Source organism: Marmota flaviventris, chromosome 3 (genome assembly GCF_047511675.1).
Source record: "Marmota flaviventris isolate mMarFla1 chromosome 3, mMarFla1.hap1, whole genome shotgun sequence".
Taxonomy (NCBI): domain Eukaryota; kingdom Metazoa; phylum Chordata; class Mammalia; order Rodentia; family Sciuridae; genus Marmota; species Marmota flaviventris.
In genome coordinates this window covers 66,719,312-66,789,598 of record NC_092500.1, presented here as the reverse complement: position 1 = coordinate 66,789,598, position 70,287 = coordinate 66,719,312, and the positions used below count along the sequence as shown (strand labels likewise).

Below are 70,287 nucleotides of genomic sequence, written 5' to 3'. Positions count from 1 at the left end.
CAAGAAAATGTAAAAAAACAGAAAGAAAAAACTAGTTACCTAGATTCAAAACCCAGAGAAAAGCTTCGTTAAAATATAGGTGTGATAAAATATTGGTGTGCTTTTTTTCTGACCTTTTCTCTGTTGCACTGCCTTCTTTGTTCTAAATTTTGTAGCTGAGGCATTTTGAAGGTAGCATTTTGGCAGATGCAGTTGAAGGAGACAACAGAGCAAGGGCATCTCTGGGCTCTGTGTGAGCCCACATCAGGGCAATGGAGCCCATAGGCGGGCAAGACTCAGCAACTCCCCAGAGGGCCACCAGCCCCTAGGCTCTCTGATTGTCTAATAGGCCACACTCTCAGCCTGTTTCATGCCTGGTATCCCACGCTGGGATTCCAGGCAAGGACAGGAGGCTGTGGTCACTCTTCTTCCTGGCATCATCTTAGGGGGAGATGGAGCCTAGAGTTGAGTTTCCAGCTTCAAAACTCAGTAAAGCAGACCAAATCCCAGGATAATGTATATCTATACTGTTCCGATATGACAGCCACTAGCCACACGTGGCTATTGAGCATTTAATATGTGGTTGGTCCAAATGGAAATGTGCTATAAATGTAAAATACACACTGGGATCAAAGACACTATGAAAAGCCAATGCAAAATACTTTATTCATAATTTTTATATTGATTATACATTGAAGGAATAATATTTCAGGCATATTGAATTAAATAAAATATATTACTAAAATTGATTTTACCTGTTCTTTTTACTTTTTAAAAACTGAGGCTAGTAAAACAATCTGAATTACTTATGTGATTAGCATTTGTGTCTCATGTTCTATTGCTTTCTATTGAACAGAGCTGATGATCTAAAGTGTACTGTTCCCAATTCCCTACTCTTTTAAGGAAACCCCCCCAAGGAGATGTTGTGGGGAGGGTCAGGAGAGGGCCTATGATGCATTGAACTTATAGCTAATGGATGGGGAGGGATGTGAAGGGGGTGCACAGCTAATCCCTAGGAGGCTGCCAAGAAGAAGGGTGTATAGTACAGGGATTTTCACTTTCACCCTCATATTTCTCTGTTCATGTGTCCGCCTCCCTACTAGGCTGTGAACAACCTGAGAGAAACAGAGCCATGCTTCACTCATCTTTGCATCCTCAGGACCAAGCATAGGGCCTGCCATGGAGGAAGTGCTGAGAGCAAGCCTGCAATGAATGATGTGGTAAGGGATAGGATGGGGAGAGAATCCAGGCAGCAAGGAACTGTGCTGAGATGGTGCCAGGCCTGTTTGGATGGCTCCAGGGCTAAGAGTATTTGGAGATTTTAATCCTTAAATCCTTTAGGTTATAATCTCCCAGAAAACAGGGAAGCCAAACCCTACACCCACATACATGCTTCTGGGTGGCTAGAAGACAACCGGAAACAGATATCGAGGAATCCCGAAGTCATCGTGTCCAGCCTCCAGCTCTCTGCCCCCTTTAAAGGAGGAGATTCTCCCCCTCTTGCAGTCAGCCTGTGATTTCCCTCAGTGTGAGGACACATGCAAGTGCGTGTACACACACACACACACACACACACACACACACACCAGGGAGAATGTTCAGCAGGTCTCTCCAGAGACAGCCCCAGTGGTAAAGTCTGCTCCTGCAGTGGGGAGAAAGAGGTTTGAAACGTTCAGCTGTCCCAGTTTGGCACTGCCCCACCCTTGCCCACTTCATGGGTCAGTGACTTTCAGGGTCATGCTGTTCACACACCTTGGCTCTCGAGGTGGGGTCCTGCCAGCCAAGTTCCACAGTCCCCACCCTCATTCAGCCTTTCCTGGCCCCATATCGGGCAAGGCAGAGATGCAGCAGGATCAGGGAGGGCCTCTGAATACAAAAAGGACACCAGAGTGGCTCAGGGGGGATGATGTTTGGCTTTGCATGTTAAGAAGTAGCCCATTGCATACTGTCGTAGCATATTGCTAGAACTCTGAAGGATTGGACTCAGGGCTTCACACATGCCAAGCAAGCACTCTACCACTGAGCTACATCCCCAGCCCCTTTTTTAAAATTTGAGACAGTGCCTTACTAAGTTTCTCAGGCTGGTCTTAAACTTACCAAAGCTCCTCCCTCAGCCTCCCATGTCGCTGGGATTACAGGCCTGTGTCACTGGACCTAGCCTAATTAACCTCTTAAAAATCTTCTAAAACAGGCACAATCCAAGTCCTCTGCGCATGATTTGGTGACTGAAAACAAGTCAAATGCTTAGAATAGCGCCTGGTGCATGTGAGCATTCAGTGACAGCGGTTTGCCTCTGGCGGGTTAGGTCCCTTGGCAGCACCAAGTGAGGCTCATCAAGGATCAGCTCCTGAACACACTTCTAAATACAACATAGTTTTATATTATTCTGTCTTTTCGTTTCCATTATGGAAAATCTCCAACATATACAACAGTGAAGAGAATAACACAATAACCCCCACGTACTCATCTCCCCACTTCAGTGACAATCAGCTCAGTCAGTAGAGGTTCATCAAGCCCTGCTACACCTCTGGGAGGTGGTGGTGGTGGTGGTTGTTCTTCTTCTTCTTCTAAATAAAGAATTTAGCCTTTATTTTATTTATTTGTTTTTATGTGGTGCTGAGGATCGAACCAGTGCCTCACCTGTGCTAGGCAAGCACTCTACCACTGAGCCACAATCCCACCCCTCTGGGTTCTATTGAAATAAGTCTCAAGCATCATACCTTTTGACTGTAAATATTTCAGCATATAATTTCTAAGAGAAGAATACTTTAAAAAATAGTCATACTATTATTACACTCCCCCAAATGAACAATAATTTATTAATATCAAATATCCTGGCGCTGGGATTGTGGCTCAGAGAGAGCACTTGCCTCACATGTGTGAGGCACTGGGTTCGATCCTCAGCACCACATAAAAATAAAATAAAGATATTGTGTCCACCTATAACTAAAAAATAAATATAAAACAAAAATCCTGCAGGACACAGTGGCACACACCTGTAATCCCAGTGGCTTGGGAGGCTGAGGAAGGAGGATTGAGAGTTCAAAGCCAGCCTCAGCAAAAGCGAGGAGCTAAGCAACTCAGTAAGCTCCTTCTCTAAATACAGTACAAAATAGGGCAGGGGATGTGGCTCAGTGGCCAAGTGCCCTAAGTTCAATCTCCAGTACAAAAAAACAACAACAATAACAACAACAACAAAAAAAACAGCCACTGTTCTAATTCTCCAATTTCTTCATTTCTTTTTTTAATTTATTTTTAAAGTTGTACATGAACACAATATATTTATTTATTTTTTAGTTGTAGTTGTCAATACCTGTATTTTATTTATTTATTTTTATGTGGTGCTAAGGATCACACCCAGGGTCTCGAACGTGCTAAGCGAGTGCACTACCACTGAGCTATGACCCAAGCCCTCCAATTTCTTCATTTCTAAAATAATTTGTGTAAATCAGCATCCAAGTAAAGTCTGTATGTTGCTAATGATTAATACCTCTTTAAGTCTTTTTAAAATAGGTTCCCTTTTTTCTTTTCCCACTCCCTTGCAATTTATTTACTGATGGAACCAGATCATTTTTCCAGTAGTGTTTCCCCAGCCTCAGGTTTGACTGGTCCCTGAGTTCGATGGGATTAGTTTCAGGCATGGGGTCAATTCCTCCACCTGGGTTGGTGTTCTTCTGGCAGGAGACACGGTTGAGCAGCTGCTGAGGATTAATGCCTGGACCCATCATTTTATTAGGGGTTGCAAAGTGTTGGGGTTCTGTCATTCCTCTTGCATTTAGTAAGCTGAAACACTTTTACCAATAGACCCTTCCTTTCTCAACTATCTAATTGTTTTTACATTCTTTCTTTCTTGTGCTGGGCATTGAACCCAGGGGTGCTTTACCACTGAGCTTCATCCCCAGCCCATTTTATTTTTCATTTTGAGACAAGGTCTTGCTAAGTTGCTGAAGCTGACCTTGGCCTTTTGATCCTCCTGTCTCAGCCTTCCAAGTTGCTGGAATTATAGGCGTGAACTTGGCAGTATGAGTCAACTTTTATAAATTGTACTAGAAAGGTAGAATCAATGTTTCTTTCCCTTTGTTTATAGTTTCAAAATAATGAGCTAGTTTCCTACCATCTCTTAAAATAATCAATGTTTTATTTTTCTTATCAAGAACTCATGGATTCAGGGCTGGGGTTGTGGTTTAGCAGTAGAGTGCTCACCTAGCACATGCAAGGTGCTGGGTTCAATCCTTTGCACCATATAAAAATAAATAAATAAAATAAAGATATTGTGTCCTACTACAAAATAAATTTTAAAAATGAACTCATGGGTTCAAATATATATGAAATGTTTCAACCCATTTCCAATGTAATTAGTGAATTTAAAAAAAAGTTTCTCTACTTGGAATAGAATCACCATTTGACGCAGTTATCGGACTCCTTGGCATATACCCAAAAGACTTAAAATCAGCATACTATAGTGATGTGGCCACATCAATATTCATAGCAGCTCAATTCACAATAGCTAAGCTATGGAACCAACCTAGGTGCCATTCAATAGATATATGGATAAAGAAAATGTGGTATATATACACAATGGAATGAGTAATCTCAGCCATAAAGAAGAATGAAATTCTGGCATTTTCCAGTAAATGGATGGAACTGTAGACTATCATGCTAAGTGAAATAAGCCAAGCCCAAAAACCCAAAAGCTAAATGTTCTGTCTGCTATGCGGATGCTAACTTACAATAGGGGGATGGGAAGAGAGTAGTGAAGGTTCACCAATTTGTCGGGGGGTGTGGGGGGAAGGGATGGGAGATGGGAATAGGAAAGATGGTACAATGAATCATACATAACTTTCCTATGTTCATACATGCATACACAACCAGTGGAAGTCCATATCATGTACAAACACAAGAATGTGAAGTTATACTCTATGTATGTATGATATGTCAAAATACATTCTATTATTATGTACAACTAAAAAGAAATAAAGATTTTTAAAAATTACAAATCAAGTAAAACTAAAAGAAAACGAAGTTTTTCTGAGCCACGTATGGTGTTGCACTCCTGAAATCCCAGAAGCTTGGGAGGCTGAGGCAGGAGGATCGAGAGATCAAAGCCAGCTTCAGCAACTTAGCGAGGCCCTAAGCAACTTAGCAAGAAAAAGCGCTTGGGGTTCAATCTCAGCTATAAAAAAAAAAAAAATTAAATAAACAAGTTTTTCAGGCTTAATTTTAGGGAATAAGGGTAATAAAGATAAGAGGCAACATGGAATAAGGGGTTTGAGAGGACTCTAATTTTGGAGTGAAGCAGCCCAACGGTGGAATCCTGGCTCTGCCACTTATGAACTGAGTGACCTTATACAAGTTACTTAACTTTTCTTTTCTTCTATTTCCTCATCCCCCACATAGGGAAACAGTTAATAATAACTAACATTTACTGAATGCTTGCTGTCTTCTAAGCCTTACACTTAAATGCTTTAAAGACATGAAGACATTTTTAATCCTTTTATCAGCTCAATGAGGTTGGAGCTATTATTATCATCTCCCTATTAAAGACAAGGAAGAAGTGGGAGCCAGAGTAATTGAGTGATTTCCCCAGTGTTATACACTTAGAAAGTTATGGAGCAGAGACTTGAACCCAGGGTGGTCTGCCTCTAAAACCCACTGTTCTCTAGGGGACTGTGGTGTGGGAGGGTGATGGTGACCACTCATCACATGCTGCAGCACCCTGGGCACCATGCCAAGCATGTGCCCTGGCTCCACAGCCCACACCCTAGGCCAGCGCTGAGGAGCAGGCCTGTGATCATCATAGCACTGGCCTGTAGTGGCTGCTCATTAGCGAGAGTCACCAGTGGTCATAGAAGGAACCACCAAGGGAGTGGGGATGGGGCAAAAGAGGTGACAGAGGGGGAGAGCAGGGCAGGACTCAGAGCCCCTCAGGAGTGGAGCACAGTCAGGCCTGGCATGTGGGGGGCTGGTGAAACCATTATTGCAGCTATATCCTCCCCGCCTCCCCAGATTCCCCACCTCACCTGCTGTGACCTAGACCCTTGCCTGAGAGCATACCTGTTCCTGGCGAGCTCCATTGCCACGGCCATTATGGCTCCATGGATCAAGGTTGATTGCAGGGAATTTCTCTCTGGTTCTCCAGAGTTAGTTGTGGTGGTGGCAGTACTGGGGGTGGGGGTTGAGTGGTGCAGTGGGGAGGGTGAGCTGTGGATAAGAACACTAAGAGCAGCAGTGGCCACCACTATTTCCCAAGTCCCTGCCACATGCCCAGCAGGGCCCTGCCCTTTCTTAGCTCACCCTCACAATGGGAGGTGTGGCTGGTTATCCTCTCCATTTTGTAGATGAGAAAACTGAGGCTAAGGGTGGTTAAGCAATTTTGCCTGAGGTCACTCAGCCAGGAGGTGGCTAGCAGCAGTCTAACCCAGCTGCCCAACTCCACATCAAACACAGGGTCTGCAGAGGGAGGGAGGCCTGTGATGCGGGAATTCTCCAGGCAGGGGAGGGGGGCATTCCCGGTAGAGGGAACAGATTGTGCAAAGAGTGAGGTGTGAGGCGGTGTGGGATGCAGGTTGGTGACTAACACCGTGGCTGCAGTGAAGGGTGTGGACAGAGGAGTGGCAGCAAATGTGGGGAGGGATTAGGGGCTGGGGCCAAGGAGGAAGAACCCTGGGTTCCAGGCCAGGGATTTGGAGCTTTGTACCAGGTAGAGGGCATCGCTGGAGGTGTTACATGGGCCATGACCGTGTGACAGGTTTGTGTGATGAGCTTGGTTTACGAAGAACTTCCAAAGATACGTTATTAGAGGAATGGGGAGCCCTGGGAGATAGCTATTTTTTTTTTTTTTTTGGTACTGTGGATTCAACCCAGGGGCGCTTAACCTCTGAGCCAGACCCCCAGCCCTATTTTGTATTTTTTTATTTAGAGACAGGGTCTCATTGGGTTACTTAGTGCCTTGCCTTTGCTGAGGCTGGCTCTGAACTCTCAATCTTCCTGTCTGAGCCTCCCAAACCACTGGGATTAGAGGAGTATGCCACTGTGCCCAGACTCAGCCTTTTTTAAAATTTTATTTAGAGACAGGATCTTGCTGAGTTGCTGAGGCTAAACTTGAACTTGCAACCCTCTTGCCTCAGTCTCCCAAGCTGCTGGGATTACAGGCATGCGCCCCGGAACCGAGCTAGTTAGCTCATTTTATACATCAGGAAACAGATTCAGAAAGAGATCTGCTCAGCTGCAATAAAAAGTTGCCGCAGTGACCCCAGGACATTGCTCTAAAAATCAGGGCCTCATGAAAGAGGTAGGGGCATTCTTCAGTTCTGACCTCTCCAGCCCTACTCCTGCTCAGCCTCACGGGGAGTAGGAGATGAAAATGATGCCCAGGTCCTAGGCATTTCTACTCACCAAGAATATGACAGTAAGTAATAGAAGGAACATTCATGAGTCCAACTATGGAGAAAACTAGACAGAGAACAATAGCACCAAGCACTCTCTCTCTCTCATAACCAATATTCTGAACCGAGTGTGCCCCAGGCCTGACCAGGAGATGCCCCCTCCTCGGCCCAAAGAGCTAGAAAAGGCTACCATTTGAGAGAACTGCAGAACTGGCTCAGCCCCTAACTCCCCTGTGACCTTGAACAGGGCAGGCTGTTCTGGGAGTCTCTGGCAAGCCAGTTGCTCAGTTGGGGGACCAGTGTTTTAGTTTTCAAAGGGGAGCTTCTCAAGCTGACTTAGGAGGTCTAGGGAAGGGACTCTGGCTCATGTGTCTTAACAAGCTCCACAGGAACCTCTGAAAGCATACCTGCTTGGAAATAACTAGATTACCAAGATTGTTCAATAAGTTCAATAGGACATGTGTTTATTGAGCACTCACTATGCCAGGTGTGGTTCTGCAGTCTCAGGGAATGATCAGCAAACAAACAGCAAGATAAGTAAATAAGGTTTCTGGTGGTGAGAGGTGCCATGGAAAGAGGAAAGTGGTTTGGGGCAAGGTGATGAGGAGTGCAGGGTGGGGACAGTTACAGGACACAGGTGACGGGCAGGGCTGGCCTCACTGAGAAGGGCACTGAAAGGAAGCAAGGGAGGCCACTGAGTGGGTGTATGGGGGAGATCGTGGAGGACAAGGACAAGGGTCCTGACAGAGGAGCACTCTTGCAAGTGTCCAATGTGGCTGGAACTGTGTGGCCCAGAGTCAGGGTGAGACAGGGACAGCCGTGGAATGCTGTTTCTACGTACCAACATTCTAAGACACGTCAAGCACTGTTCTGAGTGTCTTGACCCTGCTCTTGACCCTGGGCCTGACCCTGCCCTGACCCCTCTCCACTCATCTTTAATTTTAAGGACCCACCCATCACAGTAAATGCCAGAACTGCCATACCAAAGCAATGTTATTTGACTAGGTATGTATGTATTTTAGCTCCTTTAGTCTCAGAGTCTTCAACCTCTCCCGTCCCACCAAGGTATCAGCCCTGCCCTTCCTGATTCCTTCCAGGCATTCCAAGTATTTGTGACCTGGAGGCAGGGGAACAGGGCCTCCTGAGAATGTGTGGCCATATCATCCCATGGTCCCAGGGAAGCAATAGTTTAGGATGAAGCATCTGGGAAGAGGGAGGATCCATCAATCGCTTTCTCTGTAATTGGGGGCATCTTCTCTGAGCTTTTCCTTGGAAACCCCAAGGTGAACAAGAATACCCTTGTTCTCTGGAGCTCCCTACTGGGGTGAGGTGGGAGGAATGGAGCTGGGTAAGGGAAGAAACAAACACAAACCCAGAAAATTCTAATTCATAAACGATGGGATTCGCCATTTGGGATTCGCCAGCCCTAGCTGGCGAATTGTGGAGAGGGAGAATGTGACCACTCCCTTCAAGGTTGCAAAATTCAGCTGGCCACTGTCTACCGGTTGGGGGACCCTGTACAAATCAGTTAACCTCTCCTTAAGGCTCTGAAAAGCACTGACTCAATACATACCTATTAAAGGAATGCACTTCAGTTTCTTTGCATGTTAAATGGGGGGTAATAATAATTCTATTGTTGACTGAGCGCTCCCCAGAGCCAGGCTCTAGCCCACTTCCAACAAGCCTGGCCCCCACCCCTCCTCATCTTTGGACCCTCCCCTCAGTAGTGTCTATACATTCTCTCACTGTGGTGTCAAGCATGCTACCTGGTCATACCTGTTGAAAGGAAGAGCATACCAGCTAATGGATGTGACCTTGCCGACCAAGGGCAGCACACAGCTGATGTAATGATAATTTAAGTGTTTCACAAACATCAGCTGTTGCTTTTATTGGGATGGGTGATCAATAGTTATGGTTGCCAACTTTAACAAATAAAAATACAGGACACACAGTTAAATTTGAATTTCAGACAAGAAACTTTTTTTTTTTAAGAATAAGTATGCTCTATGCAACATTTGGGACATACTCCTACTAGAAAAGCAGTCGTTGTGTACCTGAAGTTCAAATTTAACTGCGTGTCCTAGATTTCATCCGGCAACCTTATTGATGGCAGCTTATTGATTGGCTGGGGATTACGGGGTTGTGAAGCCAAGAAAGGGCTCTGCGGAGGCTGTCTGGAACAGAATCAAGGAAGGAAAGGATGAGTCACTGTTAAGACTCCCGCCGGGGCTGTAGGATCATTACCACACAAGACAGTGCTAAGCCTTTATTTGCTAGTGAATCCATCAGAATCAGGCTTTCTTCCCTCAATGTCTGAACACATGTCCAACTAGGCTTACTAAATAGGTCGGGCTTACTAAGAATGAACTAGAGTGAGCCAGGTGCAGGGGCACAGGTCTGTAATCCCAGCTACTCCAGAGGCTAAGGCAGGAGGAACACGAGTTCAAGGCCAGCCTGGGCAACTTAGCAAGACCCTCTCTCAAAATAAGAAAGGCCTGGGGATGTTGGGGATGTAGCTCAGTGGTAGAGCACCCCTATGTTCAATCTCTAGTACTGAAAAGAAAAAAAAAAAGAGAGAAAAGATTATAGAATGGATGCAGGAGTGTGGGAGTGGGAATGAAAAATGGAAGCAGTCCCTTTCTTTGTCCCCTCACCCTTTGGTACCAGGGTGCTTAGTCACTAAGCCACATTCCCAGCCCTTTTTTTTATTATTATATTTTAAGACAGGGTCTTGCTGAGTTGCTTAGGGTCTCATTAAGTTGCTGAGGTTGGCTTTCAACTTTGGATCCTCCTGCCTCAGTCTTCCAGGTTGCTGAGATTACAGGCGTGCATCATCACACCCAGCTGTCAATCCCTTTCTTGACAGTCATACCCTCTCAGCATGACCACACTCCCCAGCCCAAAGCCTAAGGGCCTGGGAACCAGTTGCCTGCCATCCCAAGAGATCCTGGTCCTGGCACGGGAGGCCAAGTCCAAGAGAAGTTGCTAATTAAGGGAGAGAAGCAGTTGGCTCAGGCCCCCCACCAGGAGAGTCCGGCCCTGTGTGAGCACTGTCTCCAGAGGCCCAGACCCAACCAAGAGAAGAGGACCTGGATAGGGCTGCAAAGCCCTCTCCAAAGTCAGGACAAGACTGAGAAAATGTACACATACTCAGCTTTCCACAATGCAGACACACGAAGGAGGGAAAATTTCTTAAGTTTTGAGGTGGGACAGACCTGGGTTCAAAGGCTTGCTCCACCACTTAACTTGGGCAACCTTTGCAAGGTAAGAGTCACCCAGATAATGAATCTCACAGGAGTTTGTTTGTTTGTTCAGACAGGATCTTGATAATTTGTTGGCCTCCAATTTGTGATCCTCCTGCCTCAGCCTCCAGAGTCTCGCTTTATGATCTCTAGGGTCAAATCATATTAAAGCTGGAAAGGGCCTTGGGAAAAATCTAGTTTTATCTCCTCTGTTTATGGAGGAGAAACAAAGACCCAGCAAGCATAAATGACTTAAGACCACATGTTGATCAAATAATACAGAAGCTTAGAATCTCCCAATCCAGGGCTGTGTCCACCATTGTGAAATTATGCCTGTGTCATCCAGAGGGTTGGCATTCTTCCTGACATATTAGAGTCCAAAGAAACAGAAGAAAAGTTAAGGAAAGGGCTAGAAGAACCTAGTGGAAGATTTAGACATTTTCATTTAACTCATGGGAAAAAGAGAGTATTCAATAGAAGGTGTTGGGATACCTGGATTTTTGCTGGCGGGTGGGGGCGGGGCGGCGGATAATAAAACTGAAGTCAAAGCAAATTCCATCCAGAGCAAAGAGTTAAGTATAATAAAGCCAGGTAAGTTCTACAAGGAAGTGTGGGCAAATAGATTATAATTTTGGAATGGGAAGAGTTTTCTAATCAGGATGGAAAAACCAGGGGTCATAAAAGAAAAGATTGATACAGAAGATCACATAAAAATTTTATTTTAAAATTTCTATATGAAAAGCTACCATATAAGTGTTTTATCAAGGGGCTGTTTTTCCAAGAGTATTTTCCTACCATGAGCAAGGCACTGGGTTCCATCTCTAACACTACAAAAAGAATTTTTTTCCCCAATAACAGAAAACACACAACAAAGGGATATTTCCTTAATTTACAAATAAACTCATACTAATGCATAAGAAAAGAGTTTAATGATTGTAATTGCTAATATTTAATGATGATTTCCTACATGCTAGACACAATTTTAAGTATACATATATTATTTTATTTAATTCTTACAGTAACTAACTCTATAAATTAGGCATTATTATCTCCATTTAATAGAGGAGGACAGTGATGCAGTTAAAAAAATAATCGAAGAATATGTATAAGTAGTTTGCAGAAAAAGAAACATAAATGTTCAATAAAGATACAAAAAGATGTTTGATATCACTCATTATTCTAGAAATGCAAAATAAAACTGGAATTTTGACATCACTTTTTTACTTCTGTTTAGCAAAAATGAAAACACTTGTTGATACCCAGGACTGGCAATATGAAAGCCTGCTTATTAGCTGATCCTCTCATATTCTGAGTTCTATCTTTGTATTAGCTCAAATCACCAGAAAACTATATATTTTTTAATTTGTATTTTATAGTTGTAGATGGACAGCATGCCTTTATTTGTTTAGTTTTTTTATGCTGTGCTCAGGATCGAACCCAGTGCCTTACACATGCTAGGCAAGCGCTCTGCCACTGAGCTACAACCCCAGCCCCAGAAAACTATTTGAACCACATTAACTAAGCAACCCAGCAAAAATGCCTTCAGCAAGTTTCATTTTAATATTACCCTTGAAGTCTCTTGATGTTTGGCAGAAGAAAAACCCCTCTCTTTATTTGTCCTGGAAAAATTACCACCAAAGGCATTGTCTACTATGGCAATCAGTGTTACTTATGTATGAAGAACCTGCACAGTATAATATCTTTAACATTTACTATCAAGAAAATCTTTTCTCTGCTGAAGACCTGAAATGTTTCATTTTACCACATAGTGATAATTATATAAACGATTCTGTTTCCCTTTTCTCCTGCCAGAAAGCTCAGAACCATATTTGGTGATCCATGACAATTAATGACATAAATAGGATAGTTGGCATCTGACTTCTCAGCCCAGTCTAACCACACCTTAACTCTTTCCTTTTTCTCCTCTTTGCTATAGCTGGCTTCTCTCCTTTCACTTCTTTTTTAGTTTTCTAATTTTAGTTTAACAAAATTATGTAATTATGTGGTTGTTTTTTTTTTTTGGAAACTATTTCAAAATCTTTTGGAAGCAGGTAAGGTAAAAGTTATAGACAGTCAACCCCCTCGGTTTTGTTGTTTTTGTTTAAATATTTTTTTATTTGTAGTTGGACACAGTACCTTCATTTTATTTATTTTTATGCGGTGCTGAGGATCGAACCCAGCGCCCCGCAGGCAGGCTCTAGGCGAGCGCTCCACCGCTGAGCCACAAACCCCAGCCCCAACCCCCTCGTTTTATGGTTGAGAAAATTCAGGTCCTCTCGAAGTTAAATGACTTACTCCAATCTGCAATTAGTACTTAATCTGTGTACACATGTGACTCTCACACTTTATTGTAAGCTCCTTAGAACTGGATTTGGGCATAGGGGGTCAGGGGACACATGCCTATATCCCAGCTACTCAGGAGGCCGAAGCAGGAGGATCACAAGTTTGAGGCCAGTTTCAACAACTTAGTGAGACCCTGTCTGAAAATTAAAAAATAAAAGGGGATGGGGATGTAGCTCAGTGGCTGAGCGCACCTGGGTTCAATCCCCAGTACTCTTAAAAAAAAAAAAAAGAGTTGTATTCGTCTCTGAGATCCTGGAAGCAGGCTCTGAGCCAGTATGCAATAGGTGTTCAATAAATGTATATTGGCTGAAAACATTGTATACATTAGGAGGAAAGGGACACATTTTCTTGGAATAAGTTCTGGTAGGTTGTAGCTGTCCATGAGAACTGAATTAGCAATAGGGTATGGACTCAGCCTCGGGCCGAGCCTCACCACACCCAAGCCCCACCATTACCCAGCACTCTCAGGGTTAGGCCCAGCACAACCACTCTGCCTTTTCCTCCACCCTTCCGTCTTGGGCCTCTTCTTGGTCCAATCAGTTCCCAAATATTTTGGAGTTTCACAGTGGGTGGGGACAGCACATGTTCTCCAAGTCTCTGGGCCCTGTGACGCCTGGAGGTTAGGGAATGGCATCAACTTTTGACCCGTGTGCAGTACCCAGTGTGGGCTGCTCATTAGTAGTAACTGGTAAGGAGGAGAAAGAGGGTCCATAGTCATGGCTCTCTCTGTCCTTGTGACCCTCTGCTGAGGCATGTTCCCATACTCCTTGTGGGGCAGAGGAGCCAGCAGAGGTTGATGCGATCACTCTTTCCCCACTTTTCCCATCCTTCTGTGCCAGGAGGGAAAAGAGTAAGATGTAGACAGTGAGGTCAAGCTGGAAACATGAGTGGGATGGGGCTTCCTCTGCATGCCTTCCTGTGACGTAGACACAAGCTGGCTTCCCAGGGACTGTTACTCTGTGCCCTCTACTCTCCACTCTCCATCTTGCTCTTCTTCTGGGCAATTTCTAGAAAGAGAGCTGATGTCTGGGCAAGTCCTCTGACCCAGATTTCCTGGCTTGATGGACAACCTGGGCTGGGAAACTGACAGGGCAAGCCAAACTTCAGGGACCACACCTGCTAAGCCACAGGAAACCTCAGGCCTGGGGCTTCTCGGAGCTAGTCACGGCCTCAGCCTTTAACCTCCTGCCAGGATTTGGGTCAACCACCCCTGAGGATCATCCTGCCTGAGCAAGAGGCTTTGCTCTTCCTTCTCACCCAGGACTTCAGAACCTACGTGGCGATGCTGCAGGATGGGAGGTGTTTCCGTGGAAGGTCCCTGCCCTGGTCTCTACAAATGGGAAGTGTTTGCCTACATTGTGTGCTCCAAGGGGTTCCCATGTGTCCAGGTGGTGAATTTTCACATTTCTCAGACAATTTTAGAGCCCCGGGAAAGACAGTGAGCACCATGACTCTAGCTGAGCTCTTGATTTGTATCTTCCTCTCTCTCTGGGGTGGCAGAACTCCCAGCTTGAGTAAGAGGTAGCCTACTTGGGATCTGAACATTCTACAAACTCTTGCCTACTTCTGTGAGAAATGATGACCCTATGCACAGTACCAGGCCCAGCTTAACTCCTGTAGGACCCGGCAAGTTCTCCTACTATGTGACTACACATTTAAAGCATTATCAATTATACAAACAAAATATTAACTAAAATAAGTCCTATATGCCTACCTTGACAACATACTTTTATATTGACAAAACTTAAAAATGTATAAAGTTGGGGCTGGGGTTGTGGCTCAGTGGCAGAGCGTTTGCCTAGCATGCGTGGGGCATTGGGTTTGAACCTCAACACCACATAAAAATATAAATAAATAAATAAGTAAATATATTGTGTCCATCTACAAACTAAAATTTTTTTAAATGTATAAAGTTGTTATAGTTTTTATATAGCTGAGAGGTGGCAAAACATCAAAAGACTAATCTTTATTTACATGATGCGCTGGAAATATTCAGTTGAATAATAAATGTATACATGATTTGAAAACTACTACATGCTTGCATATTCGATAAAATTATTTTTCTTGCTTTTGTTACAAAATTATCAATTATATAATTATAATCAATATTTAAAAAAATATTTTTAGTTGTAGATGGACACAATACCTTTATACCTTTATTTATCTTTATGTGGTGCTGAGGATCGAACTGAGTGCTCTACCACTGAGCCACAACCCCAGCCCCATAATCAATATATTTTTTTTATTGGTTGCTCAAAACATTACAATGATCTTGACATATCATATATCATTCATTTGTTCAAATGGGGTATGAATTCTTATTTTTCCCACGTGTACATAATCAATATTTTTATACAATTTAAATTCTGTTGACAGTCAAGCCAAATTAGACAATCTTTCTCGAGTCATAAGTCTCGATTTTTTAAATGAATTTCAAATTATTATCAACATAATTTTTGAAGCAATAGTTGGATGTAGAATTAAACCATTGATTTTATGTATCATGTAAAATACACTAATGGGATAGCATATGATAAATTATTGTGTCACACACACAAAAATTACAGTGTTTTTATTTCATTCCATAAACTGCTATTTCTTTTTTTTAAATATTTATTTTTTAGTTTTAGGTGGACACAATCTTTTACATTTATGTGATGCTGAGAATCAAACCCAGTGCCTCATACATGCTAGGTGAGCACTCTACCACTGAGCCACAACCCAGCCCCTAAACTGCTATTCCTTTCATCATGAAAGTTTCTTAGAGCAAGTCAGGCACATGACTGTAATCTCGGTGACTCAGGAGGCAGAGGCAGCAGGATTACAAGTTCGAGGCCAGCCTCAGCAACTTAACAAGATCTTAAACAACTTAGCAAGACACTATCTCTAAATAAAAATTAAAAGGATTAGGGGTGTAGCTTAGTGGTAGAGCCCAAGTTCAATCCCCAGTATTTAAAAAAAAAAAAGAAAGAAAGAAAGAAAAAGAAAAATTCTTAAGGGAGTAACTGTACCTGTAGATCAGTAGCTCTCCAACTTTTTTATTTTTATTTTTTTTTAACATGGAACGCTTCACAAACATGTGTTATCCTTGCACAAGGGTCATTCTGATCTTCTCTGTATTGCTCCAACTGTAGTATGTGGCTACTGAAGTGAGCACTCAAACTTTTTGAAGTCAGAATGCCTTAAAAGTTATTGAGAAACACAAGGAGTTTTGTTATGTAAATTATGATTATCAATATTTACCATACTAGAAAGTCAACCTGATTACTTTTAAAACACAACACGAGGGCTGGGAACGTAGCTCAGAGGTAGAGTGCTTGCTAGCATTTTCGAGGTCCTGAGTTCCATCCCCAGCACCAGGAAACAAAACAAAACAAACACCAAAGCACATGCTTTATCAGTCATCAGAGCAGTGGTGACATCACACATCAAGTAGCTTCTGGAAAACTCCATTGTACACTCTTGAGAGGATTAGTGTGAAAAGGGCAAATTACCTCAGTTCTTATTAGAAAAATGGGTTTGACATTTCCAGAGAGTTCTCAGACCCGCTAGAAGGATTCAGGAAACCCCAGGAGTTCTCAGACTATTCTTTGAGAACTAGTGCCATAGAGCACTGTAAAGGACTGGTATGGTGCTATGGGTTTTATCTAGAACTATAAACATACAAATAAAAGAGTTATAAGAATTCATCTTATGAAACATTGCTCAACTACAACTTTTATGAATACTGCTCTAAATCATGAATACAGCCAGGACTACACATTGGAACATAAAGAGAAGAATGTGAACATTTGGCATTTCTGAGAATAATACTTTGTTTGGTAGAAGTCTATGACATTCATGTGCTCTGGGAAAAAGGCTTGCATGGTGAATTGTATTTTTATTTAATTAAATTATTATTTTTAATTGAGACAGTCTTACTACATTGCCTAGGCAGCTCCTGAACTCCTGGGCTTAAGTGATTCTCCTGCTTAACGAAGTAGGTGGATGACAGGCATGCACCACTGTTCCCCACAGAACTTTCTCTTTTTTAAAATATTTTTTTAGATGTATGGACCTTTATTTTATTCATTTATTTATATGTAGTGCTGAGAATCGAACTCAGTGTCTCATACATGCTAGGCAGGCCCTCAACCACTGAGCCACAGCCTCAGCCAGAACTGTTCCTTTAGTAATAAGTTCTGTGCTCAAATCCTTCCTGTGCTCCACCCTGAGAGAAGTGTCTATGTCTCCCACTTGGCAGGAGCATGACCCACAGACCTTCCTATCATTAGGATTCTGCCTCTTTTTGCTTTGGGACTCAGAGTGAGAGACGTGGAGAAGTATTTCCCTGGGGCCTGACTGCAGTTGGTCATGAGTGTAGATACCTAGGTTCAGGGCCATGCTGCATCCTGAGTGTCCTGGCTCCTTAATTGATTTGTGATGTGGCAGGACCCTAAAAGTGGGATTCTGGCTTGTCTGAGTTTAAGTGCAGTGCTTCTGCATGGACAATAGGATACAGAATCACAAATTCCATCTCAGAAGGACCTCAGTGGCCCCTGGGTGGTGAACCACTCAGCAGCGGATCTTCCACATACCCTAGCAGGGGCAGCTGATCATGGAGCTCATGAAGCTGATGCTCCAGTGCCTCTGACTTGGTTAGGCCCTTCTGGGACCTTGCAAGAGACCCTAGCAATGTGTTTGTGAGGTCATATATTTTTGTAAATTTTGTAACTCGTATTCTATTTCTTAAAGACCTCCTCTCAGATTGTACAAGCTTCAAGACCCACACAACCTGGGCTCACCTCTACAGAATGGGGCTTCCCCCTGCTCAGGCTCTTCTCTGAAAGAAAGTAGGATTTTGAGCCAGGAGAGCTGGATTCTTTTTATTTCTACTGGGAATAGAGCCACACCCCCAGCCTTTTTAATTTTTTTATTTTGAGACAGGGTCTCTCTAAGTTGCTTAAGGTCTCGTTAAGTCACTGAGGCTAGCCTTGAACTTGAAATCCTGCAGCCTTGGCTTCCTGAGTCACTGGGATTACAGGTGTGCACCAGTGCACCTAGCAGAAGAGCTGGGTCTGAGACTAGTGCAACCTTAGAAATAATAACAGCAGCTGATGTTATTGAATTTTACTATGTGTCAGGCACTCTTCTAAGACTTGGACATGCTTTATCATGTGTAAAATTCAGAAATGCTTCTCAAACACTCAAAGCTTCAGTTTTCGCTCTTGTGCAATGAGAACAACAGCCATCTGTACGTCCCACTTCAGTTCTGTGCATTACTTGAGGGCGGACCCTACATTAGTCACCACTGCATCCCTAGTGCTTGGCCCAGTGCCTGGCCCACAACTCACCAAGTGTCAAGGAGGTAAGCACATACCTCATGTCTGTGCTGATAAAGGTGGTCATGACCTGAGCTTGGGAGGCCAGCTTATTGATGGAGGTACCATCAATCCCAAATCAGAAGCCTGGGTAAGTTGCTAACCTACATGAGGGAGTAATTATGCTGGTAACTACCTCAGAGGGTTGTTCAGAGGACTCCATAGGCATCTGACACCTGGCATGTAGGAACATTTGATAAATGTTCGCTATTACCAACTGTACTAGGCAGGTAACTTTGCTTTTGGACAGACAGATTTATTATAAATCAAGTCCTGGCTTGGCCAGGATCTTGCTCACATTCTCATGGTAATGGCCTCCTAACAGTGTCAGCCCGACTGCTGAGCTGGCCTCAGGCCTTCCACAGCGAGACACTTCACCCCACACCAGCTACACTCACCCCATCCTTCCTCCCACCATAATATCCTTCAGGTGAGAATGTGAGGAAAGCTTTCTCTTCTTTTATGAAATAATTGTTTCCAAATTTAGCATGATTTATTTAACATGAATTACCTTTTCTTTAAAAATATTTTTTAAATTATTGATGGTCCTTTATTTTATTTATTTATACAGAGTACTGAGAATGGGACCCAGTGCCTCATATATGCTAGACAAATGCTCTACCACTGAACTACAACCCCAGCCCACAAATTATCCTTTGTAATGTAATCAATATAATGTAAAATTCACCATTTTCTAAAAGTGTACAATTCAGTGGTTTTTGTGCAACCATCCCCACTATCTAATTCCAAAACATTTACATTACCCTTGAAAGAGACTCCAAGCTGGGCACACTGGTGCATAGTGGCACTGTAATCCCAACAGCTTGGGAGGCTGGGACAGGAGGATCAAGAGTTCAAAGCCCAGGTCTGGGATTGTGGCTCAGAGGTAGATCGATCGCTTGTCTAGCACGTGTGAGGCCCTGGGTTCGATACTCAGCACCACATAAAAATAAATAAATAAAATAAAGGTTTGTGTCCAACTACTTCTAAGAAATAAATGTTAAAAAAAAAAAAAGAAGAAAAAAAGAAAGAAAGAGGGCTGGGGATGTGGCTCAAGCGGTAGCCCGCTTGCCTGGCATGCGTGCGGCCCGGATTCCATCCTCAGCACCACATACAAACAAAGATGTTGTGTCCGCCGAAAACTAAAAAATAAATATTAAAAAAATTTTCTCTCTCTCTCTCTAAAAAAAAAAAAAAAAAAAAAAAAAAAAGAAGCTTAACATTGTAGACTTGTTCTCAAAGGTAAAAGAAAGTAAGGTGGGCTGGGGATGTGGCTCAAGCGGTAACGCGCTCGCCTGGCATGCAGCTGCCCCGGGTTCGATCCTCAGCACCACATACAAAAAAAAAAAAAAAAGATGTTGTGTTTGCCGAAAACTAAAAAAAAAATTTAAAAAAAATTCTCTCTCTCTCTCTTAAAAAAAAAGAAAGAAAGTTACCATAATTTAAAAAAAAAGAAAGAAAGAATTCAAAGCCAGCCTTAGCAACTTAGCAAGGTCCTAAGCAATTCAGTGAGACTCTGTCTCTAAATAAAATATTAAAAAAGAGAGAGAGAGAGCTGGGGAAGTGGCACAGTGCTTACTGATTATTAAAAAAAAGAAAGAAAGAAAGAAACTCCATATCCATTGGAAGTCCCTCCCTAGTCTCCCTTTCCCTGACCCCTGGGTACAACTAACCTACTTACTATTTTTGTGGATTTGCTACTTAGGATATTTTATATTATAAATGAAATCACAAAACATGTGGCCTTTTATGATTAGCTCATTTCACTTGGTCATCTGTCATTGAGATTCATTTATATTGTAACATGTCTCAAAATTTCCTTCCTTTCTAAGGCTAACTTGCATGGATATACCACTGCATCTGTCCGTTCATTTGTTGATGGACCTAGGGTTGCTTCCACCTTTTGGCTGTTGAGAATAATGGTGCTATGAACACTGGGATACAAGTAGCTGTTTGAATCCCTGTTTGCAGTTCTTTGGGGTATATGCCTAGAAGTGGAAATGCTGAATTATATGGTAATTCTGTTTCATTTGTTGAGAAACCACCACACTGTTTTTCACAGTGGCTGCACCATTTTACATTCTCACCAGCAACGAATGAGGAGTACAATTTTTCTGTGTTCTTGCTAACACTTGTTATTTTTTTGTATTTTTTATTATAGCCATCGTAATGGGTGTAAAGTAATATTCCACTGTAGTTTTGATTTACATGTTCCAATGACTAATAATATCGAGCATGTTTTCATATGGTCATTGGCCATATGCATGTGTATTTTAGAGAAATGTCTATTTGAATCATTTGCTTGAGTCAGTCATGGTGGCACAAGCCTATAATTGCAGTTATTTAGGAGGCTGAGATGGGAGGATTGCAGGTTCGAGGCCAGTGTGAGTAGCTTAGTGAGACCTTTCTCAAAATAAAAGTTAAAAAAAAAAATAGGGCTGGGATGTAGCAAACTTGAGTTCAATCCTTAGTACAAAAACAAAAAATTATTTGCCCATTTAAAAATTAAGTTGTTTTGTCTTTCTTATTGAGTTGTAAGTTTTTATATATATCTTTGGATACCAGATATATGATTTGCAAATATTATCTCCAATTCCATGGGTTCCTTTTTAAATTTTTTTCTGTATGGTGTCCTTTAAAGCACGAAAGTTTTTTATTTTTTGTTTTGTGTGGTGCTGAGATTAAATCTAGGGTTTTGCACACACTAGGCAAGTGCTCTACCACTGAGCTACATCCCCAGTCCTCAAAAAGGTTTTAATTTTGGTGAAATTTATCTTTTTTAAGAAAACTTATGCTGTAGATATCTAAATTGCCAATTTGCATAATTCAAGGTCAAAGAGAATCCGCCATATTTTCTTCTGAGAGTCTTCTATTTAGGTCTTTGATCATGTTTAGCTAATTTTTGTTTAGAAGTCCATATTAATTATTTTGCATGTAGATATCCAGTTGTCCAAGCATCATTTTTTGAAAAGGTCTATTCTTTCCTAATTTCTTCATTGTCCTGGCACCTTTGTTGAAAATCTTTGTTTAAAATTGCTCATAAATATCTGGGTTTATCTCTGTCAATTCTATTCCATCAATAGATCTATTATATTATAGCCTTATGCAGTACTATAATCTTGGTGCTTGATACAGAGTCTCACCGAAGCTTTATAGTGAGTTTTAAAATAAGAAAATGTGATTCCTACAACTTAGTTCTTTTTCATGATTGTTCTGGTCATTCTGAAGCATGACTTTCTTTTTTTTTTTAATTAATTGATTAATTTTGTAGTTGGATGCATTTTGACATACAGTATACAAATGGAGCATAGCCTCTCATTCCTCTGGCTATACATGGTTCAGAGTCACTCCAGTAGTGTAATCATACCTGTATACAGGTAATTATGTAAGTCTCTTTCTACTGGCATGACTTACTTTCAAAGAAGGAAAAAAATATGTTACTATTAACAAAATCTGACATATTCAACTCATTCCAACCCAGGTGCTATTCCTTCTAGGCAACTTTCCCCAGACTCTGCTTTGGGGCTCTGCCTTCCTCTGGACATCTTATTAGTGCCTCTCTGACAGGGTCTATTCTTCAACTGAGGCTGTGGGGATCACCTGTCTTACTGGAAGATGAGCCCTCTGAGGGCAGAATCATGGCTCATTTACTTGAAAGTATTTCCCATGGCCCCTGGCATGGAGCCCAGGACCGTGGTGGGGCTGAGGATATGCCAAATGAATGAGTGAGTGGATAAATAAATGAATGCTACTGAGTCATTCACACGGTACCTATTCTGATCAGAACCTGGGCAAACATTCATAACAAAGAAGGACTTAGGAAATGCAATCATTAAATTCATGGTTACACCTCTATTGACTAGTGTAATCATGTGTTGTTTCACCTGAGGTTTCCTTAGTTTATTATAGTCATTATAATGCTTGTCAATAAGAGAAAAATGTGCCCAAATTACTTGAGGAATTATGTATGAATTGCACACTCAGGCATTCAACAGCCAGGGCCCAGGTTCAATCAATACTTTAACCCAATGACAGTTCTTATCAAAGCATTGGATCTTGCTTAAGCTAAAAGATTATTAGCCTTCGAATTAGCACTCCAAACAGGACTCTCAATTAATCTGCTAATGATTTTCTTTGTTCAGAGGGATAGGTCCTAGTCCATTCTAATATGTGCTCCCAGAGCTCTAGGCACGTATTTGTCCCTTAAGCAATCCTGAGTAAAGAGCTAGGGTTACAGAGCCCCTGCAACCAGGAGCAACCAGTCCAGAAGTGGTGACCACTTTTGGAATCAGTAGGGGAGAGCTAGGTCACACGATGGGCCAAGGGGAGGGATTCTTTTGGCCTGGGAGGCAGGGAGGTGTCAACCCACACCACATTTTTAAACTGAGTTTCAAGCTTGCCTAGATTTTTGACAGGAAGAGACAAAGATGAGGCTTTCGGACAGTAGACAAGGTGTTCCTGGCAGAGGGAACACCTGGAGGAAGGGCGAGTTCACAGGAACATGCTTGTACCAATGGACACATTCTCCTCCCAAGATCTGGGCAAGGCAGAAACTGAAAGATGTCATGGTGTTCACCTGAGCCAGCCCACAACTCACAGGCCCACCAGGCCTGGGTTCCAGCTGTCCTTTCCTCAGGAGGGCTTTCACCGTCAGCTGCCTCCTGTCTGCCTGCTACCTCCCTGTCGCCAGCCCCTGTGTTCCCCTCAAGGTCCTGACCCACTGCAAATTCACTGCAGCTCAAATCCCAGGAGGCCCCTCATGAACCAGGCCAGAGGGTACTGGTCCTGATGAAGCTTGGGGGTTGCCACATGAAGGATTTTCCATCTGCCCTGCTGGCCTTTAGGCCAAACTATGGAGAGGGAGAGTCTCTCCAGCACTGCAGATTGCTCACCAATATCTAACGCTTTACTTAGAAGTAGCCCCAGTGTTTTTTTTCCATTCATCAAGACAAGTGTTTATTAATCCCTTAAATTTAGAATTTAAGGGGCTGGGGATATAGCTCAGTTGGTAGAGTGCTTGCCTCACATGCATAAGGCCCTGTGTTCAATCTCCAGCACCATATACACACACAAAAAAATTTAGAATTTAAATTTTTAATTGAAGTATACAAACATACATTATAATGCATGTATTTAGTGATGCATTTTTACCAACTGAACACAACTGTGTAACCAGAGGCTCTCATGAGGAATGGGGGCCTACAAATGTAAAATGGAGTAACTCATGTAAGAACGGGGGGGATGTCTGCAGTCCCTGGAGGGGAGAGAAGGCAGGTAGACTAGTGGAAAGTGCTGTGGTTCAGGAATTAAAGACTTGTCCTCAAATTTGACATCCATCCACAGTTTACTATGTGACCTTGGGAAAATCTCTTTCCCTCTCTGGACTTCAGTTTCATCCTTTGTAGTGTTGGGGTGAATAATAGTTTTTTACCTTTTCATCACCAAAGAATGCTTCTATTATTTATCCCCACCCCACTGCCACCAGGGATCTCAGGCTTTGAAAAATGCTGCCTACTGAACGGATCAAGTGTAAGCAATGATTAATTTGTTTCCCCATTTCTTGTTAACTGGAAGATGTATGGAGCAGACTCAGATCTGCGGCAGATAGCATGCAGAGCCACCCTGGGTTGATAGAATTCCAGTCAAACAGAGGTTTTTTATGGCTGAGTTACTTAATTGCAGTCTCATGTCAAGAAAATGTTCGGAGCCTGGTGTCCCTGGTGAAATACAGTCAGGAGTAGCCTGGTCCCAGGAACCGCTGTTAAGACAGACAGCCTAACTTTCTTGATAAACCACAGATCTTAGGGTTCCAACTCTCCCTGGAATTGGCAGCAGAATTGTGGTGTGTGAACCCCTCCCTGACCTCAGCCCCCAGTTCCACCCTGTGCCCCTTTACCCCAGCAGGCTGCCTGCTCATGCCTACTGGACAAGTCCTCTGGGGTGAGGACTGTCTCACATTTCTCCAGGGGACTATCTGGAAACTGTTGATGGGACTGTAGTTTCTAGAACACTTGATAATTGCTCCCTACAGCTTCAGGGAGAAAACATCAGGGGCTTCACTTCAGGAGTGCAGTCTGGCCTGGCCCCCAGGGACTGCCTCCTCCTGTACCTCTGAGAGCTCTTGATTTCTAGCCCTGCTCCTCAAGTCTGTCCATGACTCTAGGGTGCGGTGAAGTCTGCTTGAGGACAAGAATCGTACCCCCTGATGGGAAGCCAGAGCCACACCCAGAGTAAATCAGGATGGACCTTGAGCTGGGGGCAGGAAGGGAGGGAGTTTGGAAGAGAGGAGAAGGTCAGAGAGATCTTGGAAAAGGAGATTCATGAATGGATGTGGAAGAAGAGGGGACACTATGAAATGAGTGTCCCAGGAGAAGGTGTTATGGCCTGGGCATTCTCCATGAAATATTCTAGGCAATATGAGGTTGTGCAGGGAACCCAAGTGTCACCTCTGGAGGAATGAAGTTTCCGGAAATTGATGGAGTGAGGAGGGGAGAGAGAGGCAGTGGGCAGGGGGTTGGGTGGTGTGCCTTGAGTGCTGAAGATTTGGAACTTGATATCAAGACACCTAGAGGCCTTGGTTGGATATTTGGACTTAACTCAGAAACAGATAAATGATGACCAATGAAGACAAGCCACCAGTCCAGCCTTGGATCTATTTCTTCTGTCTTCCAGGCATGGTCCTGGGCTTTTGCACAGTGAGGTGGGAAGACCATTGAGGGAATCACCTTGGAATGAAGAAGTGCTTGCCTGCTAGCCTTCTGGGTAGGCTTCTTGAAAGAGGAGAAATTTCTGGAACTTTGTGATAGATGAGACCTATGGTCTGGTTAGAGGACACAGTTAGAGGGGACTGGTTAGAGGACACAGTTTGGTTAGAGGACACAGTTTGGAGCATGTGCTATAGGCTGGTGCAACTCTAGAAAGTAAAGGTGAATAGTTATGAGCCCTGCCTTCAGGGAGCAGACATTAGGGGAAAAGGCAAAATGGTAAATTTTGGTAAATTCAGCACAATAAAGATATGGAGCTCTAGAAAGGTTGTGGAGACAAGTAGGTTGTGGGAACAAGTCTAAAGTCAGTTTTGTCTGAATAGAGTTTTGATGGGTAAAGAGGAGTTCTCTGAGGGATGAAGTGGGCACTTGTTCAGAGGCTTGAATTTCCTGTGAGACCTTAATGAAAGCTACGGTCTCTTAGACACATACACATACACATGGACCTTAGAGTAGGACCCTACCTCCAAAAGGCCCTGAGGCCATCAATGATTATGAAAGTTGATGTCTGGGGCAGAGATAAATCCTGAGGATAAGGACCACAGCTAGGGAAAGTCTTCCCTTGGGAAGAAGCATGGGTTGTGGATTCAACAGTGTGACTCAGTATCATGGCCAGACCACTGGTAAGAGAGGGATGTGGGTTGCAGCAGGAGTGGGTTCCCTGAGACCAGGCTGTGCTGATGGTGTGATGGTTGTGGGGTAAGGGGCCCTGTGAGGAGGCACGGTGGCTGGTCTCTGTGATGGTAATTTGTTGGGGTGTAGGTCATGAAGGGAGGGACGGTGCTGTGGTCATGGAAGCGACATCACAGTGCAAGGCCTTCAGAGTCCAGCAGACTTTGATTTGAATCCCAGGGGCAATTGTTACCACCTCAAAGACAGCAGGACCCCAGCCAAAGCTGACTGCTGCAGAGAGGTCTGCATTCCTCTTGCACTAGGGTCTGCCAAGGGAATTGTTCTAGAAACCTGTGTCCAGTCATCACCACCCAACACATGGGCCCATGTGGCCATCAGCTTTTCCTGCTCTACTTTCTGCTCCTTCTCTCCCTCCCCATTCTTGGTAGAGTCCTGACACAAGCCTTGAAAAGTGGCTCTGAGGGAGTTACAGGGTCAGCATCACCGGGGGAGCTTCCTCAAATATGTATGTACCACCTCATGCCCACCCTATTTCAACAGCAGGCCTCCATGGTGGGTGGGAGGGAAGCAATTATATTGCCAAAAAGCCCTCTAGGTAATTCGGATCCATCCCTGATACTGTCCTTGTCCCTCAGAGCAACTGTCTAGGAAGGTCACTGAGCAAAGGGAATCAGACATGGTTCCTTTGAACTAAATAGGTCTCCTGCCACTCAGCCCAGGCCAATTCCACAAACCAGACAATGCATTCCACACATTTTTATTGAGCATCCACACTTGGGCTGGGTGTTGGAGACTCAAGACCCAGCTCTGTACCCATGGTGGAAAAGCAGGCCAGAGCAGAGATGATCACAGTGCTGTGACAGCTCTGTGATAAGGAAGTCCAGAGTACTCTAGAACACCCAGGAGGGGCAGTCTTGGTTCATCAAGGAAGGCTTCCTGGAGGAAGAGTGGGTGGGGGCCAGAATCCAACCAGAGGGTGGAGAAGGCGCACAGCCTGGAGGCAGGAGAGAATAGGCCCAGAGAGTAGGGAGCCGGGTAATGCAAGTGTGGTCTGTGTGGGAGAGGGGAGACTGCAAGATGGCGTTGGAGCCCAACCTGCGGGCAACAGGGAGTGGGAACAAGTCCTGTCCAGGGGAGGCTGGGAGTGCTGCCATTACTCTGGCTGCAGTCTAGGGACTAGATGGTCCCTGTGGTCAGAGAATGGATTAGTTGGCTCAAAATTCACCGTTTCAATCATGTCCAAGTGTCCAACTCAGGGGCATTCAGTAAATACACAGTCTTGTGCAACTGTCGCAAGGATGCTGAGGGCCAGATGAAAAGAATGTGTGTAGGGCCAGAGAGTCCTGGATTCCTAGGAAATGCAACCCCAGCCATAGCTGAATGCTGCAGAGAGGCCTGGATTCCCCTTGCACTGGAATCTGTCACAGGACATTGTTCTAGAAACCTACGTTTAATCATCACCACCCAACACTGGGGCACATGGGGCCATCAGCTTTTCCTGCTCTGCTTCCTACTCCTTCTCTCGCTTCCCACTCTTGACAGAGTCCTGGACAAGACTCCCCCTCGTGTTATTCTAGAACCTTCTCAGTACCTCCTGGATATCCTGGAAGCTCTGCTCTTCATGGTGAGCACCCAGCCTCTTCTTGGTTCCAAAGGCCATCCCTTCTCCACCTAAGTCAGCACCTCCCAGGGTCACACAGAGAGCTTGTCTTTCCTAAAAAGTTTTCTATGCTCTCAACTCAAACATCCTTCTCTGGCCACATCCCTCTGTGCTCTGGTGTCCTCATTCCTGCCTGTCTGTCTGTCCTACAGTCTCATTCCCCTGGACTTTCAGAACCCCACCATGGCCTTCTCCCAACCTCCAAGCCCCTCTGGCCTTCCTGTCCTCCCTGTCAGCCACCCCTTACCTAGCATCCATTGCACCCCCTGCACCCTCTGGGCCTAAGGAGCTGGCTGCCTTCTGGGCTTCCACCCTGGATGTCTGAGCCCTGTTGGAGAACAGTAAGCCACCTGCAGGTCTGGCCTCTGGCCTCCAATAGGCCCTCTCTGTTGTCCCTTCTCCACAGGCCCCCGCCCCCAGCATCTCCGTTCTCTGATGCAACTATTCCAAGCCTCTCCAGGCCTCCTGGTACCACCTCTGCCAGCCTCACTCTGAGCAGCTGACCTTCATCCTCATTCACAAAGAAAGCAGAAACCCAAACATGGGAAGTCTCTCAACTTCCTGCCACCTCACCTTCACATTTCACCATCACACATGCTGGCTTTTCCTCCTTCCTGAAACATGGCCCTCCCTCTCCCAGGCTGGGAACAGCTGCGTTCTGGAGTCTGGCCCCTCCATCTTCCTTGGGAATGGAGTCCATCTCTTATCCCCTCTTGCCTCTCTCCAACCAGCATCCCCCAGTTCCCCCATCATCACCGAAGCCCCTGCCTCCTCCCCTGCTCCCACCCACTGCCTTCTGGCCCCTGAAACTCCCCAGAGCCTTCTCTTGCCCGTCCCAAAAGCACATCAACACCAGAACACCCAGAACGCCCATCACCACCTCTCCTGGAATCCTCCCCCATCCCTAGCTCCCCAGCTCCCACAGGACAGGAGGGTCCAGTCATTCTGCACTCCTCTTTCTCCCTCAAACCTAGTCCAACCACCCTCCAAGTCACCTCGAGGCGCCTTTTTTTTTTTTTTTTATACCAGGGATTGGACTCAGAGGCACTTAACCACTGAGCCACATCCCCAGCCCTTTCTTTCTTTCTTTCTTTCTTTTATTTGTTCTTTTTAGATAACACAACAGTACAGTGTATTTTGACATATTATACATACATGGAGTATAACTTCCCATTCTTGTGGTTGAACATGATGTGGAATCTCACTGGTCGTGTATTCATATGTGAACATAGGTGAGTTATGTCTGATTCGTTCTACTGTCTTTCCTATTCCTGTCCCTCTCCCTTCCCTTCATTCCCTTTGTCTAATCCAGTGAACTTCCCATCACCCCCCACCCCCACTTGTGTGTCAGCATCTGCACATCCAAGAGAACATTTGGCCTTTGGTTTTTTGGGATTGCCCAGCTCTTTTTAAAAAATTTTTTTATTTTGAGACAGGTTCTTGCTAAGTTGCTTAGGGCTTTGAACCTGTGATCCTCCTGCCTTAGCACCCCGAGCCACTAGGATTACAGGTGTGCTCCTCCATGCCCAGCTGGAGGCTCTTTTTTTCCCCAAATATCTTTATTTTACATTTATGTGGTGCTGAGGATCGAACCCAGTGCCTTGTGCATGCTAGGCAAGCACTCTACCACTGAGCCACAACCCCAGCCCTCGAGGCTCCTTTTTAATGTCCCCAGAATCCATCCTTGTGCTCTGCTATGGGACAGGTATTTACCTGCAGGTCCTGGCGTGTCCTTTATTCCTATTCAACAGGCACTTATCATCGAGCCCACCCCCTGCAGCCTTGACTTAACTCATGTTCCCTTTTCCCACTCTGACAATTGCTCCACCTGGCACTTGACTTCTCTCACCCTAATACCCACCTTCAACCTGTACTTCATCCTTCACTCCATCTCCACGCCTAAGCTGCCTGCAAGTTTAGCGGCTCCTCTTCATTGCCATTTCTGCCTTCTGTTGGCCTTGTCCTGACCTGTCAGTGGGGTCTGGTGGTGGCACTTATGACAATGAGTTGAGGTGCTTATCAGGGATCAATGGTGGCGGTGGCAGTGGCAGTGGCAGTGGCAGGGAAATGGGCTGGGATGAGGTTGGTGGGGAAGTATTCTATTAGAATTCCCATAGAGACAGTGATTTATGCACGTAGTAAGTATTTATGGAGAAACTACAATGTGCCAAGACTGAGCCAGGCCCTGGGGAATACATCAGAGAGCAAAAAAATGCACAGGTTTCTCATGGAGCTTACAATTTAGGAATGAGATAGCCCTCATAGAAATACTATAATCATGACCAAGGTGTGTGCTCGGCTGGAGTGGTACATGGTTCTCTGAGCAGGTGACATAGGAACTTGGTCCTCTCTGAGGGAGCAAGGGTCAAGCTGAGAGCCAAAGGACAAAGATGTGTCAACTAAGAGAAGAGGTAAGGGATGAACACCCCAGGGAGAAGGACCAGCATGTGCAAAGGCTCGAGGGGAAGTGGAGAAAATACAAGGGCCAGGTGTGGTGGCACATCCCAGTGACTGGGGACAGGGAGGCTGAGGCAGGGGAGCTGAAGTTCAAGCTGGCTTCAGCAATTTAGTGAGGCCCTGTCTCAAAATAAAAAGTTTTTTAAAAAAAAAGTCTGGGGATGTGGTTCAGTGGTAAAGCACTGCTGGCTTCAATCCCTAGTGCCTATCCCCTAGAAAGAAAAGAAATCTAGTGTGGGCAAGGCCACTGCTGCAGTACACTTTTTTTTTTTTTTAACTATAAAGCAACACAAAAATTTCCAGTTTAACCATCTCAACATTTACAGCTCAGGCCGGGTGTGGTGGGCAGTTTTTGGCAGCCACTCATCTATTTATTCAATGACTCTTTGGGTTTGCCTGTTTTAGACATTTCCTCTAAATGGGATCATTTAATATGTGACCTTTTTATGTCTGACTTCTGTCACTCAACAAAATGCTTTCAAGATTCACCCATGTAGTAGCGTGTTAACAGTACTCTATTCTTTTTATAGTTGAATAATATTCCATTGTGTAGATGTAGCATGTTCATGTTTATCCATTCATTTATTGATGGGCATTTGGGTTGTTTCTATCTTTTGGCTATTTGGAATAGTGCTACTGTAGCCAGGTATGTACAAATTACCCTGAGTTCAATCCCCATTACCAAAAAAAAAAAAAAAAAAGTGGGGAACAGGCTGAGAGGGGCTATCTAAGAATCTGCCCCTTAAACTGAATACCCTACTCCGTAACTATAAAGTGCTATCAGGTCAGGGATGTTTGCCAGTTTGTTCCCTGATATATCTCAAAAGCCCAGAATAGTACTTGGCACATGGTTGGTGTGCAATAACTATTTGTTGCATGAATAAATAAATACAATGAACTATTTCAAGTGTCCTAAAAAATCCCAAGAAAACTGGCATCCACCAACTAGAAAAAGAGACAATGAGCCAACATTGCAGCTAATATGTGGGTAGTTAGTAAAGGACCTCCCAGAGCTACAGGATCCTTGACCCTTGGATAAGGCTCAACTTGTATTTTTGAACACCTGCCCAGATACAGGTACTTTTATATAGATTAACACAGAAGGTGGGAAAGTTTGCCTGGCTTTGGATTCCACAGCTGTGTAGCCTATGAGGTGGAACTGAATTCACCAGGCTGCTGGACATTCAGGCCTTGCTCTGTTGGGGAAGATAGTGGTCTCTCCACCCCAAGGCCAGTGGTCAGCCCTGAGCAAGCCTGGGAGTGAGGTCAGCCAGAGGGATACCCAAGGGGCCCTCAGTATTGCTGTGGGGAATACGCAGTACCCCTCCTCCTAGTAGAAGGCAGGACCCAGCAGAGCGTGCAAATTGGAAGCTGATATTGAATTGCAGCAAAATGAGCAGAGGATTATGTGCCCCACCTGGATCCACCCTGGGAGAGTACCAAGGCTGAGCTGGCCCTAGTGAGAACTAGCAGGCCCAGTACTGGGCCAAATTGTGGCTGGACAAGCAGGGGTCAGCAAGCAGAAGGATACCACTGGGACCTTTCCTGAGCTCTGCACCCTCAGCCTGGGTATCCTGCACTTGCAGAAAGCCTCCCAGATTTTGTGTGAAGAATAAGGGTTATCAGAGCCAGGCTGAGAGCCTGTCCAGGTAGGAACAAAAGCCCAGGGTTCTTGGGAGGGGGAAGGGGGTGCACCTTGACTAAGACAAGAGAGGCTTCCTGGAGGAGGGTGAAGGGTGTGGAGTTGGGTTGGGATCCAGGAAGATCTAAGTATGAATGATGGATTGACTACTTCCTAGCTGTTTGACCTTGGGCAAACATTTAGTTCATTCTACAAACATTTTTTTTTGAGCGTCTACTCCATACCAATCATGTGTGAAGTATTAGGGCAACAAAAGTGGATTAGATACAGCTCCTGTCCTCAGAGCTTAAGCAAATCATCCCAGACAGCATGATCCATGTTCTGATGGAGGTGGGAGATGGTGCTGTGGGCAGGGCAGGGGAGGTGGAGTCCATGCTGGTGTTCTACAGCCTCCTTTTCCTGAATCCATAAATAGGGTTTGTACCCACTTTGCCATATAATTGGGAGGACAGTGTGAGCCTCATACCAATGCAGGACAGGGCAGACCTGGAGGAGGGATGGTAGGTTGGGTAGGCTCAGGCCAGGGAGGCACAGGAGGGGGTGGGCTAGGGGTTGCAGGAAGAAGAAGAAAGCCTGATGGGGGGGGGGGGGAGGGACCCTGGGGAGTCCCTCTCCCAGGATCCTGCTTGTCACCCAGTCACTTGAGCCCACAAATGCTGGAGGCAGATAATGGGAGGCCAGGATGGCGTGGCTGCAGCTGTTTCTGAGTGGGGAATCAAACAGGCTTGGTGACCTTTGCATGTAAGGTCATGGGGTGTTGCTTGTTACCAGCCCCTTTTCTGGTAATGACCCTGGTATAGCCTGGTTCTGGCATTCACAGCTCCCCTTTCTCTCTATAGGACAAATACATCAACTCTTCTAGGCCATTTGTCAAATTCCATCCCCTTTGCCCTCATCCTGGAGGGAAGGGACCCCAGGATTTACAGAAGCCCAGGAGCAGGGATTTGGGGGGTGGTGACAGTAGATACCAAGGCACCCTCAGCTCATCCAGGCCTCCAACCTGGCCAACCTCCCCCAGATGTGATGTGGGAAGAAGCAGGTGACTAGAAGCAGAGCAGCCAAGAAAGGAACAGTATAGGAAATATGTCCTCCTCCAACTTCTTCCAGCTGGTTAACCCCTCCTGCTAGTGCCCACAATGGCTCCCAGCTGCTCTCCTGTGTGAATGCTTCATTAGCCTTCAGCCTTTGCTTCTCCATGCTGCTTGTCCAGTCTCCCTTGGTGCATAAACTCCTCCCACCACTTGTCCTGAGTTTGCTCCCCTGTTTGGACCTCTCTGAGCAATAGGAACTTACTATTTCACAAGGCAAGTTACTAGAAATCTCTGCTCCCAGCTCTTTCACTCATACCTAATTTTTGTCACATGTGAGCAAACTTGCTCCTGGCCCCTCCCCACCCCACCAAAGCACAGAATGCACATACTCACTCTCTCCACCCAAGTTCCGAGAATCAGTTTCTCCCTCTGAATGAGGTCCCTGAGGACCATGTAGGCTTTAACAGGGTCAGGGTTAGGGTCAGGGTGGGCCTAAGGGGGCAAGGGTTGGCAGTTCGCTCATTCATTCACATGATAGACACTTATTGAGCATCTGTGGTGTGCCTGGCCCTGTGCTGGGGGGTACACTGGTGAACAAACTTAGCTATGGCCCCTGCCTTCCAGGAAGCCTCAGTCCAGAGGAGAAGCCAGATGCTGAACAGGTCATCACAAGCCTCCAAGTACACAGAAAGGCAGGATGAACCACTGGGTTATCCCTGGGGTAGAGGGTATTAGTGGGGATACAGGATGTCTCCTCCAGTGAGAAAGAGCTGTTTCAGCTGGGACGTTGAGCAGCATTTTTTCAAATTGTGAGTGACAACCTGTTATGGATAATGAAATCAATTTAGTCATGACCTGAATTACTTTTTAGTGAAATAGAATAGGATATAAAACATTATACTTAGGAAATGCTGTTTTGTGAAATGTTGGCTATGTCGATCGATGGATCTACTTGAGATAATGTTTACGGGTTAGGATAAAAACTGCAGGTCTCAATCAAAAAGGTTTGAAAACCACTGGCCTAGAGTTTGAAGTAGATTTAGCCATGAGAAGATAGTACGGACACAAATTCCAGGCACATGGATCAGGGCTCAGAGATGCAGGGTTAGAGAGGGTCACACCAAGTCCAAGATCTGACCATAACCTAAAACAAGAATATGTCTTCATCCCTTCCCCCACCTCAATGGGCAGGAGGAAGACTGCAGAAAGCTGTCCTTCTTCTGCATTCTGTATCTGTGACACCCCCTACCTTCACCTGGGCCTGAGGAGCACCCCAACTTCCAGGTGGGATTTGGAGGAAGCAGTCACCTGTGGTTGGGAAAATTCCCAACTTTCTATATTCCTAGCTCATCTCTGCCACTTACAAGCCTTGTGATCTTGGACAACTACTAGAATATCTTTTGGGTAAAATGGAGCTAATAAGATTCATTCCCCCAAAGTCCTTGTCAGGATTTGGTTTGTAACTCAGATGCCCTAAGTCTTCAGTAAAACAAAGAATTATTTTTTTAGTCTAAGTATATCCCAAATATGCCTATAATCCCAGCACCTTGGGAGAATGAGACAAGAGGATTGCCAGTTCAAAGCCAGCTTCAGCAACTTAGCAAGGCTCCAAACAACTCAGTGAGACTCTATCTCTAAATAAAATATAAACAAGGGCTAGGGATGTGGCTCAGTGGTTAAGCATCCCTGGGTTCAATCACCCATACCATGTATATATGGCAGCAAAAAAATATATATATTTATTTATTTATGTATATATTTTTTTTTGCTTGAAATGTCGTTCAAAAATCATTTGTTGTTCATCTGAGATTATTTTCTTTTATTGTGTTTTGTTTGACTGGGGATTGAACTGAGCTATATCCCCAATCCTTTTCATTTTTTATTTTGAGACAGGGTTTTGCTAAATTGTTGAGACTGGTCTTGAACTTTGTGATCTTCTTGTCTCAGTCTCCAGATCCACCTGGATTACAGGCGTGCCCCAACACACCCAGCTCGGATGTCCTGTATTTTATCTGGAAACCCTACACAGAAACCAAATGGCTCATACTCTGCTCGGGAACTGCACAGCTCCAACACCACCAGGATATCCCTGACATCTTGAGGAGCCTGAGCACCAGCTTCTCACTTCTGCCAGTTTGCTGCCTAAGACCTGATCTCCCAGACTGTGGATTAGCCCGGTTCCTTCTCCCTAAATCCCCAGCTTCAAAGGCTGTGGCTCCTACCAACCTTGGGAAAAGTGGAGTGTATTTGCATCTCAATACAGAGCAGGAAACACACCTGGTGTCAATCATCAGAGAGGACAGGTTTCCCAAATTCCCTCACACAGGCCCAGCACCCTACAAACACCTTCCCAACTCCCCTTTTCCAGAGTGCCAGCCTCCTCCTTCAGTCCTCCAGCAAGAGACACTCTAATCCATTTTGTTATTCAGAGGACTTTAGCTCTCTCTTACACTTCTTTCTTATTTTGATTACTTCAAGGGGTGAGGTAGGGATTGCCTTTCACATTTTATAAAATGTAAGAATGTCGCCGCCCTGAGGGCTGGGGTTGTAGCTTAGTCTATAGAGTTCTTGCCAAGATGGAGAGGCTCTGATTTGATCTTCAGCACCACATTAAATAAATAAATAAATAAAGTAAATGCATTGTGTCCATTTATAACTAAAAAAGAATTTTAAATGTCCTCTTGAAGCCAGACTGGGGTTCCTATTCTACCTTCCCGCTTGCTAGCTGTGTGACCTCAGGAAATTTAAACTCTCTCTACCTCATTTTCCTTATCTTTAAAAACTGGGGTAATAATTTCTGGTTCATAAGATGGCTGTGAGGATTTGCAGAATGTCTAGAACAGCGCATGGCAGAGTGGGCACTAAACACATGTTTAATATAATATATTAATAATTAATAATTAATTGAAATATTTCATTAATCCTAAGGCATATTTTGTTTTCCCATTGTAATGTCTTTCAATTGTAGCATCCTGCAGCAGCTGGGAGTGGTTGTCATTGCCTGTGCAAACCTAAACTTGCTCAGGAAAGTTTCCAGTGTCTTCTATTTCCTGGGTAGGATCAGCTTAATTGCCATTTAAGATGTTTTCGAAAAGGTTACACTGTGGTTTAACATTTAAGTACTTATTGTGTACCCAGAAAGGCGTGGAAACGGAGGAGCAGCAAGAATTTGATATTAGTGAAGCAAATAGTTGTCATTAAAGAATGACTATAATTTCAAATTTTCTTGCAAACCAGCAGCCAAGTGTTTACCGGACCTAAGAAAGTAAGATGAATGTGTGTTGTTGTTTTATTAGTAAGAAAAGGGCAGAGTGATCACTGGTCACACATGAAGCAATAATCCTTACAGAATGAGTATCTGGGGCTTGAAAAGAAGTTCTGGGAAGAAGTAGACAATATTTTAAGAGATGGGCCATTCTGATGGAACAGAGGCTACAGCAAAAACCTCTGAGATAAAAAGGGATTAGGAAAGTCGAACTCTGTGAAGAAATTTGGAGACTGTTTTGATCAATCTGTTTTGCCTATGATTTCCTTTTTTTTTTTTTTAATTTTTGTTGTTGTTTTTGTAGTTGTAGATGGACAGCATGCCTTTATCTTATTTGCTTATTTTTGTATGCAGTGCTAACGATCGAACCCAGTGCTTTACATGTACCAGGCAAGTGCTCTGCCACTGAGCCACAGCACCAGCCCTGATTTCTTTTTTATGTACAAGAGTCGGGGCACGTGACTGTAATCCCAGCTACTCAGTAGACTGATGCAGGAGGATCATGTTTCAGGGTAATTTGGCGGGATCCTGCCTCAGAATAAAATTAAAAGGGCAGGGATGTGGATCAAGACCCTGGGTTCAATTCCCAATTAAAAATAAATAAATAAATAGAGGTGAGTTTGACTTGAAAAACTGATATCCAAGTAAATCTAAAAGACTTCTTTTAATAAGTAATAAAAAACAAAATTGTTAGCTGGTAAGATTTTTTTTGGTCAGCTTCTTTCTCTCATTTAAAAAAAAAATATCATTTTTAATGGTGGTGAAATACATATAACATAAAACTTCCCATCTTAGCAATTGTTAAAGGCATAGTTCAGCGGTCTCAGATGCATTCACAGAGGTGTGCAACCATCTCCAAGAAAGCTTTTTTGGTCTGCATTTTTGGTCATAGTCTAATCAGTAGTGCATCTCAGGTGTGTCATTGGCTCCTTAGACTCCTGAAGGCTGAGGGCTCACTCCTGTGGTGATGGCTGTAGATAAGGCCCACTCAGAAGCACAGCAGGAGCCCTACTGACCCTGACTAGAACACCTTCCTTCCTTGCAGAAAGCAAAGCCCCATGCAAAGCTTGGGCCAGGTGGGGACGCAGTCATGGTTGGCCCCTCCTCCTCATTCCAGGCTCAGGGCCAGACAAGAGTGTCCTGACTGCTGTCGTAAACTGCGTGATCCAGTGAGTCACGATCCCTCCAGACTTCATGTTCTAATCTGTAAAATGAGACCCACAGGCTAGATAATCTCTAAAATTCCATCAGTTTCTTTTTCTTTCTTTTTTTCTCTCCCTTGGGTACTTGGGATGGAACCCCAGGCCTCACACAAGCCGTGAACGTGCTCTACCACTGAGCTGCACCCCCAGTCCTGTGGCTCTAAATGTAGGATTGTGCAATTGAATAACACACGCACAAGCGTGCACACACACACATACACAACCCCCACACCCCATACCATACCACTCCAGAAACAGAAACTTGGATTGAGGCTTCGTGGGCTACTGAGAAGCCACGACGTCTATTCTGGGTTTATCATGACACCTGACTGTGATAGGGGCAGAACCACAGGTCAGCGAGTCACATGATCACAAAATCTAGATGAAAAAGGGGAAAGCAGAAAAGGTGTGTGGCCCATCCAAGCACACACAGCAACTCAAGTGGTTGAGGGTAGGTTTGGGCAACATTATCACAACTTCAGGTCATAAGGGGAGAGTTCCCCAGGAACCCCTGAGGCCCAGGTGGGAACTTGGTGTGTTGGTATGGTCAGTGTACATGAAATCACAAATGGAGGGAGTAGAGGAGGCACAGAACCTGGATGGGAGCAGGCTACCCAGCCAGACCCCTCTGGATTCTTGTCTCTTTCTATAGACCAAATCTGGAGGTGGGTCCCAGGGTCATAAGGCAGGTCCAGGCTGCCTTCTCCTTCTGGAATGCTCCAGGAGGGTACAGTACCAGGGTACAGGAGCCTGTGTCTCATTCCCTGTCCTAGGCACAAACCCCACAAGAATTCCTCTCTTTTTGGAGCTTCCATCCATTTGAGTTATTTGTAGTTGTTTCTTCCTCCCCCTCCTCCTCTTGAATAGTGGGAGTTGCAGGCCCGTGTGTGTGTGTGTGTGTGTGTGTGTGTGTGTGTGTGTGTGTGTGTGTTGCAGTCTTGGCTGCAAACACTTTCCCATTCATTCCCTTACCGCATTCTCAACACAGTTTTGTGTGGAAGGAAGCTAATACTTGGAGTGTGGCTTGGCAGTGGAGGGCTCTGTGGAAAGCTCTCCAGACTAGGTCCCAGTCCCAGATCAGCCACCAACTTGCTGGACCACCTTGGGTAAGCTACTTGCCCTCTCTGGGCCTTACTGTCTCTCCTAGGATATAACACAAGGAGTTCTACACTGTAGTTTCCAACCCCTCCCATATTTCCATTTCTGGGACTGTGACTTGCCCAAGGACCTACTGGCCTAGAGGTCCAGAAGCCCATCCTCCTGACCTCACTGTGATCCCCTCAACGAAGGGGCAGGGCTAGAGGGCTCAGGGAAGAGCCTCTCCCGCACCCCAGTGACTATAGCAGTGATAGCAGGGGATGGCCTTATGGGGACACTGGTTGGACTTAGTGGCACCAAGGCCAGAGAGTCGCTTATCAGGTATCATGGTCTCCCAGAGCCTGCACAGCTCACCACCCCACAGAAATGTCTCACTCTGTGGCCCAGATGGCTCTGAACTCCAGGGGGTGCCTAGAGCCTGTCACAGCTTCTGGGCCCCTGAGTTTAGGGACCTGTTCCTCTCAGAGCACAAATAAAACCATTGGTAATGACTACTGTGGGCCAGGTGCTGCTTTGAGGGCTTTATACCCATTGTTTCTTTTAATTCAAATCCCAATCCTGTAAGGTAGTTTCATGCCTCCATTTTACAGAGAAAGAACAAAACAATTGTGTGTCAGAGCAGGAGCAGGGTGATGCTGGAATGGAAGTCAGCTTCCTCAGTTGACCCTGGGTCCTAGTACCACTGAAACTACCCCTGCCTCCAGGCTATGGGAGCTGCTCTCTGGTTGGGACTCCAGGGAAGAGCTGATGCTTAATGACTTAGGGGAGATTAACCACAAGAAAGCACAAAACACAAAGTTCCTTTATGCCTTGGAACTTTGTCACAAGTTGACCAGTTGTTTTCCATCCCCTTCAAGAAGGAATAAATGGAGGTCAGACAGCAGGAAGAAATTCCCAGTCACTAGAAGCTAGGTAGCTTTGACATCTCATGGTCAGTTCTGGGTGAGAGAGGGACATTGGCTGCACTGTGCTATAGAGGACGGGCATTTGCAGATTGCTGTGGGGGTTGGGGAGGCCCTGGGGCAGTAACCCTGGGGTAACCAAGGGAACAAACACGGAAAACAGGGGACGTCAGTCCTTATCTGGAGCTCATTAATGGGGAACATTAGTCATCTGTGAAAGCAAAGATGGGGTGATAGACATGCAGGTGGGCAGGGGCCAAGGTTGGGAGCGGGGGCAGCCATGAGGGAGAAGAGGTATTGGCCTAAACTCCACCTCCATCCCACATGCCCAGATCCAGGATGGAGGCACCCTATAAGTGCGCACAGCCCAGCCGCCCAGGGCCCCAGAGAGAGAGACAGAGAGCACCACAAACCTCCTGGCCCCAGCCGCCGGGCGGCCCGCGTAAGGCCCCGCAGCATGTGGGAGCTCCGGTCCATAGCCTTCTCCAGGGCCGTGTTCGCCGAGTTCCTGGCCACACTCCTCTTTGTCTTCTTTGGCCTGGGCTCAGCCCTCAACTGGCCGCAGGCCCAACCCTCTGTGCTGCAGATCGCCATGGCCTTCGGCCTAGGCATCGGCACCCTGGTACAAGCTCTGGGCCAGGTCAGCGGGGCCCACATCAACCCTGCTGTGACTGTAGCCTTCCTGGTGGGCTGCCACGTGTCCTTCCTCCGGGCTGCCTTCTACCTGGCTGCCCAGCTGCTGGGGGCTGTGGCGGGGGCCGCTCTGCTCCATGAGATCACGCCAGCAGAAATCCGCGGGGACCTAGCTGTCAATGCTGTGAGTAGCCAAAACTTGGCCCCTTCCACCAGGGGCAGGTCCTGTAAGGGATGAGATGGGAGGGATGGGCTCTGGCTGGGGGTCTGGGTGGGGAGAAAGAGAGCTAGAGACGGGCTGGAGCCAGGAGCACCGCACCCTGGGAGAACAGGGAGGAGGTGTCAGAATGGAGGCCGGGCATGGATGGTCGGCTGGATCTTCCGCCACAAATCTAGAGGAAGAGGGCATCGAGGTTTCTGTTGGACCCGATGTCTACAGTACAGTGAGGACTGGGCCAGAACTCAGCAGGGGACAGCATTCAGAGCAGGCGGGCTTTCTGCACTGGAAGGAACCTTAGGGTGCAGCCACTAGGGTCTTTTGGAGAGAAGAGGGACAGGACCTTCTGCAGTATCTACTGTTTTTGGGCCTCACGATGGTCATTCCTCACATGCCACCCACTAACACCTCCCAACAGTCCTGCCAGGTAGAGATGGGCATGCTCATTTCTTAAAGTTGTAAGACCTGAGATTCAGCAAGGGAAAGCACCACCCACCCTTCAAACCTGGGCTTGACTCTGAGACCCATGCTCTTTCCTCCTGACCAATGTTCCTAAGCCACCTTCCAAGCCTTGGGCTACAAACACAGAAGCTGAGGCTCAGGAAGGGGAATGAGGGGCCAAGAGTTCTATAGTCTGTCAATACCAGAGGAAGCACCTTGGGCACTTTGGGAGCTGAGGGGACATCAGGAGCCTTCCTCTCACCTGCATTTGCTCAGGTCTGAGACCCTGAGTGGCATGGTGGGCTTGGTCCCCTCAGCACAATTCCCACTCTGCACCCCCATCCCAAGGCAGGACAGTAAGGGCCTCTTTCACGCCCCAGGGTCCCACATTTCTTGGCCTACTCCCTCCCTGGGCTCTGATATCTCTGAAGTGTCCTGCAGTCTCTGCTACCATCTGTACAGGGGGCCTTCCTCACAGGAAGGGCAGAGTTGGGGGATTTATCTCTTCTTCAGAATAGAAGACACGATGAGGCTGGGATCCCAGGGACAAAAAAAAAAAAAAGCTAGAATGGGTAAAGTGGCGAACAGAGTGTGCCTATTTCCATTGAGAAGAAAATGAGTTCATTTTGCAAGGGGGAGAGGTCCAGTTAGACTGAAAGAGGAACTTCCTGAGACCATGGCAGAAAAGTCCTTCCCTAATGGCAGGGCACTGGGAGCACTAAGAGGTGCTGGGGAATACTCACTCCTGCTGCTCCACCATTTTACAGCCTCAGAAGGGAAGGGCCTGGGAAGGGTCTTCCAACATACTTCCCAGCATTTACCACCTTGAGGAACTGGAGAGAACCCTGCCTGGCGGAATGGGGCAGTAATGGGCTGGACTTGTCCTGAAGCTAGGGAGAGCCGGATGACCTCCAAGTCTGTCCCAGGTATCCTCTGAGGACACCAAGAGCCAGCCAGGCCACCAGGAAGCTGCCATGGTTGTACATCTGCCCTGTGCCAGGACAGATACCATCTTGTCCTTGGTTCAACACTGTGGGGTAAATTCTGTAGTCCCCCCACACTGAGCAGCAAATTGAAGCTCAGCATCCAATTGACACAAACCACAGAACCAGTAAGTGGCAGCACCTGGAAACAGCCCCAGAGCTATCTGACACCAGCCCATTCCGTCATTCATACCATCACAGCCATTTACCAGCAGGAATGGGGCTGTGGCTCTGCCCTTGTCATTTCCAGTCCTCACACAGTCCTCCAGAATGTGTTTTGTTATTCCCATTTACAGCAGGAGAAACTGAGGCCAAAGTGAATAGGATCCTCCAGCAAACCAGAGGCCTCCAAAAAGTATTTGCCTCCAAAGCTCTTTTCTCTATCCCCTGGAGGCTCTGACATTAAACAAGGTCAGAGTGAGGATAGACCCTAGAAAGACCCAGCGTATTGCCTGAGGTCTAAGACCCAGGGGTCGGGGTTCAGAGTCTGGAGAAGCAGCGTGAGAGTTGAGAGCTGTCGTAGCTTCACCCAGTGCAGTGCCCAGAGGGCAGGGTGCAGGGCACATACAGGATGACAAAACCCATGCTGGGTGTGGCCTGGTTATGAAACTGCCTCTTTGCTCAGCCCCAGGTTCACTACTTACCCAGGACAGGGTCTGGTGGGACCAAGGGCACCCCATGTGAGTCCGAAGGCTTCACCCTGGCCTGCACAGGATGTGCAGGCAGCAGCCCATCAGCAGAACTAAGGCCTGAAATGGGGAGCTGGCAGAGTCAAGGGGAAAGGCTCCTGCGCAGGACTTGTGGAGGAGAGGCACATCAGGACCTGAGGGCTAGAGTCCCTAGACCTGAGTCCCTAGACCTTATCCCGGGAAGCCATTTGACCCCAGGAAGAAAGACCCCCCAGCTTCCTGTTGCATCAGAATCATGTGGCCTAGAGAAGAAGGCCTCCCTGTTACCTGGCTCAAAACATCCTGCTGCAGTCGAAGCCTCTTCCCATAGGAGCTTCTGGAACAGGAACTCTGGGTCACAGCGTTCATTTCCTCTCATGCTGTAGAGACATAACCTCAGCCCGTAAATCTAATGGGGCTATGGAGTCTGTTTTCCACCTCTGGTTGGGTGTTGTGAGCACTCCTGGGGTCCACCTCTTCCCTCAGGGCAGGGACCCGGAGGAAAGTAGTAATAGTTCCAGCTAAGGAGTTTGGCCTCCCAGCCCAGAAGCCTCCCTGGAGCCAACAGCAGGTGGGCAGCAAGATGGAGCAGAGAGGGATGCATGGTTGGTCAGTGCCTCCCTGCTAATTCCCATCCTGTCCCCAGCTCAACCACAACACGACAGCTGGCCAGGCGGTGACTGTGGAGCTCTTCTTGACCCTGCAGCTGGTGCTCTGCATCTTTGCCTCCACTGATGAGCGTCATGGAGACAATCCGGGCAGCCCTGCTCTCTCCATCGGTTTCTCGGTGGCACTGGGCCACCTCCTTGGAGTAAGTAATGGCTGTGGGTTCCAGCCTCCTTAGAGGAATAGACCCAAAGACCTTCCCCAAAGAAACAGATGTACACACATAGAACTCTCTAAAGTGACAGATGCAAAGACCCCCAGAGGGACAGATACTAGAACACCCAAGAGTGACACACAACCCAGAAGCTTTGATTCTCAGACACCCCAGAGGGACAGATATCACTCTAGCCTCAAATGAATACAGAGCCCAGTAATTAAATTATGAAATTAATTGTCCATCATATAGATTCCTTAGGTTGAGATCAAGCATTGGAGAGGGGGACAAGGGCACCTGGCTCTGTCTTCATCCTCCTTCCCTCCTTGACCCTCCTTCCCATCATAGATCTACTACACTGGCTGCTCCATGAATCCTGCCCGTTCCCTGGCTCCAGCCATCGTCACCGGCAAGTTTGACGACCACTGGGTAATGGCTGAAACCCCTGCCTTCCACTTTCCCAGAAATCTTTCCAGAGGGATGACAAATGGGGGAGGGAGCTCAGCAGCTGTACCCCAAACCTACACACACCTTCTGGGGTGCTGGGAAGACTTGTGTTCCATCCTTCGGTACAATGGGCTAGAGACTCAGTTCCCCCTCCCTGTCCCCACCTGTAAATGAGGATAACAATAGTTCTTACCTTAGTGGCTTCTTGGGAAAAATAAGGAAGGTTACCAGTGTAAACCAGATACCACAGTGCCTGGCACTTAGAACTCAGTAAATGGAAATATTTATACCAGCTAACACATATTTTTATTATTTATCACCTATTTAATGCTAGGTTCTAAGTGCTTTGCAAATATTAATTCATTTAGTTTTCACAATCCCAGGAGGTAAGCATCCTTATAGGGAAAGGAAACTGAGGCACAGAGAGTGTAAGTGACTTGGCTAAAATCACACAGCAAGACGGAATCAGGTTTCACATTCAGACAGTCTGCTTCAAAAATTGCCCCATTACCCCTTGCACTAGTAAGTTGCCCTCATCAGTTCATGTTGTCATTGCTAATTATATAAATAAGCATTTTACTGTATTAGCGGTGTGAGAGGCCTGCTTTCCCACAGGGAAAAGAAAGGAGAGCATGTCCTAAGCCCCAGACTGTGCCAGTGCGCTCTGCTTGCCTGCAGGTCTTCTGGATTGGACCCCTGGTGGGCGCCATCGTGGGCTCCCTCCTCTATAACTACTTGCTCTTCCCCTCGGCCAAGAGCCTGTCGGAGCGCCTGGCCGTGCTGAAGGGCCTGGAGCCGGACAGCGACTGGGAGGAGCGCGAGGTGCGACGGCGCCAGTCTGTGGAGCTGCACTCGCCGCAGAGCTTGCCGCGTGGCAGCAAGGCCTGAGCACTGAGCTCTACCGCGCCGCCACCCCGCGGGCCTCCAGTCCACCTTGGAAGGGCCCACCCTGTCCTTCTTACCACCCCCTCGACCCGACGTTGGTCCCAAATGCAGAATAGCTACTTCCAGGCCAAGGGCTGGCCAGCATCGTGAGCCCGCAGGGAGGGGGCAGCTGTGGGGTCAGGGAGTCGGGAGCCTGGTAGATCTCCTCCTCTGAGGTTGTGAGCCAGGGAGTTCAAAAGAACGGGATCTGGGGACTTGAGGACCTAGCCTGGGAGAAAGGAGGGGCAGGTGGGCCAGGGCTGAAAGCTCTGGAGAGCCTGTACCCAAGTTCTGGGTGAGGAGTGCACAAACCCAACCTTGGGGTTCTGGGATGGGTGCATCCAGTTTTGCTAATATGCAATGTGTGTTCATCCCCGAGTTTCTTTGTCCTCAGATGCAGGGTTTGCACACTCCTGAGTGTGAACAGTATGACTACAGTGGTGCAAGTATATGCAGGACTGGGGACTTCTTGCTTCTAACCTTGATCCCCCCTCCTCCCACACCTGCAATAAATCCACTTCCTCTGCAGCGAATGAGTCCTCCCTACCAGTCATCTCCAGAAGAAAGGGAAGAGTGGGCTCTAATTTCCACCCCTTACCCTGCCTGTTCTGGAAAATTCTCCCAAGTTGCTGGGCTGGGCCTCAAGATTTGGCAGGACTTATTGCTGGAGGCAGAGAAATATCACCAGAGAACTGCTCCTTTAGAAATGGCCTCTGGAAAAAGGAGAATTGAGTAGCCAAGGATTTCCTTCCTGTCCTGAGGGAGGAATCTTCAAAGGGGAAAGCAATTATATGTGTATGCACACCTGTGTGTGAGTCTGTACACAACCCTTATGGGGGCCCCAGACCCAGAGATTAGCCTTGCACTTGGGTAGAGGAAACAAAAACCCTTTGTGGGCCTCTGGCCTTTGTCTCAGAGCGGGGAGATTTGCAACTGGACACTTCTTGAAAGGAGACACTCAGTTTCGCAAGTGAGCCCTCTCGCCCAGCACACACCTATAGCTGGCTGGGCAAGGCACTCAGGCATACAATCCCTGGCACCAGGCAGCACCCCTCTGTCACCTGCCCTCCTCGCCAGGCAGCACTCCTTCCCTCAGAACTCTCTGTTCCCTCTGTCCCTTCCTCTCCTTGCTGTGCTCCACTCATTTCTGGCACCCACCACAGGACAGTTATCATTGTGGACTCTCAGGACCAGAAAAGGGAAATTACTTGCCCAGGCAGAAGCAGGTCTGAGTCTAGAACACAGGCTTCTAAATTTTCCAAGCCAGAGCAATGTTTCTCAGATATGATTAACTGGGATTAAGTGAGATGATGCATGTAAAGATGCTGTGTGAACTGTAATTCTTAATACCATTATCACGCATTATTAGGTTCATTTTCATTATTTCTGCTTCCTCGGATGGGAGGAGTATGCAAAGGGCCTTGACCCTCAGCCTCCTCTATTTCCTTCATTGCGTGGGAGCCCCAGGTCCAGGCAGAAGAAAATGGGTTTGGGGCTGGCTCCATCCTGGTCTAGCCTCTGAACCTCCCCTTACCCTGAGCACAAACTGGCGGTTCTTCCTCTTCCTTCCTCCGGCTTCGCAGCCCATCCATCCCCTCCCTCCTCCCTCTCCAGCCTGCTGCATAACTAACCCAGGGAATCACACCTAGAGCCCACTTTTCCATGTTCTCTGTCGCCCCCAGGCTTTCAAGCCTTTTGTCTGTGTCTGTCCCGCACTGTACCAAGCTCCCTCTGTGTCCCTCACCTGAGCCCCCTCCAATCCCTTCACAGATGGTCTGTGGCATGAGGAATCTCTGTAACTATTCCCCTTTTCAGCTAGGCTCTTTCTTGTCTTTCTGGACCAGAACTTTCTTTAGAGTCAGTAAAAGGCTGCCCTGTGTCACAGGTGCTATGGAGAGGACCCTCCCAAACCCCCACAGCTGGTAAAAGAAACTTGGCCTCACTGCTGGGGAGGGGTAGAGTCAGAGACTCCAGTGACCTCTGGAGCTGTCCTCCTGGCAGCTTGTGCCCTTGCTCTGGAAGTTCAAAGGCAGAAAGTTACCTTATGTCCACCCTGCTTCACTCCACCAAACCCCTCTAGAAGGTGCCAAGAATTTCTCTCTGTACTGCTTCCTGCATTGCATCTCCCCCAAAACTAAATGTGAGATTCCCCTACACTTGTAGCCCCCATTGCCCATATTAAGACCAAAGGTCAAAGCAGGATTCCATGTGATGGGAGTGGATGAGAAATTGACAAGTTACTAAGAATCTCTGTTTGGCAGCCACTATGCTGGCCGACCCACATGCATTAGTTCATCTAATCCTAAAACTTCAGACAGATTCTGGAAGGACAAGTTCCCCAGTCCCATATAAGCTTTAAAACTATTTCCAAAGCACTTCCTTGGAATCCCTGTGATAACCTCCCAACCCTGTGAGATAGGAAGAGTAAATACGGTTCCCCGCATCTTGTAGATTCAGAATCTGAGGCTAAGAGACCTGCCTAAAGTCACAGTTAGAATACAGTGACTGAGTCAAGATTGAAGTCAGGTATTATTATACAAAATCCCATGATCTTTTCACTGAGGCAAGCCCTAGGCTCCTCCTGGGAGGCCCTGGCAGAAACTAGAACATTCAGCTGGGCTTGTCCAGCCCAGCCCAACCCAGCCCACAGTCTTGTGGTAGACACAGACCCTTGGAAAGGGTGGTAGCGGGATAGGGAGGAAATGACAAAGAACATGAGGCTAGTTTCTGCCCTTGAAGAGCACCTGGTCAGGAGGAAGGTGGAGATCAGGTACACCCAAACCAGACAGAGGCAGGGCAGCATGGAGGCAGGTGGACAGACCTCCAGCTAGGGACAGAGAAGGCCCTGAGTTGAGAGGAGGAGGTGGCTGACCACTTGGTCCCAGCGGCATCCATCCACACATTCCTTTTTTTTTTTTTTTTTCCATTTCTGTCTATTTACCAGCAAATGTCATTATTTCATTCTTCTTTTTTTATTAGTTATACATGACAGTAGAATGCATTTTGACACATCATACATAAATGAAGTATAACTTCTCATTTTTCTGGTTGTACATGATGTAGATTTACACAGGTCACCCACATTCCCATTTTGTGCCAAATGACTTTGTACCTGCAAATTTGCTTTTTTTTTTTTTTTTAATATCTTTAAGCTGTGATTCTGTTTATATAATACAATGCTTCCCAGCTAGATTGTAAACCCTTTGTGGACAGGGCTCCTTCCAGTTCTTGGATGGTACTCTCCTATCTTCCCTTATGGGTCTTATCTAACACAGTGCTCTGCATATAGTAAGCTCTCAATAAATGCTCATTTGTCAGTAAGTGCTGTTTGTTCCACAACTTGGAAATGGTCAATACAGTCCAGGTGCCAGAAGACAGGCTAGGCTCCCTACCATTTCTACTGCAGCTCAAGGAATCCAAAGGAGAGGATTTCCCTGAGAGATTCCAGTTCCCACTGTCACAGTGATGAGATCTATCTCTCTCTCAGGGAGACACATTCCTCTAGAGGTAACAGGACAGGACCTGGAATGCTCAGTGCAAACACAATTTCAGGACATAATAATTCCAGTAGTTTCTTATAACAACCTGGGGACACAGTAACCCTAATATTAGAGAGATGGAAGGACCTCAGGCACAGGCCTAAGAAACAGAATCAGCTGCCTCTTGTGAGTAATCTTGACCTCCCTTAGCCTCACCAGGTCCACTCCTGATGACAAAGTCTGTGTAGCAACCTGTGGTTCCCATCTCAGGTCACTGTGTGATCCTGAGCAAGTAACCTCTGGGTTTAGTTTTCTTCACAAAGTAGCTTGGAATTAAATCAAACAGTAGAGGTCAATTTATTTTTTTTTTATTTTTTATTTTTTTAGAGAGAGAGAGAGAGAGAGAGAATTTAAATATTTATTTTAGTTTTTTTTTCGGCGGACACAACATCTTTGTTTGTATGTGGTGCTGAGGATCGAACCCGGGCCGCACGCACGCCAGGCGAGCACGCTACCGCTTGAGCCACATCCCCAGCCCCTAGAGGTCAATTTAAATATAATTTTATAGATTATTTCTGAATCAATAAAATGGCAAGAACAACTTCTTATCTTTCATAAGCTGAAAAGGACTAAGTTCAAATCCCCAGGTAGAAGTTTCCCAGATTGGTTCAGCCTCCTGTGAGCACTTCTGAGTTCTGCCCACTCCAAAATGACGGAGCTGGAGACTTGTGAATTCATAAAGACAGTGCTGAGAAGAAAGGATGAGAAAAAAGGTGGAAAGTTAGACTGAAGAGGAGTTAGCAGTGGAGTCTGACCCCAGGGCCTCTGGGATCATCAGGGTCATTGTCCAATCTGAGCCCCAAGCCCTGAAGAAAATCTTACATATAGCTGCCATGTTCTGCTGGGGTTAGGGCCCTTCGTTGGACACAAATGAGAAAGGACATACAGCCCTCCTGTCTTAAGAAAGATGTGGGGGAGGAGCAGCTCCAGCAGGAAATGCCAGAGCAGAGTCGGAACAATAGCGGGATTTCTTTGGCCCCTGTTTTCTTTGGCCTCTTTGCTGCTATGGAGCCCCATACCAGGTCCTTGGCTTTCCTGTGTGTTCCTCCCCAAAGCCCCAGTTGGACAAACTGACAGAAGACACCTGTTCTCTCCCTCTGCTGTACCCTAGGGCTCAAATCCTCAGGTGGCTTTTAAAATTAATACCCACAGCAGAATTCTTTACTGAGACTTCCTCTATGCCAGGTACTGTGCTAAGTGCTTCTCAAACATACATGGTGGGGTTGGGGGTGTAGTTCCTTTACCAGGATCCTGAGGGTGGATCCTTGCTCTGAAGAGCCCTCCAAGCTCATTCCCCACATGCCAAACCTGGCCATAGGAAGACAGAGGGCTGAGAGGAGGGGTGAGAGGAGCCACGAGAGGGACTAGGAGCTGGGGGTTGGGGAAAACTGGAAGAAAGTGTTGCCCAGTCCAAGAATGAGGTGAAGACAGAAACAAGAAGACACATAAATTAAGAGGCAGAAGTGAAATAGGAGAAAGATGAATAGAGACAAACCTAGACTGTCAAAGGAAGGAAGGAAGGATAAAACAAAGAATATGACAGTGTGAGAGAGAGAGGGAGGGAGATAATTTAAAGACAGACTGAAAGACTGAAAAGGAAAGGGGAGAAGGACTGAGGAGTGACAGACTGAGAAAAAGAAAGCAGGGAAGAGACAGAGGACGGGAAAGGGACAGAGATTAAGAGAGGTAAAAAGACAAGATTGGGGCTGGGGTTTTGGCTCAATGATAGAGCACTCGTTTAGCACGTGCGAGGCCCTGGGTTCGATCCTCAGCACCACATTTAAATACATGAAATAAAGGTAGTGTGTCCAACTACAACTAAAAAAATAAATAAACATTAAAAAAAAAAAAAAAAAGACGAGAACATCAGTTAATGGAGCCCAGGGAAAGACTGACAGGGGAGGGATAAGAAGCAGAGAGAATGCAGCAGAGCGAAATCAAGACCTAGGGAGTGTTCAAAGGTAGTGACTAAAGGGGGAGAGAGGAGGAGGCGGAAGAGAAGGAAAAGCTGAAACCATAGTGCAAGACTTATGGAAGGGAGGTGGGGGAGGCCGAGACCCGCATGGAAGGTCAGCGGTGCCTCTGTCCTCTCTGATCCGCCAGAGTCCCAGGACTTTTTCCCTGACTCCAAAATAAACCCGAATTGGCCCCCCTCCTGTCCTATTGACAAGGGTAACTCGCAGCACCCAACTCCAGCAGACTCGCGGGATCCCCAAGAGGGCTGTGCCCTGGGAAAGCAGCCGTGGAGGGCACCTCTGGAAGTCAGCTGTGTAGCCCGGTACTGCCAGGACACGCGGCGTGGAGGTTGCTAATCGCCAGGGCAGGCTGGCACAGTGCCTCTGGTCCTAACGCCCCCGCTCCAGCCGGGGCCGGGCCGGGCCGGGGAGAGGCCCACGACGGCCGCACCGCCTCCACCACCCGCTGGCAGGGAGCTAAGAGGCGCTGTCCTCAGGGAACCGCATCACTCCAGCCCAGCCGTGGGTGAGGCCGGGTCAGGATGCTCGGATCGCAGGAGGAAAAGGAGAAGCTGGACCAAAGAACTGAAGAGAAGGAAAGGCGAAGACCACGGCCGGAGGTGAAGGCCCAGCGGAGATAGACTTCCAGGGCGCTGTCGGCCTGGAGAGTCCACACCTCGCCACATCTCCCAAGGAGCTCCGGACACACATCGCGGACTAGAGCGCGGGAGCTTTTCTGAGAGCACCATGCGTGGGTACTCCGCCGCCGGGCCCGTCTACACTGCGGCCTGGGTCACGTGGCCCGGGCGGGTCCGCCGCTGCCCTGGCGGGGGGGCAGGCGCCGGGTCGGGGGCGCGCGGGGTCCGGGGCGGCGGCGAACGGGCGGCTGCCGCCAGGTCTGTGCCCTGCGCGCTGCCCTGGGCCCCGAGCGCGGGAGCCGCCCACTGCCCCCCCGCGCTAGTCCCGCTGCGGGACGCCCGCCCTCTATATAACGCGCCCCTGGCCGGCCCGCGCCAGGCAGCCAGCCACGGAGTGGGCGCTGGAGAGCGCGCGGCGCCTCGCAGCCAGACCCCTGCCCCCGCCGCCTCCACTGCCCGAACGGCCGCCCCCTGTCGCGGCCTTTGCCGCCGGGCCCCCAAGGCCACCATGAAGACAGAGGTGTGCTCCGTGGCCTTCCTCAAGGCCGTGTTTGCAGAGTTCCTGGCCACCCTCATCTTCGTTTTCTTCGGCCTCGGCTCAGCCCTCAAGTGGCCATCTGCGCTGCCCTCCATTCTGCAGATCTCCATGGCCTTTGGTCTGGCCATAGGCACTATGGCCCAGGCCCTGGGGCCCGTGAGCGGGGGCCACATCAACCCTGCCATCACCCTGGCCCTCTTAATAGGCAACCAGATCTCACTGCTCCGGGCAGTCTTCTACGTGGCAGCCCAGCTGGTGGGTGCCATCGCCGGGGCAGGCATCCTCTATGCGCTGGTGCCGACCAATGCCCGGGGCAACCTGGCAGTCAACGCGGTGAGTGGACAGAGGACTGGGGAAGGATGGACAGGGAACCTGGTGTGTGCTCAGGACCAGGTCTGTGCCCTTTCTTGAAAATGGGTACAACCAGAGGAAGATAGTGCATACTCTTGCCAGAAAGGCCTGGAAGAGAATCTCTGGAGGGACCGCAGCATCCTGATTCACACTCACTTCTCTGCCCCCTCCGCTCCTGTTGCTCCTACCTGGCCCTCTTCTAGGGGCGTACTGCCTCTCCCCTCTACATTTATTCCTTCCACCTCTGAGTTCTCTCCTTCCTCACGGCTTCTTGCCTCTCTTGTCTATCCTTCAGCAGAAGAGTTTTAATGTAATCTCTGGAGATAAATGGGTTGAAATCCTGGGTTTTGGTGATGTTGGCTTCTCTGTTTCCTTTTCCTCAGTCATTATACCAGGATGGTCACACCATAACAGATGTCATGGGGATTACATTTAGGAACCATGGATGTGACCCCCCACCTCCAATGCGTAGTGTCTCTGTTAAATATTTGTTCCCCTTTTCCTCACCCCTGCTCCTGCCCGCTGCTGCCTCCCTACTTCTACAGTCCCAGTTTCAACCCCACTGTCCCATGTAAACTGGGTTCATTAATCAAACACAGAGGAGGATTTTCGTGGCCATTGTCAAGCTGTGAGTCAGCCACACTGGAGAGACGGGTTTGAGGTTGGCACCAACAGCGGGTCAGGCACGGGTAGGAGGCCAGGGGCAGTTTGCAGTAGGCAGACTGGGCAGCTGCCCACAGGAGGGAGGGTAAAAGCTAGCTTGTGGGGGCTGGGGATTGGGCAAAGCCGTTGACAGGACTGAGTCCAAGAAAAGCTCCCCTGACACTCTGCCCTTTGGCCACAGGCCTGAGCTTCAAGCTTCTACATACTGTGAAGTACACAGCCTCTTCAATAAATGGCCCCTCTGAGGCGGCAACTGGGCTTGGCTTCCAGGTGCTCAGGCTCCAGGTGTCTTCAGAGGTCCTGTTCCTCCTGCCCCAGCCCCAGAACCTGAAGGCAGCAGGGGTCCTACCTAACCCAGCACCCCCCCCCCCACCCCACAGATCAACAACAACACAACGCCAGGCCAGGCTGTGGCAGTGGAGCTCATTCTCACCTTCCAGCTGGCACTCTGCATCTTCTCCTCCACTGACTCCCGCCGCACCAGCCCTGTGGGCTCTCCAGCTCTGTCCATTGGCCTGTCTGTCACGCTGGGCCACCTTGTGGGGGTGAGTGGAGCTGACATTTGACTGGGGTGCCACTTGGGGGAGGCACCCAGAAGTACTGGTACCTCAGAATGGCATCCCCTCCAGACTAGTGAGCCCCTAAGTAGAGCTTAGGGCCTAGTCTTGGTGCTGGTGGACTGGCCCTACTGAGCCCCAGACTTGATCCCCCAAACCTTCTCCTGGCTGAGAAAAGATGGGAGCAAGGGGAAGTGTGGTGGGATGGTGGGGACAGGAAATCAAGCCTAAGCAGAGGACAGAAAAGAAAAGAGGGCATGGATAGAGTCCACGGTTAAGCCAACAGCCAAGATCCCTGCAGGGAACAGTCACCAGTCCTAGAAGACTGGAGTTTGAGACCTGGCTAAATCCCTGGACTGCTGTGTGACCCTGGGAAGTCTGGGTTCTATGGGAGTGAATGAGGACCCCGTCTCCTCACTGATGTCCCCATCCATCCAGATCTACTTCACCGGCTGCTCCATGAACCCAGCCCGCTCTTTTGGCCCCGCAGTGGTCATGAATCGGTTCAGCCCCTCACACTGGGTGAGTCTGGGCCTTCTTCTGACTCCTTGGCAACGAGGGCCTGGAAACCTGGCAGTGGCAGTGGAGAACTGAGCAGACTTTCTGGATGCTGTGGGCCCAGAGCTTGGGGGTTGGCCTGGGATCTGTGGCTGGAGAGAAGGGGATGGAGAAGGGAATGGGATGTGGCTAGAAGAAGGGCAGGGTTGGTGTATGTGGCCTGAGCCCCTAGAGACAAGGGGCCAGTGTGTATGTGGGTGTATGAATGTCTGTCCTTCTAGAGAAGGAGATCTGTACTTTCTCTAGAGGTACAGAAGAGATCTGTGTTGATTTCCTCAGAGGATTTTGTTTGTCCCTCTGGGAATCTATATGTCTGTTCTCTCTAATGTTTTATTTATCTGGGCCTGTTGAGGGGTTGGGAGAGTGTTCCTGTGGATCTGTCCATCTAGACAGTCTGTTTGTCACCTCTTTTGTGAGCTCATGGTCACTTTATGAGGAGGGGATAGTTCTGCCCATCCCTGTCTGAGGATCTATTTCTGTTCCCTCTGATGGTTCACTTGTGTCTCTTTGGGGTGGGGTTGGAAGAGATCTGTTCCTCTGGGCATCTGTCTACCTCCTTGGAGAGTCTGTATGTCTGTGATCCACGTCTCTGTCATTGAGGAATAAGATGTTAGTGTATCTGTCCTTAAAGCGCAAGGAGATGGTTCCCTCCAGAGGTCTGGAAGTCTGTATGTCAGTCTCTTCTCAGCACCCATGGATTTGTCCTCTGGTGTGGAAGGTCATGGTCCCTGAGGCCTGGGGCTCAGCCTCTGACCTCTGTCTGTCTCCACTAGGTCTTCTGGGTGGGGCCCATCGTGGGGGCCACCATGGCTGCCATCCTCTACTTCTACCTGCTCTTCCCTACCTCCCTGAGCCGCAGTGATCGTATTGCAGTCATCAAAGGCACCTATGAGCCAGAGAACATCGGAAGAGTATAGAGCTGACCGCCCACTGACCAGCATCAGGCAGGGACAGCCCCTGAACCACAGAAGAAAAAAGAAGAAAACTATGACAACGAAGCTTCCTTCTCTTGACTGGGGAGGAGGTGCCGGCTTCCTGGGCTGCACAGTTAGAGATGGGAGCAGGACCCCATGATCAAATGCTCCGGTGGGGTCAGTGGCTGGGGTCTGGTGGGAACAGGGTCTCTTTGGGACAGGGCAGATTGTGCTGCTGTGGGGTCAGACCTTGGAGATTGTGAGCATAATGCCAAGCTCGCTGACTGCTTCAGGGTCAGGCCAGAAAGCAGAGGCTGCTATCTGCTCCCCACACCTGCAGACCCTCAAGAGCTAGAACCAGGCCTTAGGTGTGGAGAGTGGACCCTCCCCCAAAGCTCCTTAGTAGACTGGTTCATTGAATGCCATCTTATTTATTTCTGATCAAGGATGCACGGGTGAGCTGCTGGTGTTTGGGTTGGGGGCTTCCTAATAAACCAATGATCTCATGTTTTGCCTCCATCTCTCCCCAGAGGCCTCTCAGGATACATTGGTCCCACACCTCTCCTCTTTGTCATCCCATACCCTCTCTATGATCTCCACGGGATACAAAGAGAACCTAAGACAAGTCCTCTGTACAAAGAAGGGAATGCTGAGGCCAGAGGACTACTAGAGGATCAGAGAGATGGGGAAATGGTGGGGAGAGAGTGAAAAGAGGAGACCAAATATAGAAATAGAAATAGAATTAGAGGCCGGCGTGGTGGGGCACACATGTAATCCAGCAGCTCAGGAGGCTGAGGCAGGAGGATCACAAGCCTCCGCAACTTTAGTGAGGCCCTAAGCAACTCAGTGAGACCCTGTCTCTAAATAAAATAGAAAAAATGGCTGGGGATGTGGCTTAGTGATTAAGTACCTCTGGGTTCAATCCCTAGTATCAAAAAGAAATAGGCCAGGAACAAGGAGTAAAGGAAGGGACCCCCTTTGTCCCTCTCCCACTCACCCCTCCTCCCTCAGCCATGTCAAGTCCCTGCCATTTGAGAAGAGTCTGGCACAAGTGTTAGGGTGTGCCAGGCAAGGTGAAGAAGTAAACCAACCACAGACCCTCGAGATGCCAAGGAGGTGACCAACCAGGTTCTGTCATGCAAAGGAGAAACAACCCTGGTATCCCTTCTCTGCCCCTTGCTGTTTCAAAAAGGTGACATTTGGGTACCTGTCTCAGAGGAGCTATCCCATTCCCCATGACATACCAGAAGCTGCTCCTAGCCCAGTCCTTTCCCAGGTCTCTCCAGCCTCCATCTGTCAGTGTTCCCACGGTCTTCCCCTCTGCCCTTACCTGCTCTTGTCCTGAGGCCACTGATATTGCTCAGGAATTCTCCTTAACTTCTCTGAACCTCCATCTCTTAACCTGTGAAATGGGAATAAAAAGGCTTCCCTCATAAGTAGTTGTGGGGATCCAATCAGGTAAAGGGAGTAAGATGCCTGGGACTGGCTGTGAGGAGGAGAGCAGAAGCCACATTTAAATGAGCAGCTCAAGACACAGCTCAGCATCACAGTTAAGAAGGCTGATAACCCGAGTTCAAATCTTGCTGCACAACTTTGGGAAACAAGCTCTCGGAGCTCTAACTTATTTGTAAAATAGAAATACTTTTACCTACCTCATGGGTTGTTGTGAAGAGAAAATGAGACAGTGGGTGGAGGTGAGACGCTGCTGCAAACAAAGCCAGGCACCTCGGCAGGTGCTCATGCAGTAGTGTGAAAAGAAACCAGCAACACACATGCCTCTGCCCTCCTGACAGTGTCTGAATCTGTGCTCCTGCTTCTCTGGTATGGGAACCGCTCCTCTTGGTCTTCAGTTTTGCTTCAGAAGAGGAGGAGCCAGCAGGGCCAGGAGATGTACTAGTAGGGATGGGAAAAGCTACAGACCTGGCTGGTGAGGCACAGACCACCCAGCTTTCCTCCAAACTGGGTTCTAGCAGCTGTGAACAGGAGCCAGTCACTCCTAACGGCTTACTGGCTTCTGGTCAACATCAAGTGGCAGAGAGTGTGTGTGAGAACCTTAGGGTCTTCCTACCCATCACCCCACCCTCAATTCTCAACCTTGGGCCACCTGCCCCAGGCCCAGGGAGCCAGTCCCCAAGTGCAAGATCTTGCCAGCAGGGGGAGACCTCATCCACCGAATCCACAGCCTGCATTTTCTCTTTCCCAAGTCTTGGAGCTGGGCTCTAGGCAGATGAAGAAGGGATGCCAGGTAGAGGGCTCCAGGGACCACCAGGAAGCAGCGTATTCCCAGTCGCCACAACCCCACTACCCAGAAGGAGAGAGGTGCCCTTCGCTAACTGGAAGGCTGGCCCCTTTCTCCAGCCCAGCAATTTATGATCCTTTCTCTGACAGCCCCAAGGGCCAGTGTGATAGTGAACAGTTAATCTACGGGGATATATCCTCAGAGATGGATGGGGCACCCAGTCAGAGGGTCTTGAGCTTCCAGCAGGTGAAGTTTGACCCTGTTGGTGGGGCAGGATCCATATTAGAGCTTTGGGCTGTTAGTGATTAGACCTATTTGACCAGCAGGGGATGCTGTGCTCCTGTGTCTGATCTTCCATAAGCCACTGGGTCTATGGGCTGACAAAGACCTGTGCACCCATGAGCACACACATGCTAAACCTCACATCTCTGGTGCCCTGAGCCAAACACAGACCTTCAGTATTACTTAAGGGGTTGCATCTTCTGTGTGTGTGTGTGTGTGCCCCTTCCCTCAGCACAAACAAGGTCATTCCTGATGTACAGAGCTGTAGCAACCCTCCCCCAACGTTCACTCTCATAGGATCACTTGGAGACCAGACCTATGAGCCTGGCTTCATGTATCCTTGGAGAGGCACACACATGTGTAGTCATATCCAAGCACACACATACTCAGTCCCCTCCTACCTGAAGATGGGACCCAAGAAGAACCTATATTTTCACTAAAAGGCTTCTCCTCACCTTCATCTCCCCAACTCATTTCCCCAGGGGCTGCGAGTTTTCACCAGTGAAAGGTGGACATGGTGATATGATGGAGAGATGGAAGAGGCATAAAGGTGGGCAATGGACAGAGTCTGGCTGTTTAGATAAATGGACAGGAGGAGGGATTGCTGGCAGAATCAGTTCTCTTAACTCCTCTCAGTCTTGGCAACCTCCTCTATCAAGTATGGGTGAGGATATCAGACCTCCCCCTCCCAACTTTAAATGTTTTGTAGGTATTAGTGAGATGCTGCACAAGAAGCCACCTTGATCTTCCTATCATGTCTTTATTCTCTCTCCTCCCCTCTCTCCTGCTCTCCCTATCTTCTCCAAACCCTGAGAGGGTCTCAATCAGAGCTCACAACTACAGGCAGCCTAGTGTAGGGTCTTGACAAGGTCTGGGGGTAGCTGGCAGAGGCAGGCAAAGTCAGAGTTGGAACAGGCCCCAGGTGGATGCCCACCTGCCCTCAGCAGGTATAGGACCTCCTTGACCCAGGTCAGCCATGACCCAAAGAGGCTATAACTGCAGGTCAGCTGGGGGAAAGGGCTACCACTGCACTTCATGTTCTTAGCCTCTAGGGCCCAGAGCATGGGCTCCAGAGTGTCTTGGACCTGCCACAGCAACCAGGACCTTTCTTTACCCTAGCCCAGTCCCCACAGCTGTCTCACTGAAGAGACATTTTGTGATTGGAAACCACTTTCCCAGATATCAGCTCACTTACTCCTACCAACACATGGGGACAGGGGGATTATCATCCCTATTTTATAGGTGGGGATACTGAGGTCACAGAAGCTAAATGATTAGTCAGCAGTACAGGTGGCAATTGCAAAATGCTTTTTTGTTTTATTTTATTTTTGTTTTCTCTGTTTGAGATCAGGTCATGCTGTTTCCCAGAATGGTCTTGAATACATGAGCTTAAGCGATCTTCCCGTCTCAGCCTCCCAGGTAGCTGGAACTAGTCAAGTACCACTGTGCTAGGCTGCACAGTGCTTTTACTTTTCTTATCACAAGCTCTCAACAGATAGGTATCACTTCTGTTTGGTGCCTGTTTTACAGGTATAGAAATGGAGGCTATGACAAATGTGGGGACCTGGTAAGTGTCCAACAAGCCCTCCACTGGCCCTTTTTGAGGGAAGTGAATGGGAGATGGGCCCTTGAGGTACCCTGAGACACCATGGTGCCCCTCATCCATACTCCTTCCTATCTTGGGTGTTTGTTGGATGGCTCCTCTGTGCCAGAAAGGGGCGGAATTCTACACTGGAATAGGAGAGACACTTAGGAAGCAGAGGCCACCGCTGACCCCAGGCTCTGCTCAAGCCTGACTTCTCTATGAAGCTTACCCTGATCGTGCTCAGGGGGGAAACCAGGACAGGCTTCAAAGAGGAATTGTACTTAAGCAAAGTCTTAAAGAAGAGACAAGGAGGAAAGGAATTCCAAACAGTGTGTGGAGGGCTTAAAAGCTCATTTTGGGAAACTTTATAAATGTTTGGCCTAATTGGAGTAAAGGGGGTAGGATGCATGTTGAGAGAGGTCCTTCTTTGCATGTGACAGATGGATTCAGACTTGAACCTGAGGCACTAGGGAGCCACCGAAGGTTTTTGAGCTGAGAAATGATGTGACCAGAGTGGCATTTTGAAATAATCTCTGGCCATAGAGGTGAGTATTATGGAGGGGCATGGTTATATTATAGTCTAAGAGCCCAGGAAGGTTAAATGCAGTAATCCTGAGATAAAAAGAGCCAAACTGAGCCAGTGGCAAATAGGAATAGGAAGAGGTAGCAGATGAGAGAAAGAACCACCAGGAGCCTGGCCACTCAGTTAGAGTTGAAGGAAGAGAAGGTGTCTGGATCATTCCTGGTTCTGGCCTGGTCATCTGAGTGAATGCAGAGCCACTAGGGGGAGATGTAGCAAACAGAGACAGTTGGAGGTGAAATGGGGTGGCACATGGACTTGGAGTTCAGGAGAGAGGCTGGGGCTGGAGGCCATGCTGAGACCACAGTCTATGGAGAGTATGAAGGCCACTTATTCACATGAGGCTCCCCAGGCACCATCTCATTAAGAGTGAGAAAATCAGTGATTCAGGAGCAAAGATCTGGGCATTAAAGTGAGCAAAAGAGGAGCCAGTCAAGAGGCAGAGGTAGGAAGAACCTATAGATGGCTTTGCCTCCTAAACCAGGATACCAGAGGCTTCAAGAGTGAGAGGTGATCAGCAGTGCATGTGCCACATTGGGTCAAAGGGGAGGAAGGCAGAAGAGGTTGCACAGTGGCCTGGCCATGGCAATTTCAGTACAGGATGGGGGTTAGTGTAGTGTGCAAGTGACCCAGGGACATTACAGGTAAGAAGCTAGGGGAGACAAAGGAGTGAAAGCCATAGTTGAGAATGACCAAGAGCAGGCCCCAGTCACTTAAAGGGAGCCAAGACACAAGGAGCCTCTGACGTGGATAAAAAAGAAGGGCACTCATGGGGACCCAGGGCAGCTGTTGGTGAGCCCATGACTGGGAGAGAATGGAAGAAGTTGGCTTGATAGCCTGGCTTTCTAGGTAGGATGGGAGGAACAGGTTGGCACTCTGCTGCAAGACAGCCAGAGTGAGCTAGTATTTGAAGAGTCAGGGAGGTTTGAAGAATGGAAAGGAGAGTCACCTAGGGATGGTGGAAGGATTGCTGAGCATAGCTGCAGCCCCTGCTGAGGTCAGACAGATGGTGGGAGCAATTGGCATGGCTGGCCAGTCTCTCCAGCAGTGCCCAGAAACAAACATGGGGGCAGAGAAGTGTGGAGTGAAGTGAGGATGGAGCCATGCAGCTGGGGTGGGGTGGGGTGGAGAGAACAGGGAGCTGCAAGTAGGGCCCTGGCAAGAACCTGCTCAGGGTGAGATGCCAAGGAGTCGTCCAGCAAGGATAGCTGGAAGAACAGAAGAGGATGGGTGAGGAATTTTACTGGGACTGAAGGAAGAGAGGAGGAAGGTGGAGCTTGTGGACCAGAGTTGGGATGTTTTCCTTGTTATCAGAAGACCTCAGTTCCTGAAAGGACAGGTCTAAAGCTGTAGGAACAACATGCTGAAATGAAACAGACATCAAAGTCATCTGCCTCCAGGAGGCCAAGAAATTTTCATTCACTCACTAATTCAACAAATATTTATCGAGGACCTACTATTGCCAATTTCTGCAAGACACTTATACATAGGGATGAAAAAACTTGGCTCCTGCCCCCTAAATCTCACCACATGGTTGGAAGTGTGTGTGTGTGGTGGGGGGGACAATGTTAACACCACAACACCCTGTGTATATGAAAATGTCTAGGCATGGTGGGAACACACAGAGGGTCCTCACCCAGAAGAGGAGCAAGTGACATGGAAGCTGAGCCTTAGGGATAGTTAGGAGTCACCCAAGCAAAGAGAGTGGCAAGAGCTAAGATGAAGCAAGAGCATCTTGCCAGCAGCGACAGCAGGTGTTCTTCTGGTGGGACCAGAGGGTAAAGGACAGGGCAAGGAGAGGGTCAAGGGGAGGCAGGAGGAGCAGGATCCCAGAGGACCTCGTCAGCTAGGCACAGAGCTTCTAGAGGGATGGGAGGCTTTGCAGGGATTTCAGCAGGGGAGCAGCAGGATCAAATTTGCATTTTGGAAAGATCACTAGGGCTGCAGTGTGGATAATTGATTGGAGCAGAGCAAAGGAGCAGAAGACTGACTAAAGGCTGAAGCAAGGCAAGAAGAGGGCACAGTCATTGTAGGATTCAAAATCAGGACTTTATTCTTTCAGTGGACAGGGAAAGGAGGGAGGGCCAAGGATGCTTCCCAGTTGTCACCAACTGAGCTGGAGAAAAAGGGGAGTGCATGGAGGGGGGATGGTGAGGAACTGATTTTGAGACAAAAATCAGAGGACAAGCAGGTGACCTCTGTGGGCAGGTGGATATGGTCAGGGGCAAGGTCAAAGCAGGTATGGGTATTCTTTCAACAGTTCTTCAGATTCTTCTTAGAGCGGAATACCTTTGTTTATTTTGATATGCTGCTGTGGGTGAAAGGGGAGAGGCTAGGTATGTGTGACCTTAGGGCCACTATAGCCACAAAAGGTTATCCTGCTCGGTATGAGAGAAGAGAGGAATGTTTTGAGTCTTGAGAGGGAGGCAAGCAGGGGGAAGGCAGAGAGCAGCAGAAGTGTGTGAAGGGCCAGTGGAAATTCCCACTGGTAGACAGCAGAGGTGCCCACTGCTGCATGTGGTGATTGGTGCAGCTTGAGTAGCTATGGATAAACCCCTCCTTCATCATCCCCTTCTGTGCCTCCTGGCCCACACCCTTAGGAAAGTTGACTCTACTGACATCTGCATTCTGTGAATGAAGTTTTAAGTGGGAATGGAGGAAAGAGCTCAATTTCACAACTGGGTTTGTGGTGGGGTGCAGAACAGGCTCAACCCATTTGGAGGCAGAGAGGACAGGAGAGCAAAAGCTACTATAAATGTATAAGAATCTCTGAAGCAGGCCTTGGACTTGGGATCTGAGTGATCTTGCTCTGTCTAAACGGGCACTGGGAACCTAACCACAGTTGCCCCTGTGCCCATAGCCCTTAGGCGAGACCTCTGTGGCAGCACAAGTCAGGTGGGTCCTGGGGTGAAAAACCTCCTAGGAAGTTCCAGCTCAGCACCCTGGGACTCCTCCTTATCTGCCTGCCCCCTCCTCTCAGGTGAGCTCAGGGTGGAGCAGGCACGTGAGCACCACCCCTCATTCCACCCTGGCACTTTCCACACACCCAGACATAACTCCACCTGCAGGCTCCCTGCCAGTCTGACCAGCTCAGTCCTTGGGACAGCAGCGTGGTGGAGGAGTGCAGTGGGGTGCTGAAGTCTCAGAGAGTGAGACAGCTAGAGTCACACAGAGACAAGAGACCAGGGGAGACAGAAGAGAACAGAGACAAGAGGAATAGAAGAGAAGCCCCTCGAGAAAAAGAGGTGACACCAAGGCACAAGACATCAGAGCATGGAACCAGGGGTGTGCAACAGGGCTAACATGCTGGTGTGTAGGCTTTGGAAGGCTGTTAGTCGAGCACTGTTTGCTGAGTTCCTGGCCACTGGGCTGTATGTATTCTTTGGCGTGGGCTCGGTCCTGCAATGGCCCTCTGCACTTCCCTCGGTGCTGCAAATTGCCATCACCTTCAACCTGGCCACAGCCACAGCTGTGCAGGTCACCTGGAAGGCCAGTGGAGCCCATGCTAACCCTGCTGTGACACTGGCCTTCCTTGTGGGCTCCCACATTTCTCTGCCCCGGGCTGTGGCCTATGTAGCTGCCCAGCTGGCAGGGGCTACTGTGGGGGCTGCTCTGCTGTATGGGGTCACTCCAGGGGACATCCGAGGGACCCTTGGAATCAACATGGTAGGTGCAAGGAGGGGCTTGGGCAGAGGGTACCCATAGAGCCAGAAGGAGAGAGTTGAAACAGTTGGTAAAAGTGAAGGGCTAGACCCAAACAGAAGGAAGGGAGAAGGAAACAATTAGGCCATGTGCTCACACCTGCTCTGAGCTGGGCCCTGGGACCCAGAGAAATCAGACTTTGGTCTTCATCTAGGCAGAATGGGATTGTGGTATGAGGAACAGAAGGAGAAGGGAGAAGCCACACAAAGGGGGACCAGACGTCTAAGGGTAGATGTAGCCAAGGGAGAGCTGAGGCTGTGGGTAGAACAAGCAGCCCCTGTACACGTTCTTTTTCCTCCTTAAGCTCCACCCTGTGTCTTTTGCTCTTCCATTTTCCCCAAGTTCCTCCCTGTCCAACACCCTGAAGCCTGCCTCACTTCCCACACCCCATTCTCCCAATCACTTTTGTTCCACCTGCTTCCTCAAATTCTCCTTCTACTCCTACCCACTGGTCTACTCCCATTCTGCTCTAAAACATGCATCCCCAGCATCTCAAGCCTTCCCTTTCCTCCCAGTCCTGAATGCCTGTGCTCCCTCCTAAACCATTGGCCCCAACCAACTGGTGGGGTGCGAGAGGTGCCACTCACCTCTGCATGAAGCAAGTATCCAGGGATTCTATGATCCCACTGCACAGATCTCCTTAGCTCCTAGAGCTGGGTGCGTGAGGTGTCACCCCCTACAACTGAGGAGGAGACAAGCCCAGAGGGGTTCACTGTCCTGTGGGCAGAGCCCAGGTGCACTCAGTGTAATCCCCTCTGCCAAGGTCCATAACAGCTCCTCAACTGGCCAAGCGGTGACAGTGGAGGTGATTCTGACCCTGCAGCTGGTGCTCTGTATCTTTGCTTCCATGGACAACCGTCAGGCGTTGGGCTCCCCGGCTGCCATGATTGGGACCTCTGTGGCATTGGGCCACCTCATTGGGGTAAGGGACAAAGAGGATATCATATGCATGCACACATTGAGTCCTTCTTTGGGGAAGTTACAGGGCCCTGAAGGCCAGGAAGTCTCTCCCCTGGAGCCTTCATGTCTTGGAACCAAGGCAATGTCTGGTATTACAAGTTGATGATATAGCCCAGAAAAATTAGGCTGGGGGTGGGGTCTCTGAGCCAGGGCAGAGGGAACTGTCCTTTACCAAGCTGCCTCAAGCCCCCTCATACCCTGACTGAGCACTTGCTGCTCCCCAGGTCTACTTCACTGGCTGCTCCATGAACCCAGCCCGTTCATTTGGTCCTGCTGTCATCATTGGGAAGTTCACAGTCCACTGGGTGAGACCTTCTGCTGGGACCCATGGGGAAGGGAGAGAAGGCCTGAGCAGAGGCCATAGAGATGATAGGACCCCAGAGTGAGATAAGGGCCCCCCATCAGGTCATTTAGAGTGGGTGTGAAGGTTTCCCTAAACTTGGAAGGCCAGGGTGAGTATTTGGTTTGTACTTCGTCTCTTTCCAGATCCAACAGCCTGAAGCACCTAGTGAACTAGCGAGAAATGGACCAGAGCAGGAGCTGCAGTCTTGGCCCATGCTTTATGTTCTGACTGTTTCCTTCTTTACTTTTTCCAGCTGGACCAATTTTCAAACTTGAATAAAGAAAAAGACAAACAGAAATAGACACACCAGCAGAGACAGAAACAGCAATAGCCAGAACTTGGCTAAAACGGGGGAGTGAGAGGAAAGAGGCAGGAGTGGATGAGGAGATTGGTCACCACCCCTAACCATGGCTGCATAGCCTGGGCCTGTCTCCTTGAAAGCAAGGTTCCCTCAACTCATGGGCTCAGGAGGCAGGATTTGTGGTTCTCAATTTACTCTCGTAGGCAGAGTTCTGGTAGGCCAAATCAGCACTAGAAAAGTAGGCGAGGTCTGAAAGCTACCCTATGATCCTGATAGCTCACAGATGGGTACGCACTTTTGTCTCCTCAGATCTTCTGGGTGGGACCCCTGACAGGGGCTGTTCTGGCTTCACTGATCTACAACTTTATCCTGTTCCCTGACACCAAGACCCTGGCTGAGCGACTGGCCATCCTCATGGGCACCACAGAAGTGGAGAAAGTAGGGGTGGAACCCCAGAAGAAAGAATCCCGGTCCAGTTCAGGGGATGCTGAAGTGAGTATGAGACAGGCCTTGGCCCCTCAGGCTTCAGAAAGGAGCCCTGCAGTAGGGCAGCTTGTCTCCTATACCTTGACATGAGGCTTTCCTGGTGGGTAGATTGTAAGGGGGGTCAGGAGGTTTGGTCTCTTCCTAACAGGGTAAACCAGGGATGGGGGGGGGGGTGCCAATCACTACCTCTGGCATTACATTTCTTTCTTTCTTTCTTTTTCAAGATGGGATCTAACTATGCTGCCCAGGCTGGCCTTGAACTCGCAATCCTCCCATCTCAGCCTCCCGAGTAGCTGGGATTACTGGTGTGCATCACCATGCCTGGCCACCACATTTATAGACAGAATCTGGGAGCAAATCTTTCCAATTCCCTCCCCTAGGCCTTCTCCATCTCTTAATGGGACAGAGCAGTGGGAGGGAGAGGACTTTATGAAAGCCTCCCCTTCTCTTACCCAGCTGGACCTCAGTGGGACTCCTGAGTCTCCATATTCCTATCTTAAGGAAGAAGAACTGGAGATCAGACAGCCCTTCTGTCCAGACTCTCACCAGGGGACCTCAGGGAGCCTTTGGGGAGGAGGGGATAGGCTTCTAGGAAGAACTGGGCCCTTGAGAAAGCCTCTCAGCTCCTCAAAGGAATTTCTCTGTCACTAGGTGTGGTTTGGAGGCTATGATTCCCCTATGTCTGACTGGGGGCTTGCTGAAGACAGATTACCCTGGAAGGTCCCCAGCCTTGGGAAGAGTTGTCATATTGAGGAATCTTTCCTCTGGCTGGCAAAGGGACAGGATATAAGAAGGGAGCTCTAGGCCAGACCAACCTGACTCAGACCATGATCTCCCTAGGAGTTTGCCTAACCTTCTACTCCTCAGCCCATCACAGGACCCATCCTGACAGGAGAAGCCCTCATTCCTGCCCTCAGTTCATGACCTGGGCCAAAAGAAGCCTCATTCTCAGTATCCAGGATCCCTAAAAAAGCTGTTGAATAAGTCCTAGGGACTGTGGAAACAGGAATCACTCAGAACCAAAAACTCAAGGTTCAGTACCTCTGAAAGACTATTGGAGGCTGAACTGGTTTGCCAAAGTTTAAAGGTTGTTAAAAATTTACTAAGCCCATAACTTGGGGTACAATCTGGCTTTCAGATTCTCCAGCTATAAAATGGGCACAAATCCTCCCCATGGTCTGCTATGAAAATAAGAGGTTAGAAAATGCTTTTGGAAGTTAAAATGCTAGAAAAACAATCCCAATAAATGATGATTATTATTGCTTTACTGTAATTACTGGGTTTGAACACAATTGCTGTTGGTAATCAGAGGGAGGAGGGAAGAAGGGAGAGGGAGATGATTAAGAGGGAGGAAAGAGCAGATTTTGCTTCTCTTTCATTGGCTCTACTTATCAGGGCCCTGCCTCCTCTCTTGGGCCTGCTGACCTGGAAACTTTGTGGGTGTAGGGGACTAGGGGAGGAACTCTGAATGAAGACACAAGCCAATAAATGTCAGTTCTTCTCATCTCTATGGCGCCCATCACCATGGTACCCCGAGATGTAGCAACCAAATCCATAAAAAATGTCTTTTTCCATGATGTTTCTCGAGGGGCTGGGGATGGGCTAAATTCTTCTGAACCTGTCTATGACCTGTGCAATAACAGAGTCCCTGAGGCCTGTAGCCCCAGAAGCCTTGCTCAGTGTTCTGTACGATTTTCAGTGCACAGTACTGTTTTCATCACTCCCAGCTGGTTCCACTCATCTATCCTCATGGTCTCTCAGAGCCCAGGGCTTCCTGTGCCCTTTTATGAGCAGGGACAGCCGTGTATCTATGTGTGTATGCATGTGTGTGTGTGTGTGTGTGTGTGTGTGTACAGAGGATGTTATTGACTTGCTAAAGGTCACCTGGCTCAGTTGCATAGACCCCTAAGGTCTCCCTAGCTCCCAGCTTAGAATTTTCCAAAATAGAGCTCTGGGGGGCTTATACAAACTGCAGCACAGGAAAGAAGGAGGGGAACAAGAGGGTTGAAGGGAGACAGGGAGGGTGTTCCTGCAGTAGGCTCTTAAGCTCCTTGACAAATTACTTCTGTGTCCTGAGAGCCAAGAACACACTGGGTGCTCAATAAAAGTTTGATGAATGAATGACTGAGGCTGGGCAGCTGGGGAAGGAGAGGAGGCAGTAATTGATCAAGAGGAGGAAAATTCAGAGGAGTTACAGCTCCAAATGAGCCAAAATGACAGCATCAGAGAAGCCTCTACTTCTAGGCAGGAGTTGGGAAAAGGCACATAGCCAAGGGTTTGAGACCCACCATGGTCTCAATGGTGGAGACCCACCATTCCAGTCTTCCCTCCCTGTCCCAGAACTTACAGGCCCAAAAGGTAAGAATGGTTGCCTGAAGGGAAAATTGGGGGCTGCTTTCACTGATAGTTCCTGAGCACTGTTTTCTGTCAGGATAGTCTAGAGCAGAAGATAAGTAAGCTTCCTGAGAAGTGAGGAATTAGGTTAGAAGCTGAAGAGCATTGAAGGTTAGATGCAGAAGTAACCAAAGGTTAGCTTCTCCTTCTCAGGAGTTCTTTAATAGGGCAGCAGGCCATCTGTTTGGATGAGGGAAGGGCTGGCCTCTAAGATTCCAGCTGGGGAAGCAGGCTTCACCACCACAGCCGCAGGCCTGGGTCGGAGGTGGGGTCCTGGGGAGAACTGAGACCCAACCTGGAGGCCCTTGGTGTGCTTTGCCTTCCTTCTGCTTGTGGGGGAAGCTTTTAATTAATGGTGTGTAATCTGATCTGGCCCTTCTCCCTGCTGAGCGCTGCCTTCAATCAGTGGAGCCATCTGCAATTGCAATTCATAATTCTCCCGAAAGGGAGGGGGACTCGGGATGGGTGCCTTGGTGATTAATACAATTAGCCTTTTATGTTGATGATTGCCTTAGCAGGAGCAGATGATGTTAACTCACAGCTTAGGTGGTCGCTTCCGATTGGCTGGCAGGAAGCCCCTGGCTGCTGCAGCCCCCACTGTTGGTCTTTAACCTGCTACCTCCAGGTATAAAGGTGACAGGCCTAATGTGGGACCAAACTGCAAGGGGGAAAAGCCCAGGAAAGGGCCAGGATCTGAGATCCATTTAGTCCCCTAGGCCTGAGGAAAAAGAAGGATCAACACAATGATCCACAGATTTTCAGTTTCCAAATAAAATCACTTTGACCTAAAGGATTCTGTATACCAAGGTTAAAAGAAAAGGCATCATAGTGTAGAGAGGAGGCTGGAGGAGTTTTAATGCAGGCTCAGGCACTTGCTAGCTGTGACTTGAGTAATTTACATAAGAATTCTGAGCCTCACTTTCCTCATCTGGAAAATGGGTGTACTTAAAAGGCTGTTGGGCCAGGTGCAGTGATAGATGCATGCCTGTAATCCCAGTGGCTTTGGAGGCTGAGGCAGGAGGATAGAGAGTTCAAAGACGGCCTCAGCAACAGTGATATGCTTAGCAACTCAGTGAGACCCTGTCTCTAAATAAAATACAAAATAGGGCTGGGGATGTAGCTCAGTGGTTAAGCACCCCTGAGTTCAATCCCAGGTACCAAAAAAAAAGAGCCTGTTGGAAGAGCTATATGAGATGTTTAGCACCATGTCTAACATAGGCAGATCTCAGTCAGGGCTAGCTAATTTTACCATCATCCTCATAGTAGATTCCATTTCAGTTACCATGAGTAAGGCTGTTTCTCTCATGAGGCTCAGGTGAGGTGGAATCCCAGGGGAAAGAGGAGTCAAGAGTCAAACACAATAAAGGTCTTCTCAGAACAGAGAAGTGGAGCACTGGAGTGATCATACTGTGAAAGTTGGTTTGGAGTGGTTTCAAGAAATGAGGGTGAGGGAAGCTAGGTAGGGTAGTAAATAGATGAAAAAAAGCAAGGCTTTGAAGATTTGGAATTTCATTTGAAAAGCTAAGTAAACAAAAAGGGAGCCAGCCACGTCATAGCTGAGGCTTGAGGTGTAGCACAGACCAAAATCATCATGATCTATAATGAGGTCAAGTGATGTGGAACAAGTTGATTGGGATTTTGATGGGAGGCTCCACTGGGTCAGGAGAGGGGGATCTCCCCAGTCTCTCTGGTCCCACAATACTGTTCCCTGTGACCTGGAGCAGCACTAGGAAGTACAGGCAACAGGCCCAAAGAGAAAAGAGCTTAATATTAACAGAGATTTCTAACCTGCAGCTTATTGTCAGCCCCCGGCAATGTCAGAGGAAGATAGAGAGGAAGAGGTTAAGAGCTAATCAAGATGAAGCATCTGGCCAAGCTGTGGCCACTCTGGGCAGCTGTGGCAGGGGGTCAGCACAGCCAAGACATGTAATCATTTCTCAGGGAGAGAGACACTAAGGCGCAGTCACATATTTAGCAAAAACTGGGGAGGCAAGGCATGGATAGTGAAGGGGGTTTACAGGAGTCCTGTGGCACTAATTAATAGGATACAGTTAATGGGTAGAACAAGGGAAAATTAAAAACAATGTTTTAGAGCTCCGATTTAGGTGGACAAAGGGGCAGTGATTGCCAAAGCTGGAGGGGAAGGAGGCCAGAGGCAGGGGGCAGGGACCAGTAAACTCACACCTACCCCCATGGACAGATGAAACAAGGCCCAACCAGCCAGGGCCCAGTCTTCAGTGAGAAAAAAGGCCAGGATAGCAGTCAGCAGTGTCTGATTATGGAGCAACAGGAGGGATGTGCACCCTCTGGCTGGGGATTTCATACTGAATTCCAGCTTTATGTCACGACCTTTGAGGCTCTCGTCCTGCAGCTCCCTCCTTCCTCTGAGCTCCGATACACTTCCTGCCAACATCTACCCTGGCACTGAACACCTTTCTTCATAATTATTTGAAGACCTTCCATTACCTGAACAGGAAGACCTTCTTAAACATATTTTTAATCTAATTCCAATTTTAAGACAACAGGTTTCCTCAATTTAATATCTATCTTGTAAAATAGGCTTCCTTTTTTTGTAGGTCTCCAAATGGTGGCCTTACATGTTCAAGGGAGGAAAGGCCTTCCTGATATTCTGGATTTGGTAAACAATGAACACCTGCCCCCTGCCAAACATAATACTTAACAATTCTAGCCTCTTCTGCTAAAGTACTCTGACCTCCACCAGGATGTACTCCAATAGTGACCCACAATGGCATTTTCCCTCCCCTGTAATGGCTATGAGAGTCATGACTGGTACAGATTGATCCTTTTCTACACATTACTTATCTTTGAACTGAGCCTTAGTTTCTCTGCTTTTCCTATAACAGCTTCCCTCGGGCCTAAGGAAACACCTTGTTTTTTTATTTGTTTTGTGTTACTGGGGACTGAATCCAGGGCCTTGCACCATGCTAAGAAGCACGAGCTCTACCACTAGAACTCCCTGTTTTAATGTCTCTTTGAGCACAGCAAATTAGCAGGTTACCTGTCGTGCACATTTGGTCCAACCAACAGCCAATCTCACATGAACAGCTAACACTTTCAACCCAAATAACAATGATTATAAGAGGACATACCACTATCTTCTGAATGACTAAGAAAGAACACTGTACTATGTTTATAAGAAACCACGGATTTTAAGATATCCCAAGTCTCCGAGATATTATCAATACATTTTTAAAGCACATCTTGTAATCAATGAGTGATCATTTCTCCTTCAAATCTTGGCTCTTGGATTTAGTAAAAAGAGGAATGGAAGACCAAAGTGGAGACTATATTGGAGGGCCTCTTACTCTGCACATCTGTTGCTATACCAGCTTTTAGGTACCCAGACTATGCCTCAGAGTAAATAACTCCTATCCCTCAGTGCCAGGGAGTCTACTGAAGGGAACTCCACTTTTTTCACAGAGGCAACACAAAACACAAACCACACTAATCTGGGACCACAATTTGAGAGATAATAACCTAGCACTCTAACACCATTATCCAACCACTTCCCACCTCACTAGGTTATCTTCCCCAGAGCTATGTCATGAGAAGATGCAGAGATTAGTCGGGCTAAGACAGCTCCGT

At 47.7% G+C, this 70,287-nt stretch overlaps 3 protein-coding genes and 1 non-coding gene across 4 annotated transcripts; 3 read left to right on the top strand and 1 right to left on the bottom strand.

Moving 5' to 3' along the window:
• Positions 1 to 16,002: 16,002 nt before the first annotated feature.
• LOC114104077 (U6 spliceosomal RNA) lies at positions 16,003 to 16,104 on the bottom strand. The gene has a single exon (XR_003584770.2). It is a non-coding gene; the product is annotated as a U6 spliceosomal RNA (small nuclear RNA).
• A 23,316-nt stretch (positions 16,105 to 39,420) lies between these two features.
• Positions 39,421 to 44,060, top strand: Aqp2 (aquaporin 2). Its single transcript, XM_027949994.2, has 4 exons — positions 39,421 to 39,780; positions 42,552 to 42,716; positions 43,074 to 43,154; positions 43,851 to 44,060. Exons 1-4 carry the CDS (start codon positions 39,421 to 39,423, stop codon positions 44,058 to 44,060), a joined length of 816 nt encoding a protein of 271 aa, XP_027805795.1.
• A 6,676-nt stretch (positions 44,061 to 50,736) lies between these two features.
• Positions 50,737 to 53,812, top strand: Aqp5 (aquaporin 5). The gene is made up of 4 exons (XM_027949713.2): positions 50,737 to 51,099; positions 52,161 to 52,325; positions 52,776 to 52,859; positions 53,669 to 53,812. Exons 1-4 carry the CDS (start codon positions 50,737 to 50,739, stop codon positions 53,810 to 53,812), a joined length of 756 nt encoding a protein of 251 aa, XP_027805514.2.
• Positions 53,813 to 61,768: 7,956 nt separating this feature from the next.
• On the top strand, positions 61,769 to 64,377 carry Aqp6 (aquaporin 6). The gene is made up of 4 exons (XM_027949712.1): positions 61,769 to 62,161; positions 62,961 to 63,119; positions 63,382 to 63,462; positions 64,111 to 64,377. The coding sequence occupies exons 1-4, from the start codon at positions 61,769 to 61,771 to the stop codon at positions 64,375 to 64,377; spliced, it is 900 nt and encodes a 299-aa protein (XP_027805513.1).
• Positions 64,378 to 70,287: the final 5,910 nt, after the last annotated feature.

Bases quoted from the DNA above. Each gene is read 5' to 3' on its own strand.
- Aqp6 (XM_027949712.1), top strand. From the start codon at position 61,769: ATGGAACCAGGGGTGTGCAACAGGGCTAACATGCTGGTGTGTAGGCTT. The intron at 62,162-62,960 runs GTAGGTGCAAGG...CCCTCTGCCAAG, and splicing joins GGACCCTTGGAATCAACATG to GTCCATAACAGCTCCTCAAC. The intron at 63,463-64,110 runs GTGAGACCTTCT...TTGTCTCCTCAG, and splicing joins GGAAGTTCACAGTCCACTGG to ATCTTCTGGGTGGGACCCCT.
- Aqp5 (XM_027949713.2), top strand. From the start codon at position 50,737: ATGAAGACAGAGGTGTGCTCCGTGGCCTTCCTCAAGGCCGTGTTTGCA. The intron at 51,100-52,160 runs GTGAGTGGACAG...CCCACCCCACAG, and splicing joins GCAACCTGGCAGTCAACGCG to ATCAACAACAACACAACGCC. The intron at 52,860-53,668 runs GTGAGTCTGGGC...TGTCTCCACTAG, and splicing joins GGTTCAGCCCCTCACACTGG to GTCTTCTGGGTGGGGCCCAT.
- Aqp2 (XM_027949994.2), top strand. From the start codon at position 39,421: ATGTGGGAGCTCCGGTCCATAGCCTTCTCCAGGGCCGTGTTCGCCGAG. The intron at 39,781-42,551 runs GTGAGTAGCCAA...TCCTGTCCCCAG, and splicing joins GGGACCTAGCTGTCAATGCT to CTCAACCACAACACGACAGC. The intron at 43,155-43,850 runs GTAATGGCTGAA...GCTTGCCTGCAG, and splicing joins GCAAGTTTGACGACCACTGG to GTCTTCTGGATTGGACCCCT.